The sequence below is a fragment of the Nelumbo nucifera genome, chromosome 1 (genome assembly GCF_055504915.1).
Source record: "Nelumbo nucifera cultivar China Antique chromosome 1, China Antique-T2T, whole genome shotgun sequence".
NCBI lineage: Eukaryota > Viridiplantae > Streptophyta > Magnoliopsida > Proteales > Nelumbonaceae > Nelumbo > Nelumbo nucifera.
Window position 1 is genome coordinate 166,204,170 of NC_142649.1, and position 71,331 is coordinate 166,275,500.

Genomic DNA, 71,331 nt, shown 5'->3' on the forward strand with positions numbered 1-71,331 from the left:
GGGAGGAAAAAATGCCTTTATTTTGTGGGCTGTTTGGAGGAATAGAAACCTCAAGATGTTCAATAATGTAACATCCCCCCACCGATGCTTTTGGAAAGGCCGCTTAACATGTTCTTAGAACATTTTGATGGGTTAAAGAACCCAGTGGTGGATCTTAATGAGAAGACTTAGAAACCTATCATGTTTGCTTACTCGTGATCATCTGGGTTGAGTTCTTCACACTAAAGCTTATAAGCTTGGCTTATGCACTATTAATCAAGCATAAGCTTGGGCTATTTGAAGCCCATATCATGGTTTTGGATTTCAGCAATTAACCAATCATCATTGAGGGGATTCGAAGCTGATCATGTCATCAAGTACAAGATGAGGACTCCTTGGAAGCTAAGGAACATGATTTCAAGCTGCATGCAGATTCGAGATTTGTTCAAGTGGGGGCTGGCGTACCATCATGTATTCAGAGAGGCAAACCAGACAGCTGATTGGCTTGCTCATGAGGCTCAATTTTCTTCTTTCACTATCTTAGCTTTAAATTCTTTTGTCTCTTCCTCCTTCCCTCCGTATCTGCTTTGCTGAATTTTGGGGACGCACTACTCCCCATTTAATGTAGTGCTATTCTGCTTTATATAAAAGAAAAAAGCTTTGCATTTGCTTTTTTTTAGAGATCATTGTAACTGTGAGGGTGTAGTATGACTCGTTACGTTAACTATTGCGGAATTGGGATTTGGGGTGCAACGAATATAATTCTAGTTCTGCTCATTCGATCCGAACATATTTGCGGTGAGGGGTTAGAGATTTGGGGTGCAACAAATTCACTTCAACCAATTCCGTCACTATTTGTGGTGAGGGGTCAGAGATTTGGACGAGTGACAATTCCAGTTCCTCTCAATTCAAATTCCATCAGCAAGCCCAGTCACAACCTAAAGATGATTTCATTTTCGTAGGGGAATTAATGGAAACCTCAAGCTCAAATGTTCTGTCGCTCGGCCTCAGACTGAGACCACACTGTACACAGTGCGCCTCTCCGGCTTTAAAACTGGGAAAGGCCGGATTTTGCCACTTGTGATCTCTCCTGAAATCCAATCTGGACGCCAGCTGTCAAAGAGTTAAGTTGTCTACGTGGATAGAAAAACAGGTAAAATCCGTTAGAACTGGAATTCTGAAACCTTCGCCCGCGATCTACCTTTCTTTCCATGAGCATCGCAACCTTTCTTCCATTCCAAGATATTATCATCTCTTCTCTTTTGCTTTATGCTTTCTCCAAAGGATTACGCAACAGCCCTTAGAAGTTTCATTTCAAATCCCTTTACCACTATCATCAGGCCATCACCAACCAATTACTACATACTTCATCCTTCACCTTGTTCCTCTCAATCTTCTGGCCTCTGCAGAGGGAAAAATCCACCCCCTCACAGCATGGCGGTAGCTCATTTTAGTGCTACCCCACAAGCTAACTTGCGCACTTCTCTCCTTCCTTCCTCACTTCACAAGAAAAACCTCCTCTTTTTTCTCACAATAGCACCACCAGAACGACAAGCGAGAGGCACTCAAAGAAGAAGTCGAAGACAAGGCTCGGAAATTAGGGTTTCTAATGGAGGAGATTCGAACCTCGGTATGTGGAAGGGGTCCGTGGATCTTGAAAGGGATGCACTTGAGTTTCAGAAGATGGTCGAGAATTCTTCTCCTGTTTTCAGAAAGGACGCTGAAGATGATGACAGCCCAGAAGCACTGGAGCGGAAGAGTAAACAGTTCAAGAAGATCCTGGAGGTTCCCAAGGAAGAGAGAGACCGTGCTCAAAGAATGCAGGTGATTGATCGTGCTGCCGCGGCACTTGCGGCTGCTCAAGTTCTTCTTAAGGAAGGCCCTCCTCTGAAAAAGGAAAGCTTTTCGGCTTATTCGAGCTTGTCTGGATCTGATGGGAGTAATGGAGAAGTGAAGAAGAGTCCACATGGAGGTAACCTATTCATGATTGTGTGAATTGCGATTTTTTTTTTTTTTTCAAAAGCTCTGAAATTTGCTAGTGCTGGAGGCAATATTAAAAAAGAATATTGTGAGGGTTCTAAACTTTGAGTATTCATATAATCTGTGGATGTTGAAGGAGAAATTTGTTATTTAAGTTAAGCTGTTTAAAATGAGATTTTGTGGATTATCCTGAGAAATTATGGTTTTGTACGATCTGAGAGATTTTAAAAATGAAAAAGAAATCTATCAATTAACAATGAAATATTTGAGTGTCAAGCGTTAGAACTCGAGTTCAAGTTTGAGAGTTGCCTAGGTCATAGGAAATTAGCCACCCTGTCTAGGGGAACAACTTGGATTGTGAGTGACCAGACATAACCTAAAAATAATGATTGAGTTGAACTTAGATTAACTTGGCTCAATTAGGAATATCATAGGGATTCTTTTGCTTCATTTTCGTGTAATAAAGCCCGTGCATTGCACGGGTCCCGACTTATGTGTTAAAAGGAATTCTTGGTACCTTTATTAATTAAGGAAAAAAAACTAGAGTCATTTCTGCTCATATAACCTTCTACAATGTTCCAAAGTAGAGTTAAATGCTTGGAAATAGTATATAGAAGAGATGAGTGTTTGGTATTACAGTTTTGTGTATCTTTAAATGTCGAAGTTCTTTTGTGTAGTATTAATTCTTTGTCTATGTAAATTCAGAGTGGATTTTTTTGTTTTGGTTTTTTTGCCTCCTGCCTCTGCATCTTCTCATGTGCACCCCCTTTTTGCTTTGAATGAAATGAATAGTTACCTCTTCTCAAAAGAGAAAAAAAAAAAAGAAAGTTCTTTTGAAGACATTTTGGGTAAATTTCAAAAACGAAAATAGAACTTGAGCATAAGTGTGAGAGTTGAAGGTCATGCAAAGTTGCAAACCTTAAATTGCTTAGTTGGAAAAGGATCTCATCCCACTATGCTATTACCCCCTAAATTTGGAGTTTGGGGTTATGGTTAGTATGTTCGGTTTTCTATATCTAGATATCTAAAAGTTCCTATAGTCAGGAAACTCTATGTTTACTATAATCAAAATCTACATTCTTACTGGGTTATGTTAATGTGTTTGCTTTTCTATATCTATCAGTTCCTATAGTTCGAAATTCTACTTTAATCAACACCAACATTCTCATTCCATGATTTCCACAATATCATTTCAATTTGTTGCCCAGCATCCTCTAGTCGCAACTATTACAGCTTTTCATTTTTGGAATGACTCAGCTACTTTTTTGATCATATGTCTCATCTAGAGAGCATTTTGAGAAAAGGATTAACTTTCAGATGAAAAATTTAAAAAGAGAAATCAATTTTGAATAAAATTAAAAGAAAATGGTTTTAGAAACAGGGAATCTACACACCTCAAGAGACAACACCCGACAACAAATGAATTGTTAGGCAGAGCTGTTCAACAATTTTGCCACCTCTCAGCACGATATGCACTGAAGCATTGATTTTGGCAGAACAACCAGCAAAATTGTTTGGGTGAAAGTTACATGTTTAATGATCATATCTACTAGCTCTCAGAGGTGCAAGTCCAACTTTGTGTGTGGTAGGATTTCTCTGGCAACAATTATGTAGTATACACATCTTTCTTTAAGGACTCTAGTAGGACAAATGAATTGAATTGATACAACTCATGAGGTTTGAAAAGGCAGACAACACATGGTTTTAGGAGTTTCAATTAACTAATTTGATTAAAATTGATTTTGATGTGAGGTCGAAGAAATATTTAATGTTGATGTATGAAAAGGTGATTAGATGTGTATTTTGATTGGCATTAAGTGAACCCTTTTTTTTTGTATGGGGCTGCACAACAGGGGGTAGGCAGTCCATCTCCCATACCCATAACCCCCCAACCCTGGTGGCAGAAGGATTTGATCCCAAGTCTCCACTATAATGAACCAGAGATCCTACCAACTGAGCATCGTTTGGTGGCATAAAGTGGACCTATGAACGGAAGGTTGGTGGATGCAACGTGGTTGGTAAAAGCACCATCTTGTTTCTCAATTCTCTCCAATACAATCAATTTGAGGGTCAGTGTTGAGTATAACAAATGGAGATTGAAAATAATACTGACTAATGAAAATGGAGCTTCTTTCATTATAAATTTCTCATTTTCACTTGTTAGTTTTTCTCTCTGTTATACAAGAAACCATTTATTCTGTTTATGCTCAAAACAAGTTTTAATGGTCTGAAACATAACTGATATTTCCTCCCACATTTGGATTGATTTGTTTCTTGACTTGATGGATTTTATTATCTGAATTTATGTGTCTAGAAGCTGTTAGTTCTGTTAAGTTGATTGTATCTGTTGTTGAAACTGGAATTGAGGTTTGGCTGTTGATATTTGAGTTGGTCAAAGTGATCTTTCCATAGCATTAGTTGTTCTAATATGGCATTTCTTATTTCAAATACAATTTCCAGTCAGTCAGTAATTTAAACCAGAACAATGCTGTGTGCATGTGGCTTATAATTTGCATGATCCTTTCCTAAATATATTTCTAAACTATGATGTCAAAGTAGGTTGAAATTTCAACTTTATGTAACAATTATCTCTTTGTCTGTAATTATACATCCAGATTTTTTTTTTCTGCTGATTATACTTGTTTTGGATATTTGACTTTAGTAGTTGCCCAGGATGGAAATTTATTTGTACCTCAGTCAGGAACCTCATTTGGAACACCTGGTCCAGATTTTTGGTCTTGGACACCTCCTCAGGATGGTAATAAAAGTTCAGAAGATGTAGGTAACTCACAAAGGGAAAGAAAGCCGGTTTCAGATTCACATTCAATCAACTTAGTGGTGGAGAAAGAACAACCTGTAGACTTTCTTTCAATTCCATTTGAGAGTACCTTTTCTGAAAAAATCCATAATCCACCTCTCCCACCCTTTCAGTCACTCGTTGAGGTTGAAAAAGTGGATGTTTCTGATTCCATTTCAGACCTGCCTTCCTTAGAAAAAGAAAAGGAATTACAATTTTCAACATATGCAACAGAAGCAGCAGATGCTCTTGACAAGGTCAGTGAAACATCATCCAATGGAGTCAATCTGGATGGTTCAAGGTGGTGGAAGGAGACAGGTACAGAACAACGACCTGATGGGGTAGTTTGCAAGTGGACACTGACAAGGGGAGTTAATGCTGATGGAGATGTTGAGTGGGAGGAGAAGTTTTGGGAAGCTGCCGACCAGTTTGACTATAAAGAGCTTGGTTCAGAGAAATCAGGACGTGATAGAGCAGGAAATGTATGGCGTGAATACTGGAGAGAATCCATGTGGCAGGTTGGTGGAAGTTACATAGATAACTTGTTTTAGTGCTCATTCTTCTTTATACAGTTACATAAATAAGAACATTCCGGTTAAATGGGCACTTCGGTTTGAGGGGTCATTGTGGTGTGTTGAGCTGACTTGACTGGATAAAACATATGTTCATCTTTCAATTTTTGTGAATTTTGTAAATCCAGATAAGTTATATAACCTGACTGTGTTGCAATTCCTCCTGTTGTTTTAGATGCTAACTATTTTGGATAAAGAGATCAATATCTAAAGGTTTTGCATCATGCTTCATATTTGAGTATTTGCATATGGCTCAGTACATAATAACAAGTTGAACTGTGTTTTTTTCTTTTTCCTGCAGGATCTTACAAGTGGGCTTGTAAACATAGAGAAGGCTGCGGATAAGTGGGGGAAGAATGGAAAGGGGGAGGAGTGGCAAGAAAAATGGTGGGAACATTTTGATGCCTCTGGTCAAGCTGAAAAGTGGTCCCACAAGTGGTGCTGCATTGATCCCAACACACCCTTAGAGGCCGGCCATGCTCATATATGGCACGAGAGGTACTCAAATTATCACCAAGCCCCGTGAGAAATAGGAAACTTTCATTCAAAATGAGGGGGAGGAATTAATCAATTTTACAAAAAGGGCAGAATATAAATTACAATTTACAAATATTTCCTAGTTATTTTTTGGGATGAGGCCGAGTATTAAAATTTTGTCACAGTTTCCAAAAGTCTGATTTTTCTTTCCAATCCTGGAGAACACAATGAAAATATATAGAGCATATAATCTCCCTCTAATTTTGGTTATTGGTCCTTAATGAAGATTAATAGAATATGTTCTAGGAAATTAGATTAGGTAGACTTGAGGAAGGGATAATATTAACATGAAACAGAAATGATAGGGAAGAAACGAAAATATAGGAATATATAAGAATTTCCATTTCAGATATTGATTTTTTCTTTTAAATTCAAACCAACTTTGAAATTATACTAAAATTTTGAAGAATGTTTTGTTTTCAATCCAGATCAAAACCCAGTTCAAAACAAAGATTTAAAACCTTGGATGAAGCATAGTGCTACAAAACAAACTTGAATGCCTGGATCACTTCATAACAGATATGTTTCCTTCTCCTGATGTCAAAAAATAAGGAGAGGAATCCTCTCCATCTTTTTTACACTCTCCGAAAAGCGTTTGCAGTTTAGCAAGTATCTGCACTTGTTTTTGCTTAACCATGGATAAATGCAAATGCTCAATTTATATAACCATTTTTTTGGGGAGGTCCTTTGACGCAGACAAATAAAAACTCAGTCCATATAGGAGCTTTACCTCCTAATCCTGATTTCCCTTTTCAAACAATGGCTGGAAAAGTTAGCCAACTTCACTTCTGATCTTAAGAATATTGCTTGCTAAGATCTTAACTGTTTAATTAGCTAAACGCATGGCACACTTGCAGGGTTCCAGGGACTGTTATGGGTTCCTGATTCCATCTGTAGGAGGTAAACTTGGAAACAATTGATCTTTACTGTTAAATTTAGACTTTTCTTCTGTAAGGAAAGTAGCAGTAAACAATCTAGATCGGAAGCCTTCTGTTGACATATCACAATATGTAGGAAACAGTAAATGGAGACTCTGATCATATCCATGTGCATGATGTTTATGGAAATTTGAATATGGCTTCATCCAGTCCCCTATCCTGGGACAGTGATACAGTTCCATTGGATCAGCATTATACAACCACAAGTCTAAAAGAATGAACTGAACATAGTGTTTCCTTTGGTTCGAAATGCATTTCATAGGTTTTTCTTTGTTGGATGAGATCTATGACCTCAGTTTTGAATATGTTGTTTTTCATACTTTTTTTTTTCTCTCTGCATCGTATACCTTGACAGGTGGGGTGAGAAATTTGATGGACAGGGTGCCAGTATGAAGTACACTGACAAATGGGCTGAGCGCTCCGAGGGGGATGGGTGGACAAAATGGGGTGATAAATGGGATGAGAACTTTGATAAGAATGGACATGGTATCAAGCAGGGAGAAACATGGTGGGAAGGCAAGCATGGAGAGCGGTGGAACCGCACATGGGGTGAGCATCACAATGGCTCCGGATGGATACACAAGTATGGAAAGAGCAGCAGTGGAGAGCAATGGGACACACATGTAGAAGAAGAAACCTGGTATGAGAGGCACCCTCACTATGGTTTTGAGCACTGTTTTGAAAACTCTGTGCAACTCCGGGAAGTTGAGAAGCCGCCTGAGACGTATTAACCAACCATGACAAGCTTTAGCCTTTATGCTTGAGTTCCCTTCTTTTGTCTTTCCTTCTGTATTTTTTTTCCTCCTTTTTTTTTTAACTTATTTTTCTTTGTCCTGAGTGAGATAGATGAAGTTATGTGTATTACACATACGATGAATCCTAACTCATCAATCAGCATCACCGTCTTAACGAGTAATTAGCATGCATAGTCAATTATCGAACATTAGCTTCTTGGTCAGTTTGTTGGGGCTTTGGGGGGGATGTATCGGACTATGTGCTCGGTTGCACATTTTAATGAAGTGTTCTCTCTATGAAAGATTGCAGGAAAATATGTCCATCTCTCCGAACAACTGCGCCAGTGACAATTTAAGAAGTTTTCTTGGTTCAAGGATTATGGAAAAGATACCAACTTTTTGCTGTAGCCATGAATATAGCTTGGCGAAGAATATCGCACTAGACTTCTGTAATAACCCACAAAATTTGATGAAATAACCTCTCTATAACATCCGAAGATTGCATGGCGTACACTCCAACTCTATTAGATATGTCAGAGTTATCAATCATAAAATGCAGTTCGATTTAAGCCAATTTTGACATAGAAACAACCTTGGTTCAGTGTTCACCATCCTCAAAAATTGTGGGCCATCTTAGAGCAAAATGAGATGAGCCAAAAGAAGGCATAAAAAGAAGGGTAAAATACAAAAACCTCACCTGAAGTTTTTGACAATCATAAAAATCTCCCCTTTAGTTTTACTTTAACAAAATCTTCCCCTGAATTTTTAAAGAATTCAACAAAAACCTCCCCTAAATTTTCCAAATACCCATTTTACCCTAGTCAAATCGGCAGCAACACATCCAAAACCACTATCGTCCATCTCTCACCGTTAAATCTAACAACACTATTGTCGTCAGCCATGGTTTGATCAGACAGTTCACCACTCCGAGACATGGACTCTGGTATCGGTGGTAGCACATGCTTCGGTGCCTTGGGAGACTTAGCAACCATAGGCGCCAGTGTTGGAGACAGCGTTGGCACTGGCATTGGCAAAGCCTTGAATAACTCCTTGAGTAACAACACTTTGTCAATCGTGAACATCCTCGTTATCTTGGCTGTCACGATCTTCTCCAATTTTACCAACTCGTGCGTTGTTCTGAATTGTGGAATCATACTTATTGGCACCATCTATTGCTAACGTGTTCACAACTCCGTTGTTCGACCTCAACATTTCCATGGAATGGTAAACAGGAATTCCGTGATACAATAACAACAAATTCTTTCCATCTATTGTTAGGTTCTTGTATTTGGGCATGAAGTCCTTAAACACCTGGTTAGTGGGGCAGAACACTGTTAACCCTCCTTCAATGTTGTTGTCAAATGTTTGCTCAGCTTCGGAAGCCACTAGCATATCTGTGAAAACCTTACAACCTTGCTTTGACATTAGAGATGTGAGGTTTAGTTGGCTGGGGCCCGGAGTGGGGGCTTTGTCTTCAGTGGATGCCATGACCTTGCCATGGTTGGATTCGGCTCCAAAGCCGACCTTACTGCCTTTGAGATTGGTGATGTTGACGAAGCTAGAAGTGTCGGGGGCGGAGCTAGTGGCCAATGGAGAGGTGTTTGGATAGGAGGTCTGACATGTCGCCATTGTAGACTATGCAGACCGCCGATGGTTGATCTCTACGTCGAGTTGAGTGACAGCTAAGTATTGAATGAAGATGGAGAATTTAGGGTACTTTGCTAGGATGCACGTGATATTGTGTGCATCGGTGACCCCGACTAAGAGTAGGAGGAGAGAGGGTTATTGTTCCAGTGGCCATCAGGAAGAGCTGCATTGTTTGAGTAGAACGAAAATACGATAGTGGTTTCGGGTGTGTTGTTGTCGATTTTGTTAGGGTAAAATGGATATTTGGAAAAAATTGATGCACTGATTTAATGTTTTTCATCTGGATTAGTAAGAGAAGGAAGGTTTTTGTTGAATTTTTTAAATATTCAGAAAAAGATTTTGTTAAAGTGAAAGTAAAGGGGAGATAATTGTCAAAAACTTCAGGGGAGATTTTTGTATTTTACCCCAAAAAGAATACTAAATAAAGTCAAAGAGTGCTTACACAATTAAATTGGTAATGACTAATGAACTTATCCGGCTCTCATCGAATCGGGTTTTTGATCATGGTTTGATCCATAAATTTCCAGAGGTGCGCTCCATCCACGTACGTAGAATTGCAGTTTACAAGTTGCTTTGCTTCTTCTGCAGATGTACCAATCAACCTACGACTCAACACGTATGCTCCAAACAACAAGACTGGGACCCAAGTTGGAAGTAATTTCTGTACTAAGCAGAGAAGAGTAGTAGGACCCACTAGAAGAGTCAAGTGGAAATCTATCCCGAGTCCTGAGCATTCTAGTAGGACCCATTGGTATTCATTAGACAATTTCATGGTATGATGTGCGGTGTTAGATGATTTGGAAGCCAGCACCAGGAGACTCTCATTTCTAAGGTTCTGGGCTTTTTTAGTAGGCCCATCTAAAACTAAACTCTGGATACTAAAAGCTATGAATTCGGTGGCCACAAAAAGATCGTAGAGTATACTGGTGTCACACAAAACACACAGCGTATTGCATCTCCACCGATATAAACTAGTGGTTCGTGTTGAACTGAAAACGAGAAGCTCCCATCTTTACCTATTTCTCAATTCTCATACTCTCTCCTCTCCTGGCATTGTTTTCATATACTTCTTAATCACTCATTTCTCTTTCTCTCTCCATCTCTCATGCTAAATTGCTTCCCTGGTAAGCCATTTCACCTTTCCAGCAGTCTATGCTTTCCATTTCTTTCTTTCTGCTGTCTATAAAGTTTTATCAATGCTGATAATTGAATGATTATAGTAACCCCATATAGGTACACTTGCAGATAAGCTGTGTTATAGAAAGAACTCTGAATCGACAGTCTTCAATTGCCAGGGGGAAGCAAAAATTGCTGGATTTTGCATGTGGGTTTTCCTTGCTTACTAGAAATCACAACTCTTATTTGGGGGTTTTCTTCCTGTGATCACATGGGTTCTGCAATGCTCAATGGTGCTGAAAATCTCACACTCTTTAGAGGAATAGCTCCGAATGGGTTGGGATTTCTGGGTTCTGATTTCCATGGGAAGCATCTCCCCAAGATGGGTTTGGTCTGTTATGGAAGAATTAATCCCAAAGCTAGAAACCTAGCACCAAGATGCAGTCTCTCTGCAAGGCCCGCTTCTCAGCCTAGGTTTATACAGCACAAAAAGGAGGCATTCTGGTTCTATAGGTTCCTTTCCATAGTCTATGACCATGTTATAAACCCTGGCCACTGGACTGAGGACATGAGGGACGAGGCCCTCGAGCCTGCGGATCTCTATGATCGAAATATGATAGTCGTAGATGTTGGGGGTGGAACTGGATTTACTACTTTGGGTATAGTCAAGCATGTGGATGCCAAAAATGTTACCATTCTCGACCAATCCCCTCATCAGCTAGCTAAGGCCAAGCAGAAGGAAGCATTGAAGGACTGCAAAATTATTGAAGGTGATGCTGAGGATCTTCCCTTCCGCACTGATTATGCCGACAGATATATATCTGCTGGAAGGTAATTTTCTATCTTCTTTTCTTATTTCCTTTTGTTAAATTTACAGGTCAAATTCTACAGAAACTTTTAGTTTAGGTACCAGTAAATACCTTTTCCTTAGCCAAATTCCACCTATATGGATTGGAATTGGATATTGTCTTGAATCTTGAGCTTGAGTTTTCTTAGATGGATCTCGCATCAGTATATGTGGGTATTTCATTTCAGCATATTCTATTGTAGTTCCTTTTATACCCTTTTGAGGATGAGTTCGGACATGCATACCTCTGAACTTACAAAATGTATTCTTTATCTTATGAGATATTTTTACTTAAATTTTAGTTATTTATTTGGTTCCGTAATATAGTTCCATGGTATGTTGCATCATATATTGATTACTCTTATTTTCAGTAAACGTGGATTTATTTTATCTGGAATATCAGTAGAAGAGAGAGCGGGGGAGGGGGGGGGATCCACAATGGATTATTTTCCTGATAGTTATTCTATGATTTCTTTCTTCAGTATCGAGTACTGGCCTGACCCACAGCGCGGCATCAAGGAAGCATACAGGGTCTTGAAGTTAGGAGGAAAAGCATGTCTTATTGGCCCTGTGTACCCAACATTTTGGTTGTCTAGGTTCTTTGCAGATGTCTGGATGCTCTTTCCAAAGGAGGAAGAATACATTGAATGGTTCACAAAGGCTGGATTTAAAGATGTTCAACTGAAAAGGATTGGCCCAAAATGGTACCGTGGGGTCCGTCGGCATGGCTTGATTATGGGATGCTCTGTGACAGGTGTGAAGCCTCGGTCAGGGGACTCTCCCCTGCAGGTAATCAATCTTTTCATCCTGCCTTGCTAATACTTAGCTATGAAGAAGCATTCATGGTGTAAGTGTAACCTATAATTTCTTTGTTTTAAGCCATTTTCTCATGATCATTTTCACTTTCAACTTTTCATAGAAAAGGCATCACAACTACTAGCTCACAACTTTCTATTGTCATGTGAAAGTTGATTATAATGCTTAGCAATATGAGATGTAGAAATTTAGGATCATCTAGTTGGATCAATTTTACTGATAAAATCATTGATTGAAACAGAATAAGTAGGATGCTGATCATGACTTTTTGACTGCTTCATTACATTGGACTGAAAGGTTTTCATTATTGGGATAAACAGTGAGTGAACCTTCATATTTATAAACGTTGCAAAATAATGTCTATGAGAAAGAGATGAAGCACAACATGAAATAGAAAGAACATTGTGTTACTAAACATCTATAAGGCAAAATATATCAAATGCCAAATGATCATAGAAGGAAAGGTGATGAGCACTGCTAGATAAATGAAAAGAACAATGCAGGCACCTTACATAATGCTAAAACAAATAAAATTATCAACTATGATAGATTTCTGATGGACATGGAGGATTTTGTGTGTGAGTGTGTAAGCATACTCTGAAATTTTCCTCCTCTGGTTTTGGGTGGTAACTATGTTTTGGAAAATTTTGTTCCAAGGGCTCATTTTGAGAGAGGTTGGCAGTAAAGATTTGGTTGGTAGGTTTTTTACCATCTTTTTTATTTGCTGGTTGGTAGATTAGTTACCATCTTTTTCATTTGCTGTGAACCAGGTCATTTAATCAGTATCAAGTTTATACAAACTAAGTGGGTGTGCTTCTAGTCTCTTCACATACTTTGTAATGAGTCTGTTGATCTAGTTTTCTTTTAATTAGCAGATAGAAGTATAAAGACTTGGTTTGGTGTTAAGGCTTAGTATTGTTTTTTTTTTTTTTTTTTATCATTTACTTGCATGAGACATCTGAGATACTTTCTGTTGATACAGCTTGGTCCAAAAGTGGAGGATGTAAAGGAGCCTGTGAATCCATTCATGTTCCTTATGCGGTTTATTCTAGGTGCCATGGCGGCAACATACTATGTCCTCGTTCCTATTTACATGTGGATCAAAGATCAAATTGTTCCCAAAGGTCAGCCTATATGAGAGAGAGAGAGAGATCTTTTCCCATTTGTTCACTGTAAGGCTATAACTCGTTGCTTTTGATAAGCTTTTCTTTCTTTATGTTAAATAATTCCATTGACTTTTGGGCTTGGATCTGCTGCCCACGAGCTGTTCCCACATCCCTGGGCTTTATAGCTTCGCTTTGGGAATATCTCCTTGTCATTCATGGGGAGATGTTCCCTATATATGTGGTGGTGTGGTGTTTCGTGGGTAGACATGTGGATAGGAGACCGGGACAATGATTAGTATATCCCTGTATCTATCTCTCCATCTAAAGAGTGATTACGATGCAGAAATGAATTGGTTCATTTTGTGATACATTAAATCTCAATATCAATCAGTCAAAGACGTTATATGGTTTATTTATCTCTTTATTGGTTTATATTTCTCATGGTCTATTTATCAATTATATTAAATACATTATATGTGACGTTCATGATTTTGTTTCATGTAAGGATCAAACCGGTGATCGAACTGGTCAGGGGTCCGGTTACCGGTTTGAATGGTCCGACCGTTCGACCCGAATGGCTGGCCCGTTCTGACAAAAAATAAAAAAATTTAAAAATTTGAAAAACAGTCAAAACCGTTCTAACGGTTAATCGGCCGGTTCATGGTTTTGGAGGAAAAAGCAGTTTTGGTGAAAAACGGAATCGGTCAGGTGACTGGTTCCCAGTTTTTCCGGTTCGACCGTCCAGTCCGGTCCAATTTTGAAAACAGTGCTCACTGATATAAAAACTTAGGTATTGTTTGTTGCATATAGATAGACTAATACTTTCATGCCCTTGGATATGGATTTGGAATTATTACCTCCATGGCCAACTGCCATTTAGACGTAATCGAAGCTAAACAGTACAAGACAGGATATACCCATCCACTGTAAAAATGACAAGCATAACTGGAGACGGATGTTTTTCCGGCCAATTAGCTGTAAATCCAGTTTCTTTATTCCCCCATCATCCATCTCTAACAAGGATGATTGAACCTGGGATTGCTCTTTTATGGATCCACTAAATTGAAGATTAAAGATTCTTTTATTTTTTTTCTGCTCTTTCCCATGGATAATTTTCGAAAGATATGTTTTGGTGCTTGGGCGGCAGAGAAACTATTTAATTAAATTAACAGTTATAAGTTATAACTAGTTTATAAATAATTTTCAGTATCTATTAATTAGCATCACGTTGTGATAATAGTATATGTTTGGTTCTGTGTGTATTTCTTGAGGGGTGCTTTTTAGATAAATGTTTATCTGAAAAACATTACTTTAAACACTTTTTTGTTTTTTCTATTTGGTTGGGCATTTTAAGTAATATTCCAGAAAGTTGCTTTCCACCTCATCCTAAAGTGTGTCATATCAGCATTTAATTTCAAGAAATGTTTAGGCATTAGAGAAAATGTAATGATCACGTTTTCCTAAATGTCTCGTGCACATAAATCAAAGTGTTTCAGTTTTTTAGTGTTTACTTGATAAAAGGTGAAATCAAACAGTAGTTTTATATGCAATAAAGTACAATAAACACCAACGCTTATGTGGTGTTGATGTTGTGGCGTTTTTTTAATAACCACCCACAGAACTAAACATCACCATAGTATCAGTGGATTTTCAACCGCAGTTTAATCAAAATTAAATATCATTTACTAAAAATATTGTTTATATTTATTTAAAAAATGACAACATTGAACTAACTGTTAATGTTGATGTTGCTTTTCTTTTGTTTAGGCTGTTTTTGTTTGCAGTGTAAAACGTCACTACTGGTTTGGTTTTATTGGCGTTTGGATGGAGTGTAGAATGTCACTATTGGTTCAGTTTTGCTGGCATTTCAATGGAGTGAGGTTTTATATCAATAATCACCTTTTCTGATACCCACTTTTTCAATGGTTTGGAAAATTTTAAATGGTTTGATCGATGAAATTTACATGGCAAAATGGAAACGCTAAAACCAATTTAGCCCTATTTTTATATACCTTAAACCGTACATCCTAAACCTTAAGTCCTAGATCCTAACCCCAAAGCCCTAAAATTAAGCAATTGGTCGGACACATTTCTCAAACAAACAGGAGCCAAATCTTTTTCCTTGGATTCACCATTTTAAGATGAAAATTCACCATATTTGGTTACCACTTTTATGATGTAACCGATTGGTTATGGAGAATTTTTTCATTTTTTACTTGCCCAAGGAGATTAAAGAGACACATAAAGCTTGTTGTTCGGGTGTTGATGCTGAACGCACAAAAGAGTTGAAGCCAATCAGCCATATAGCCGACTTCCCTTCTGGCCTAAGCTTTTACTTCGCACAACGAGAAAAAAAAATGAGTAAAATAAAAAGTTTTCACACCAGAAAGTAAGGATGTTTAATTGAGCAGAGCAGGGTGTCTGTAGATTGTAGCCTCGGCAACCATGGCTATTAAGTTTGAAGTTTGAAGTACCAATAATAAGTCCCAGCCTCTGAACTGGCATGTCCATATATAGGATACCAAACCCCTCTCTACCTGGGAAACAGAGAGATGATTTGGAGGGTGTTTGGTTTTGTTTATATTTACTAGTAATTAAGTACATGCGTTGCATGTGAGAAATTTTTCTTCATATTAATTACTTGAATTTTAGATATGTCATAGTTAAGATAGAAATTGAAAATTAAAATAATAATAATAATATGATTAAAAATAAACTTAAATATTTATTATTCAATTATGACATCATGCGTTTTTTTGAAAAGTTGGATCATTGACCCACCATCTAGATAAGAAATAGCATTGCTTTTGGATTTGCTTTAAATTAAGGGAAATTATAGTCAGAGCCGGCTATACATTTAAAATTTGGTTACAAGTTGGTCCATAAATCGACAAAACTCTAACAAACGGCTCTACATTTCAAGTTGAAAAAGTCCTCGCCATGTTATCGGAGGGCTATGTGGCTATTTTCAACATGAGACTCTTAATCCATATTGGACATAATAAAAAGCTTATACTGAAATTGCCCTTTAATGTTGGGTGATTGGAAAATAAAAAAAGGGTTTTTAGTCTCTCTCTCTCTCTCTCTCTCAATCTCCCTCACACTCTTTTACTCATAGTCATCTTTATCTGCTCAACAACTATGTGATTTGAAAATAAATAAAAATGGTTTTTGGTTTCTGTATTTACGTCTATTCCCTTTCGGTAGCTCGGGGGATCTTGAGCTCGTGTTGTAGTGAGCTCCCTCTGTAGTGAGCTATGACATAGCGAGCTGTTCTACAGGCTCGCACTTAGTCGCAGTCAAGCTGCGGTGCTGAGCTGTTGCTCATGTTGAGTCAGGTCCACGTGTCATCGCCTCAATGGGTCGGGTCAAATCATCCTCCATCAATTGCCCTCCACTCCTCGGGTTAAGAGTGCCATCTTAGCGTGAGGAGTTCATGAAGTGTGACGGGTTGATTTGACCATAGTTCAAACTTGATTGACTGCTCATGTTAAATGTGTGTGCAGAAGTTAGGAGATTTCTAACGTTTCGAATGCCGAGAAGCGTGCCGAAGTGGCTCTTAACTCTGGGTGTCGTGCAGCCATCATTACCTCAATCATGGGAGACGTGCAACCAGTCACATTTTGGTTTCAGAAGACGTGCTTTCAGCTTGACTGCGAACCATTAGACCTGTCTCAATCTGGGCCGTTGATTTGGAGGCACGATGACTATAAATAGGAGGTTCCCCTTGGCCTCATTTTCTTTCATGCTATCTTGCTGTCTTCGGGTTCTGAGGTCATGCATCCATCTAGTCTACCCGAGCTCTTCCGTTCACAACGTTTCGTCTTTTCCGGTGAGTCTCAATCATCCTGTCAATCATGTTTGGGTATCCGTACCATGTTTATTCTCGGGACGGTAACCAGGACGATGATGCCCCCTCGAGCTCAGGGGGAGCTTGGGAGCAAGTTCCGGAGGCTCGCGAGGCCTCTGGTGACGTGGCTTCTACTTCTCAAGGGAGGGAGCCCGACACCTTTGGTCCCTCCTCTATGACGGCGGAGAGACTCAGGTCTCTAATCTGCTACTTTTACCTCCCTGGGGACCTCTTCTACAGTCTCCCCACCGGTAACTTTCCTTGGGAGCATGATCCCAACGACATAGTAATTTTCCAGGAACAGCTCGAGGCTGGCCTGCGTCTTCCCTTGCACCCCCTAATAGTGGAAGTGCTAAACCATTTCAATGTTACCATCGACCAGCTCCATCCCAACGCTATCCGGAACATGGTTGGGACCATTTCTTTGTTCTACGAGAACTGTCTTCCCCTTAACCTTGATATTTTCGCTTTTATTCTCTACATCAAGAATGCCATTCCCGGAGCTCCTCCGAAAAAGCGTTTTTACTACCTCTCTCCCCGTCGTGGCTATAAGCTCCTGTACGAGCTGCCAAACAAGATTCCCGCCTAGAAGCGGGACTATTTTGTGGTCCGTAAACCCGAGGGGTGGTCCTTCCCAACTTCTTGGAGGGGCGCCATCCAGGACCCCGGGGCCGAGTTGGACTTTGAAACTCAGAAAACGATGCTGTCTTGGGCATCGATAGGCTTCCTCTGTTCGGACTACTTGATCGAGGGAAAGCTCACACAGGCTGGCCTGAGTTTGGGTAGGTTGCCTTTTTAGGTCGCGTAGTGCCTTGTAAAAATATATCATGTGTATACATATATCATCTTTTTTACTGGACTAATACCTTGTGGTTTTTTGGCAGCCATCATGTCTAGTGTTGACGCGCGCCGCCATCTTTCGAGCAACCAGAAGCGCGAGGCGAAGAGGTTGCGCCTTGACCGGACTCCCACCTCTGGGGGCATTGAGTTCGAGTCTGCTGAGCCAAACTTTGTTTCTCCACCGCCTAAAGTTCTATCGACCCCATTTGAAGGAGGCACCAGAGAAGGTGGCCTCGAGGAGGGCGAGCTCCCGAGGCAAGGGGTGATTCCTACTGGTCCCTCCCGCCCATTCCCCTACCTACAGTTCCCGGTAGGGAACTGGGAGGGTGTCAATGACTACATTGTGGCTGGCCAAAAGAGCCGAAGGGCAATCTGCCACGAGGAGGTCGCTAGGTGGGGGAAATGGAGCGCAAGGCGCTCACCGCGTTTGCCGCCTCCCACTGTATGGTGATAAGTGGTCCTTCTTTTCTTCTCATTATTTCCTTTCTTTTGCTGTTTTCTGACCTTAGTCCCTTGTTTGGCAAGTGAACACTGCCATCCATGCCATGACCCTCCGGACTAACATCCACTTCGGCGACGCTCGTAATCAGAGGGATCTCGTTCAAAAGCTCTAGGGCGAGTTCGACCAGGCCCGGGGTGAGCTCCTTTACACTCGCAAGGGGAGTGAGGCCCAGGAGCTGCTCGTCCGTGACCAAGAGGCGCAGATCGCCAGGCTTTCCGAGGAGAGCGTGCGCTACAGGAGGAGTCATTGTGGGTGGCAGCGGAGATGGAGCTCCTTCGCCAACAGGTTCGGGACTTGGAGTCTACACTTCTGAACCGAACTCGGAACTTTGACACCATGGTGGAGGCCGAGTGGGAGAAGGCAGTCTGGGACTTCAAGGACTTCCAGGAGTATCACGACTTCCAAGTGGAGTATGGCTCGAGCTCGTACCGCTCCGGATTCAAGCTCTGCCGTTGGTTGGTCCGAAAGAAATTCTCTGGGCTCAACCTCGATGGCATCACCATGAAGGGCCTGGCTCCCGAGACGGCGGACCAGGCGGAGGAGGAAGAGCCTGACTCTTCGGAGGATGAGGACGAGGTGGACCCCTGAGGCTGGTGGCTCTGTTTTTTTGCTTTTCTGACTGACTTCTGATGGTTCCCGAGTGCCAAAACCCGGTTTTCAAAGATCTTCTTGGGTGGCTACGCCCTTTTTTATCTCTTGTTGAACTTTCTCGAGCTGTTTAGCTCGGTTTTTTTTTTAAGAAGTAGTAATGGAATTTTTCTTTTTCTTCTAAGTATGGTGTGCTCTTTTTATTTTTTGCTAAAGCGATCTCGTCACTCGAGCTTTTAGAGTTGCATACTCCAAGTAGGATTTTGAAAGAATGGTAGGATCCATCTAATGGACGCCATAAAGGTTGCGGAATGGGTGGGGCGAATTTCAAAAATTTCCTACCTTCTCCCAACTGGGAATCATATTCCCTGAATTTAGAATACAATATTCAAGGATCTACTTGAACCCTAATCAAACCAGATCTGTACCAAAAGATAAATGGAAGGATTATACCTGATCCGGAGAAGCAGTATCTCCCAAAGTTGGTGTTCACGCCCAAAGAATGCTCCAAGATCTGTCCCTGCTGAAGATGACACAGCTGTGGATGGAACAGAACCAGCAGGATGCGTCCTACACACTGGATCCTTCACAAGAATCCCCTGGATGTACTAAACACTGAATTCTTTCAGTCTTTCTTGCAAGACTGATGTCAAGAACTGGTTTCTTGACTTTCTTTTCTGCAAAGATCAAATCTTGCAACAATACAGATGGCGGCGGCAGGAGGAGATTTTCAGAAACGAAAAGGCTGAACTGTTTTCTTTTCTGGAGAGAATGAGATCTAATCTCAATTCGCAGGAACCTTTCTTGCTTACCAGAACCTCTTGGATCGAAATCTGATTTCCCTCTCTTGGTTCATTCGAAAATCTCCTCTCTTTTCTTCTTGATTAAGAAACCTCCTAATTAGGAGTTATCCCAATCCAAATCAGTATTTGGATAGAGGATAATCTTAATCCCTTTCCCAGATAGAGTTAGCTTACTCCTGATCTTATCAGGAGGTTACCAGATTCAAATCTGATTTGAATTTGGTCTCTAAGAGTGGATAAGGCTAAGAGCCCAATCCCTTTTGCTAACTTCAATCTCAAATTCGCCCCATTGATGGGTGATCATATCAGCCCACTTCGAAATGGGCTTTTGGCCCATTAAGTATTCAGTGTTTAATTAGTTTCCAATCTGCTGCCCAGTTGGGCTTCTTTGTATGGCGTGGGACCCAAGCATTGATCTACACACCAGCCACATGGGTTCGGCCCAGCCTTTAATACAAGGCCCAGCCAAATTCACTGAAAATCTCAATGAACCCCTTGAGTCCATCGTATGAACCCTATGGGCCCAACACTTACATTAAGTGGTCCCTGGGCCAAGCCATCTTATAAAAACCCAGGGACTGTGGGCAGGTGCAAGATTAGCCCATCAGGTATTATCCTAAATGGTCTTACACTTAACCTCTCAGCCCTTAATGATCAAGCACTGCCCGACAAGAGAGGACCTCTCCCTCGGCTGCAAGGAACAGTGCCGCACTCTCCTCTCACATGGATCCCGGGAATTAAAACCATTTGCAAACATTTTGAAACCGTACATATATATGTAAATATATTAATTTTGCAAAAACAAAATTCCAACGATTGAAATCAACTGCCGGCAGTTTGGTTTCCATCAGAGAGAGTGCATTCCCGATCATTACCCTTTGTCCGACAAAGTGGCTGATTCTGTCACTATGACCACCCACTCAGATGAATTCTCAAACTGCCCCAACATACCCAGGTTTTGATCCCCACTAAGGATCTCACTGATTGGCATATCAAAGGCAGCCTGATCCAGCACCTAGTGAAGTGTCATAATCGAGTCTAGGGGTCAGGTGTAACTTTCCAGTTTTGCCCATCTATCTCCAAGGTCCAGGGCAAGACTGGAAATCTGGTCCGGTTCAAGGATTCAAGTAATCCCATGCTGTATGTGCCTCGGGTCTTACCCTGATGGCTGAGACAGGCCATCCCAACACTTGGTGGCACACCAGTATCAGCCTTGGCAGGATAAATCTCCCCAGACTTATCCAACGGCTGTGAACATTTAAAACTAACATGAGTCTCTACAAATGTCCAGTTTTAGGGTTTTACACAGAATTAAACCAAACAACATGAATCAAACATGCACTTTATTTATTTCCACTAAATAACAAAAGTACATCAAAATGATTGAAGCTAAGGGCATACAAAACTGTCTAACAGATTTTTCGGTAATCGTTATCCCGAGCTATCCCTTAGCATTTAAGGCGTCTCTATGGTATACCGCGAAGTGATTACCATGTATGCTTGAACTATATGTTTGTAGGTTATTCCTTAGTTCAACCAATGTACTGAGATGAGCTATGCTTCGTAGGGTTCAAACCCGAGCTGCTTACGCCTATGATACTTCATACTTTTCCTTTACCACTGAAGTGGCCAAGTCTTTCTCGATGTTGAGGTCTTAGTTAGCTCGGTGTCTTAGCCCTTAGGCTGAGGGAGTGACTTATAGTCTTCCCTTGGAGTTTGCCCATGCCATGGAGGCGACTAGGTCTTATTGCGCCAAGGTCGTGTTAGCTCGACATTTTGGCCCTTAGGCTCTGGGAGTGACTCATGGTCTACTCAGTAGTTCACCTATACCATAAAGGCGACTGAGTCTTATTGTGCCTAGATCGTGTTAGCTCGAAATTTTGGTCCTTAGGCTCTGGGAGTGACTCATGGTCTACTCAGTAGTTTGCCCATGCCATAGAGGCGATTGGGTCTTATTGCGTCGAGATCGTGTTAGCTCGACATTTTGGCCCTTAGCTTCTGGGAGCGACTCGTGGTCTACTCAGTGGTTACAGGTAATACTTCCTTAAGTTGACAAAATTCCATACCCGAGGTACTCGTTTCCCTTCAAGGGTTTTGAGCTCGTATGTTCCTTCCCCGAGAACTCGTTTCACTCGGTAAGGTCCTTCCCAATTCAGTCCGAGCTTGCCAACGCCGGGCTCAGGTACCATAACTTTACGAAGGACCAGGTCGTCGACGCGGAGGTTCCGCTTCTTGACCCTGGCGTTATAATACCGAGCTACTCTTTGTTGGTAAGCTGCGGTCCTGATATATGCGAGGTCCCTTACTTCGTCGAGTAGGTCGAGGTTGGTACATAGCTCATCTTCATTTGCCTTGTCGTCATATGCTTCCAGTCGTAGCGAGGGAACTTCGATCTCAACTGGGATGACTGCTTCGGTGCCGTAGGTGAGGTTGAAGGGAGTCTCTCCTGTGGCGGTCTTCTTTGTGGTTCGGTAAGCCCATAGAACGCTAGGTAGCTCATCTGCCCACAGTCCTTTAGCTCGGTCTAGGCGTGCCTTTAGTCTGCAGAGAATAGCTCTATTCGTGACCTCTGCCTGACCGTTTGTTTAAGGGTGCACGACTGAAGTGAAGTTCTGTCGGATCCCCATGTTTTGGCACCAGTTCTGGAATTTGATGTCCTCGAACTGTTTACTGTTGTCAGAAATCAATACCTGAGGTAACCTGAAGCGGCACACTATATTCTTCCAAAAGAAGTTCTGGACGTTTCGGGCTGTGATCATTACAAGAGGTTCGACTTCTACCCACTTGGTGAAATAATCCACTGCTACCACTAGAAACTTCCTCTAGCATGTCGCTGGTGGAAATGGTCCAAGTATATCGATGCCCCATTGCGCGAAAGGCCATGGGCTGGTGAGATACTTGAGATCGGCAGCGGGCTGATGGTGGATATTGGCATGTTTCCGGCACTTGTCACACTTTCCGACGAGCTCAATAGCGTCTACTTTCATCGTTGGCCAGTAGTATCCCTATCGTAGTGCTTTTTGGGCAAGGGCCCTGCCCCCCAAGTGTCCGCCGCACAGGCCCTCATGAGTGTCGCGGAGTACGAGCTCGGCTTCGGAAGGTTGCAAGCAGCGTAGGTAGGGGAGCGTGTAGGATCTTCGGTACAGCCGTTCGTCTATCATGACGTATTTGGCTGCCTGACACTCTACCCTTCTGGGGGCATTGCGATCTGCAGGGAGGGTCCCGTGTAGCAGGAAGCTCGCGAGCGGATCAATCCAGCTCGACTCTACTTGAACGACAGGAGCGACCTCCTCTATCCCCCCGAGAATGCTAGGCCGAGGCAGGTTCTCTATGTACACGGTTCTCATGGTGTTTTCACTGGTGCTGGCTAACCAGGACAGGGCGTCGGCCTCAGCGTTCTCCGACCTCGGGACTTGCCTGATGAAGTGTGACTGAAAGTTGAGCAGAGTCTCTCTTACTTTGGCTAGGTAGGCAATCATAGTCGGCTTCATATTTGCCTGTGACCTCATTAACCACGACCTGGGAATCGCTGTAGATGACGATATGCTTGGCTTTCACTTCTTTGGCTAGAGCTAACCCGACTATTAATGCTTCGTACTCTGCTTCATTGTTGGATGCCGCGAACTCGAAGCATAGTGCGTATTCCAGTTTTGTGCCACTTGGGCCGTGCAGAACTATTCCGGCTCCACTGCCCTGCTGGTTCGAGGAGCCATCTACGTGAAGGATCCAGGGCTCCTCATCCCAATTCGCGCTTGGCCTAACTAGGAGAGATGTCACATTTCCTGCTACCTCATGGTGCTCGGACTCAACCGGTCTGGGAGCTCCGGGCTCGCCCGAACTGGGGGCCTCGTGCTCGACTGGCTTGGGGACTTTGGAGCTGAAAGTGCACTCCACGATGAAGTCTGCTAAGGCTTGGGCCTTAATAGCAGTTCGTGGCTTGTATTGGAGGTCGTACTCGCTAAGCTCAATGACCCACTTCGTCAGTCGACCAGAGACCTCAGGTTTGAATAAGACCTGCCTCAGAGGTTTGTTGGTGAGGACGATAACAGTGTGAGCTTGAAAGTACGGACGAAGCTTTCGGGCTACAACAACCAGTGCATAGGCCAGTTTTTCTATCTCCGGATATCTTGTCTCTGCTCCCTGCAACACTTTACAAACATAGTAGATAGGTCATTGGACCCGATCTACTTCTTTTATTAGTATCGAGCTGACCAATTCGTCACTTGCTGAGAGGTACAGCTTTAAAACATCGCCCTCTTTGGGCTGGGTTAAGACCGGTATGCTAGCGAGGTACTTTTTGAGCTCGTCAAACGTGAGCTGACAGTCATGGGTCCATTCAAACCCTTTGCTTTTAATTGCTTTGAAGAAAGGTAGGCAACGATCTGCTGACCTGGACATGAAGCGGTTCAGAGCGACTATTCGACCATTTAGCCTCTGAATCTCCTTCATTTTTCGGGGTGGTCTCATATCTAGGATGACCTTTATTTTGTTTGGGTTGGCTTCAATGTCGCGTCAGTTAACAATGTATCCCAGAAATTTACCCGAGGTGACACCAAAGACACACTTATTCAAGTTTAGCTTCATATTGAATCTACGTAGGATTTCGAAAACTAAATTCAAGTCTTGTATTAAGTCACACGAAAACTGGGTTTTGACAACCATGTCATCTACATAACATTCTACCTTTTGGCCAATCAATGGCTCAAACAGTTTATTTACAAGTCTTTGAAAGGTCGCCCCGGCATTTTTTAGCCCAAAGGGCATGACCTTGTAGCAGTATAGGCCAAGCTCGGTTAGGAAGTCAGTCTTTTCTTCATCTGTCGGGTCCATCCTGATCTGATTGTAGCCCGAGTAGGCGTCTAGAAAGCTCAGAAACTCATGCCCCGAGGTCGCATCCACTAGACGGTCGATCCTGGAAAGGGGGAAGCAGTCCTTTGGGCAAGCTCGGTTCAGGTCGGTGTAGTCGACGCACATGTGTCATTTACCGTTATCCTTTTTCACCAGAACGGGGCTGGCCACCCAGCTCGGGTAATGGACTTCCCTGATAAAATCGGCTGCAAGGAGCTTCCTAACCTCCTCGTCGACTGCCCTCCATCGCTATGGGGCTAGGTTGCGTTTCTTCTGTCTAACGGGCCTAACTATAGGATCCGTATTAAGCTTATGAGTTATGATGCAAGGGTCTATGCCGAGCATTTCTGCCGCGGACCATGCAAAAACATCTAAATTCTCAAGTAAAAAGCATACCAGTTTAGATTGCAGAGGCTCCTCAATGGAAGCACCGATCTGAAGAGTTCGAGCTGGGTCCTCCGTCGAGGTTGGGATAGAGACGGTCTCTTCTGTGGGCGCAGCTCGCTCCTTGCTTTGCTCCGTAGGTCGCTCCAACTCGAGGTTATCGACCACCTTGGCTTTTCCCTTGAGGGCAGCGATGTAGCATTTGCGAGACTCAAGCTGGTCACCTCGCACTACCCCGATACCGAAGTCCATGGGGAACTTCATGGCCAAGTAGTAGGTGGACACCACAGCCCGTAAGACATGGGTAATCGGCCGACCTACTATGGCATTGTATGGGGAGGGGGTTGCGACTACGAAGAAATCGTGGTTGAGCCTCACTATGCTAGGCTAGGTGCTGACTTCCACAGGTATTGTTATCCTTCCCAGGGGCCGAACTTCCTCTCCGCTGAAGCCTACCACGGGAGTGTTCGCGGGCTTTAGGTTGCTCTCCTGAAGTTGGAGTTGGTCAAAGGCTACTTTGAAGAGGATGTCCACTGAGCTGCCTGAGTCGACGAGGACACGCCTGACTTCAAAGTTGTTGATATTCACCTTTATGACGAGCGCGTCGTCATGGGGGTAGTGGACCCCGCGTGCGTTATCCTCTGTGAAGAAGATGGGGTCTTCTGTCCTTGGCCGCTTCGGAGGGTTCTGCTCTTCCTTGCCAGCCTCGTGGGCTGATGCGTGAGCTGCTACTGAGGTGCAGCCCACCACAATTGAACCTCCAACTATGACATGGATGGTCCCTCGAACTGGTCTCTCTTCGGAGGGCTGCTTCTGTGGCTGTTCCGCTTGCTTGCTGCACTCGGGAGCGTCTCTACTTTGCTCCCCTTGTCGACCTACTTTATTACTATTAATATTGCCTTGTACAAAATTTCTCAAATATCCGCGATGGATGAGTTCTTCTATCTCATCGCGGAGGTTTTTACAACTTTCGGTGCTATGACCGTGATCTTTATGAAAGCTACAGTACAAATTTTTATTTCTAACATTAGGGTCTGCCTTCAGTTGAGGCGGCCACTTCATGTACGGAGCATCCTTAATCGCCATGAGGATCTCGACCCGCTTTGCATTGAGGGGCATGTAGTCCCTTTCTGCTGTCGGAGCTCGGAAGGGCTGGATTAGCCTTGCCCCCCGAGCTGTGTCTTTCTTCTTCCTGCTATCGCCTTGAGACGGGGGCTCTGGCTCCCTCTTCCTTTTTTCTGGGGCCTGCTCACCCTTCTAGTTGATTTCCTCTTCCGTCCCTATGAACCGGTCTGCGAGGTTGAGGAACTCGGTCACGATCTTGGGTTGATTGACAACCACGTACCACTTGAACTCTTTGTGGGTGATACCTCGCTTGGCTGCGGTGAGGCGAACTGTGGGATCCAGGTCGGGTATCTGTAAACAAGTATCGTTGAACTGCTTGATGTAACTCCGAATGGACTCCCCTTCCTTTTGGACTACGCCGATGAGGCTTTCCTGAGTTCTCGGGCACCTTTTGCTAGTGACGAAGTGGGAGGTGAAAATTTGCACGAATTGTGCCCAACTTCTTATCGAACCAGGTGCGAGGTTATGGTACCATGTGCGGGCTACCCCTTTGAAGGTGGTGGAAAAGGCCACTTACATGCAGGATTCACTGGCTCTTGCCAGGTGCATCTGGGACTAGAAGGCGTCCACATGATCCTTTGGATCGAAGGATTCGTCATACTTGTCCAGTGGAGGGAGTTTGAAGTCCCTGGGCATGGGGACAACAAGGAGTTCTAGAGATAATGGGGAAGAAACTAAGAGGAGAGGGGTGGCTTTCACTTCACCTGAGCATACCTCCTCTTTTCCTTTGAGCTCGGGAGAGACCCGGGTAGCAGTTCGGCGAGCTCGCCGGCGTCTTTGCTGCTGCTTTGCTGGCTCGGTGTTGGTGCTTGATGCTTCGGTGTCACCAAGCTCAAAGGGCTCAGACTGCTGGTGGTGACTCTGGACCGAAGGGCCTTGCCTATAGTCCGCGGTCAAAACCTCAAACGGATTCTCCGTGAGCGGGAGCTTGAACTGCAAAGGTTGGGGCGATACGGGCTTGGTTGGCTGGGAGGCCCTCGACCTGCCCATAGGCTGTGAGGCGGGGGTGGCTGGCCTCTCCTTCTTGCTATGGGAAGAGGCTTGGCTCTTGGCAGGATCTTGGGCCTAGGAGGCCTCTCCCCGGCGAGGTCGTTCACTCCGGCGGGAGGGCTTGGTCTGCTTCGTGGCCGGATGCCGAGGGGGAAGCGACGACTGGGCCTGAGGCAAAGAAGGAAACTGCTGCTGATACTGGTATTGGGAAACTTGGTGCAACACTTGTTGTTGGTAGAGTTGGAATTGTGGAAATTGTTGCATTTGATCTTGCATGGCTCGCATGCACTGCATTAAGTCCTCCAACTGGTTCGGGTTGGCCGCTGGGGGCACAACCGAGGGTTCAGCAAAGGTTGTTCCAACTATGGAAGGGAGTGGAGTGACTGCGGGTGCCACTGTGAGAGGCACGTTCAAACTGGGAACTTCGGCCACGGAGAGGGGGACGGTGAACTGCCCAATACAGACAGTAGGAAGTTGGGGTTTCTCCCCAGAAGCGTTCTGGCTGACACCACATCCGGCGTTGCTCGAGGAAGCTTTGAATGCTGAGTTTTCCGAAAAGAAAACTGTAAAAGCTTAGAGGAAGGCTTCTTGAAGCGTTTCCTATAGACGGCGCCAAATGATGCGGCACGATCCAGGCACTCCTAGTTGGCTGCTAACTGGCTCCTTACTGGCAACAGACGGTACCTGAGAAGACGAAAGTGAAGGATTCCCGGGGGGTTTTCCCGACGGGAATACTCCGAAGCTTAAGTTAGAACGCTGGGAAGAAAGAAAAGAGCGTAAGAGGCTAAGAGTGTAGGTCGCGCTGGATCACTGAGTTCTCAAGATTAGCTCGAGAGCAAGTAAGATAATTCAAGTTCAGATGGTAATCCGAAAGCCCTCTCCCCTCCGACTAAAGGGCTTTTATAGGGGCATTCTTGTCAAATCGGGCGTAACCGCCACTGGGTTTTTGTTGCAGCCGTTACATGCCAGGGCTGTGCAGGTGATCGTTGTAGGGTACCATCCTCTTGGGTGAGTGACACGTCCTGAAGGGACAGGCACGCCACCATCTGTCGAGAGACGTGGGTGCAGACTGTCGAAAAGGCAGGGACTGCACCATCAGTTGAGAGACATGGCGTAGTCTAACGGGTATGGTCTTGTTAGATAGAAGCTTCCTGAGAAAATTGCGTTGCTTAGTCGTGAACTACTTTGTAGTGAGCTACCCTGTCGTGTAGCGAGCTATCCTTGCCGCGAGCTACTTTGTAGCGAGCTCTTAGGGATACTTCGAGGTGGCCCTTATCAAGATTTTCTTTAGGGCAGTTCTTCCGCCTAAGTGTTGGAGTGAGCTGGTTACTCTAGCTCGCGAGCTGGGATAGTCTTGGAGTATTCCCTTTCGGTAGCTTGGGGGATCTTGAGCTCGCGTTGTAGCGAGCTCCTCCTACAGTGAGATATGACATAGCGAGCTGTTCTGCAGGCTCGCTACTTAGTCGCAGTCAAGCTGCGGTGCTGAGCTGTTGCTCGTGCCGAGTCAGGTCCACGTGTCATCGCCTCAATGGGTCGGGTCAAATCATCCTCCATCAGAGGCTTATTTACCTATTGCCAATAAAGTATTTTTAATCCATATTGGATACAATATAGGGGTGTCAGTTGGACTGGATTTGGTCCAATCCGATCCAATCTAATGTGTGTCCATTACAAATGGACCAGGTCCAATCCAATCCAATGAATATTTTGGACCATTTTGAACCGATCAAATTCAATGTTTGGACCATCCAATCTGTTCAAATTCGTTTTAACTTAGATTTGTTTCAACCCAAACCCAATCCATTGATACTTATATTCTTATCTTATATCAATGGACCAGATATTGGCTTAATCCAATACAATTCAATATAAATGTATTTCGGATGAAGCGGGTCCAATCCAATCTAATAAATATTTTGGACTGGATTGATCCAATCCAATATATCTTGTTGGTCTATCCAATCCATCCAAATTGGTTTTGGACTGGACTACCGGTCCATTAACACCCTTAATACAACAAAATGCTTATACTCAAATTGCCCTTAATGCTGGTTGAATTGAAAACAAAAAAAAAAGGTTTCAGTTTCTCTCCCGCTCCCTTTATCCCTTGATCTGCCTCTCACTCTCTCATTCTTATAGTTGCCTCCCTCTACTCAAAGAACTCCCTCTCACAATCATCTCTCTATCAACAAAATCCATTTTTTGTTTCTCTTCCGCTCCACTGCTCGTTCTCTTTTTTCTTAACTGTTTTTGTGTTATTTTCTCTCAATCTCTATCAACGAAATCCATTTTCTTAATGAGTGTGCTTATGACTTCTTCCCCCTTACTAATATTGTAGGGAATGAAGTCTTTTATTATATCTCCTTTACTATCTATGAATATATTATATGAATTATAAAGAAAAACTTTGTCGTTTGAAGTAACTGAAAACTTCATTGCTTGAACGAAAGAGATGTGAATTAATGAGAGGATATAGATCATTTACAAAATAAGTTGATGAGGTAGATAATAATGGTATGGAATAATTGACTGAATAATAAAATTTTAAGAAGTTGATGCATCGAACAAAAACTGAATGCCAATTTGATGCCCCTTCCCCAATTTGTCCTATTCCCCTCTCTCTAACGTGTAATCAACACAAGCCCAGACAAGCCTAATTAAGATGGAGCACAATCAATCATCAAGTGCAGTGCTGAAACTACAGCTAATTTGTACCATGCATCCATTTGATTTCACTCAAATCATATTCAATCTGCAACAATTAATCTATAATACCAAAATTAAGCCTATATACAATTCCATTGCACCAATGTCTACGTGCCGAGTTTAACACAGCTTCATCACTGGATAAAACTTTTGGCTGTTTGGAACCCCATCATGAACCCCATCATGATGTTTTTCAATGTTTTTATCCGATTAACCCCATCATGAACCCAACCTGAGCCCAACTAAGGCTGCATTTGGCATTCCTTATTTTAAGAATTTATTTTTTTTAACAGTTAAAAATTCAATGTTCAAACGTATTTTAAATGTAAAAAGGAAATAATTCTTTAAAATAAGGAATGCAGCCTAAGACTAATCTGAACGTTAGGTCATTGCTGGTTTATCACTTAACCCAATCTACTGACATTCTTAAACCCATCAATTTTTATTGAGTAGCACATGCATTTATAGGTGTAAGCTTTCTGATACGTATCGGAAGCTTTCTGATATGCTCCTATAGACGATGTATTAGGGTTTCAACTGGTTCAGGGGTGAATAAATCTTAAATCGATTCCTTTGAATCAAATTTAAAAAAATATATATAAAAAAAAATCATAGATACTGTTTGATACACCTCTACCGGTATATCGAGCATACTAATATTTTGGAGATAGGATATGATGGAAATTGGAGAGAGAGAGAAGGAAAATTAATAGATTAATTATGGCGGTTTGTACCCAAGAACATGGTAAGTATTGGCACTCTACGTTAATAGATCAACAGAACAATCCTATAACCAATCAAGATCTCCCATATAATTTAGAGATAGGCTATGCATACCGGGGTCCATGAGAGAAAAATAGCCATTCCCAATGATGGTCCTAGTTATATAGGGTCTTATGAAATAAACTGGATTTTCTACCGAGTCATCAGACTTCAGACGGTTTATAACCATGTTATTTGATCAAAAGCCACAAAAGCCAAGTTTTAGATGAACCAAATCGAAATTGTGACAGCTGATAGTTTGAATGGTTCGTTCAATCATGCATTTGATTTAGAAAATAATATTGGTTGATAATGGCTGTATTTGATATTGTGGGTATTTATTGAAAAAATGCTGTTACATCAGTGTTATATAAGTGTTAGCATTTATTGGAGATGAAGCAAAATGAAACAATTATTTTGTTTTACCATTTATTAAATAAATTGTAGAAAATTGAAATGCTTTGATTTTTGTGTATAGGATATTTGGAGAAACATTAAATTTTTGTTTTCCTCAACGCCCAAAGTTTATATTGATGTGACACACTTTAATGGGTATTAATTTGAGATACATAATAAAAAGTATTTAAAGTAAAATTCAATCAAACAATAAATACAAAAAATGTTTAAAGTAAAAAATATAAAATAAAAAATTATAAATAAACAGCCTATTTATAAATAAGTATTCACCGAACCAAACACATACAATGCCCTCATAGTAACTGATTCCTGATTAATCTGCTACACATAAAGATGCTACCCGCACAGCTTCCAAAATGATTTATATCCTGTGTTCACTATAGCTATTTTGTCATCGATAGGGTTGTATTTGAAATGTATAGCCATAGATGAATAGATGATATTGCAAGCTCAAATGACTCTGCATTTGCTACAAACAAAGATATACAAAATCCAATAAGGAATAAGCACGTCATCAACATAATCAACAATATAAATTATCAATATCAACAACCATTTGACGCATGCTTTCTTTTCTTCTATACACGTAATTATTTGCAACACTAACATATATAGTAGCTAGTTATGGTAGAACGCTGCCATTGAATTTTTCGATCCCATGGTTTTTGATCAAATATCAGCATGGAGCAAATTCTTGTGTTCGAGGCACAGTTGCCTATGTCTGTTTCTGTTAGTCTTATCTTCGTCGGTGCTTGGTGGTGGTCTTCGGTTTGCTTGGTCGGTGATAGCTAGCTACCTACAGTCATGTGGTAAGGAGGGTGATATTGTTATCAGTTAGACGACCAGTTTGTCGAGAGAGAGAGGGCTTTGGGACTGACAGATATATCATACCTTCACGCGCAATATGCATGGTTGTCACTTATTTATTGGTTGTACAATCTGTACAAACAATGTTATGTTGGTCTTTTGGTTAGAGACAATAAATAAAGGGATTAATTTCCATGTAAGGTTGTGTTGTGAATCAACACAGGAAAAAGAGGCTGAGCATAAATTGAGATGAATGAGATTAGAAAATAATATTTTTGCATTAGAAAAAAGTGTGTAAAAGAGTACGTTTATTCAGCAAACGCTGTTACAGAGGCATCACTTACCATTTCTTTTATTATGCGGACTTATATGTATAAAAATTTATAAAAGCAAGTATTGATTTATGTGTATTTATTGTTTGGGGAAGTTTTATTTTAGTGCTTCTTCTAATAGATAAATGTTTATTCACTGTTTTGCAATTGTGATGCTTAATGGTGTTTAAATATTAATAATTAGATTTATTATTATTTTTCTTGATTTTATAAATATTAAATAAATAAATACTCACGATTCTAAATACATACACAATAAAAAAGATAAGCATTAAACGAAACAGATATCGGAATCTCAAAATGAATTAATGTTGATTTTGGATTCTTTCTCTTTAATTGTTCTAAACATAATGGAATGGTGAAATCTGAAACGGGATTCATGGCCAATCTCATATAATTGTGATAAAACTTAGATGATGATAATAGTCTATAATCAGTTATGTAGTTTGTCATGTGCTTGTGCTCACATGTACGCAAGGTGCTACACGATGTGTTTTTTTGGTAAGCCAGCTTCTAACATATTTTCTTCTCCAATTAATGATATTTTTACCATTGCACTAAGTAAGAGTGCATCTCCCATTTCGAAGATTTTTCATGGTATGCAATGCATAACCCGAGCCTGCCCATGTTAATCTTTGGTTTGGGCCCATTAAACATTTAACAAGTTCTCAATCCAACCCATCCTAGGTTGCAATCCTAGTGAAATTTTATACTTTTTGTTCAGTTTGAAAAGAGTATAAATGCAAATATAAACAGTATAAATACATACCAAATATAAAATTTTATACTCTACATATTTATATTTGTACTTATATTTATATATATGAATTGTACACGTGGTGAATGGATGCATATCAGAAGGGCTGTTCTATATTTAGAAAGAAGTGGGCGATTGAAGTGGCCCCCCTGGGCCTGGGCGCCTGGCTGTGCAACATGCCACATGCCACGTATAGGGTGGGTCCTATATTCGTTAAACTCGTAAAAGTTCAAAGTCTTGGGTCGAGCTTGATTACTTATGTGGAAAAAGTAGTCAATCGATGTTTAAGGAGAAATTGAAATATGAATGAGTCTAAACCATCTCAATAGGGCCACGTGTGAAAATACATTTGTGGGGATGAAGAAATTAAAGTAAAATTTCTAAACGTCAAACTTACGTGCCTTTTACCGGATCCTCCAATCAAAAGTACTTTTAAGGTCTCAACAACTTTTACTTTTTATGGTCTACTACTGGACATCCCTAATAAATTGACTACGACATAATCTCGATCGATCGAGAGAGAGCGCGCAGCATGCACCTGGTTTATGCGTTCCAACTTTCAACTTTCTTTCGGGTTCGGGATGGCTTGAACTTGAACAAGTCCGTCCGCGGTCCGACTCTGAACACACTTGGACTTGGTGACGATGGATCTGTGTTGCACGTTCAGTATCGCTGGAGCGTGTTATTCTACGGACGGGTGATGGATTAATTACCTTGATCTTGATGTGTTGCTCTCCCTACTGTGCTCTGTGCTATTCACTACTTTAGTGTACAGTCAACAGCCGCGTGACACAGACAAGAAGCCAGATCAAAAACCGCGTTTACACGTGTACGCATTAAAATAATGTCTGATCAGATCCCTTACCAGTCAGTCAGTTCACGATATGCAAGTGGGCCCCATCTTCTTAAATGAAATAAAATATTCTCTAATTTTCTCATATAAAATATTCTCTATTTTTTCTCATATATATCCGAACCATGACCACATATACTAATATTATTTTGAGTAATCTAATCCATTCATCCATCATCTGATTTAATAAAAAGGGTAAAATACAAAAAACCTCCTCGAAAGTTTCTGATAATCATAAAACCTTCCCATTGTTTCATTGTAATGAATACCTCTATTTTTGAGAAACTCAACAAAAATCTCTATTTTTGAAAAACTCATCGAAAACCTCTCAAGCTGATACATCAATTTTTCTATATACCAATTTTTTTACGTACAATATTACTTAAATAACCCCATTTTAAATTCAACAAAATGCCCAATCGACCTCATGATATATGACTCAGAGAGGAGCCATGTTTGAAATCCCAAAAGAAGAGAGAAACCCCAAAAGAGCATCGACTCTCTTAAATCTTTCAACCCTTTAAACCCTGATTCATAGCAAGAGATAAACTTTGTTGTTGTGGACTCTGTGGAGGATGCAAAGCTTTCCATCCGAAGGTATTGATTAATCTCTACCATTATTCATCATAAGGAAGCAAATATCAGTGCCATTCTTTTCTCTATTTGCTTCTTCCAAAGTTAAAACTCGATACCAAAATCAAAGAAAAGGGTTTTACGGGCTTAAATCTAGACTTTTGTTTTGTTCTTTTTCTTTATACAGGTATGTCAATTTTAGAGATGAATCCAGATGTACAATTTCTTCAAGCGAACTATGAGAAGGAAAAAGAGCTCCTTACTATGGCTGCTCACGTTAATAATTTAATATACAGATCAACATGGATACTGAAAGTCTGAAAGTCTAGAATAAAGACCAGAGAGGATTCAAATGTTCTGTATCTTTCTGCACGTACTTGAAGTATTGAACAGTTGGTGCTGAACTGTTTTCCAATTAAGTTCCCAGTTTCCCACTATTTAACTAAATTTACACAACATTAATAATAATGACTGCTTCTTTCATTTCTTCCCAAGAGTGAAAAGCAAAAGTGTATATGTTTGGAGTGTAATATATCTTAAATTTTGAAACAGAACAAAGGAACCCATTTGATATTCAAGGTTAATATCATCAGAGTATGGTTACATCTACAAAATAACCATCGAAGTTGATAGAAAAGATTCTATCCATACACTTTAAGCCAAATATCTTGAAGAGGTTTAGATTTCCAGATTCAATTGAACCCTTGACTCTAGGGAAGAAAAGAAATATTCCGATGAAGAACAATGGAAGCTTTAAAAAACGGATATATTCACTGGTAAAGAATAGTCGAAGTTGTATGTTTATTTTAAATCGCCGGTCAAGAATAGTCACTGGTGAAGAACAATTGCTGTAAAACAAATGGAATATTATGAGAAGCCGAATATTCTAAGCAATGGCGCCCTGCAAGTGTTAGGGTTTACGTTCTTTTGCTCTGACAAAAAAGAATAGTAATTGTGAGTAAGATGTTGGGCAAACATAGTATTTTATGAAATCTTTGAATGACACTTTTGGGGTAATTTTGTAAATGTTGATATTTTGCATTTAAATCAAATGAACAAAGGGAGGTTTTTGTTAAATTTCTGAATTTTGGGAAGTTATTTGTTACAATAAAACTATAGAAAAGGTTTTTATAATTATTAGAAATTTTAGAAGAATTTTTTGTATTTTACATTGATGGGGCCGTGTCATGTCACGCATCACCGTCTTTTACTATTTGACTCGGTCATCATCATACACCGTGGGGAGGATTCCCACGAACCAATGTGACTCTTTCTCCCTTCCTTACGTTAATTGACGACGATGACTTTAGATTTTAGTGCATGGTTTTGTAATTGTACCCTGTCCTGTATTGGGTGTTGCAGAAAACTAAAAATAGAATAGGACATTTGTAATTATACGTTGTATTTGGGGCTGTCGATGGCAAATCTTTTCTAACGAGGCAGTCAATTGTAATTTTTCTGTCATTACAAATTACAAAATGGTTAAACTTTAATTGCTTTGAAGCTTAATTAAGATTGCATTCTGTAACAAAACATAGTGGTGAGATCATGCTTAATAATTTTAATAGCCAAGAACTTGTCAAACAGAACAAAGTGGGTAAGTGCCAGAGAGAGAGAGAAAGATTAACATACTGGGCTTTAGTTGACTAAATTTTAAAATGGTAAGAGTGCCCAAATTATATTGGAGCTAGAGCAGGCCAACAGAGAAGATACACTCTGTTGGTTGGATTTATGAAGAGTGGTGCCCAGTTGAGAGTGAGGTCGGGCCCATCAAACCCTAGAACCTAATACATTGCCCCACAGCCCACAGCCCACAGCCTATAACATCCACCACGGATTGTTTATCCAGCTGGGTCAACGTTTTATGCATAATGAATCCTCAACGTGGGACCAACAACAAACTATGGACAACACCCTTCATAGGTAGTGTCTGGTGTCCCTATGCTATTCATAGGACCCTAGTCCCTACTTAGGGTCTATAACTTTTTTTTATAACGCTTCCCAACATAAGCAATTATATATCCAGTTTTAACCCTCGGTTTTGACACCAATTTCATTTTTACCCACTGTAACTAATTCATTTTTTACCGAATTAATCAACAAAAGCAAGCAAAAAGCACAAAGCAATCCGGGGGTTGAGGTAGCCGGTAGGCCAAGACCAAAGAGTCAGAAACCAAAGTACACGAGTCCCCATGTCTCCCCGGTCTTCACTTTGAATGCTCTTGTCTGAGATTATCCAACCCTACAGCTGTCCAAAATAATAAAAAAGAAAATAAATTTATATATATATATATATATATATATATATATGAAGGTGAATAAATAATAATAAGAATTTTTATTTCAAAAAGAAAATTAAAAAGAATTTTCAGTCATGGTCTAGACTAGTCGACTCGACTAGGTTCGGTGGACGACCGGACCGATCGAATCATAAAAGTTGTTTTCAGATCCTTCCCAATTTCCCATTCATGATTCAACCCACCTCGACAAAATTCGGAAAAAATAGGGAAATTTTCTTAAAGCATATTTGACCGTGAAAAAAAAACATAAAAGTTGGTCGATTACACGCTTCTGTATTTGTGTTCTTATGTTATCCTATTCCAGTCCATCTAGTATATATACTAATCTACCTAACGAGGTTTGAGCATTGCCTTTTAACTTCAACAAAGTCCTTTCTTGTTTTCTCAACTCTCTCTCTAACAGAAAGCTATCGGTTTCTTTCTGTCTTCAAGATCAATACGTTAATGGCGGATGTTTTGACTGATGAGCAGATTGCAGAGTTCCGGGAAGCATTTTGCCTCTTCGATAAAGATGGAGACGGTATGTTCTACGATACCCTGTTTTGAGTCTTGACTCCATATGTTTCATGTTTTCTGTGTATTTTTTTTATAAGTATACATAGTTTTTTAAAATATACATAGTCTTCTTGTGAGTTTTGAATTGATTGGTGTCGAAGGTTTTATGTGAAGATTCTCTGTATATAACATGTATTTTACTGTTATTTTTTTTACTTGAGTTCCTTTTGATGAATCTCTGGATAATTGGGTTTATGCATTTTGATTACTTTACTGTCATTTGGAGTTCATGATGAGCTCTTCTTCTTTCTTTATTTTTAAAGATATAAGTCTTATAGCTGAATTTAGAAATTTATTGATTAATTGGTCTACTGTGTGCAGGTTGCATTACCATAGAAGAATTGGCCACAGTAATCCGGTCACTTGATCAGAATCCGACTGAAGAAGAACTCCAAGACATGATAAGTGAAGTGGATGCAGATGGAAATGGGACCATAGAATTTGGGGAGTTTTTAACTCTCATGGCAAGAAAAATGAAGGTAGCATTAACATTACTAGCAGAGAAATTTCTATGTCACAGCAAAGCTGAAGAACCTTTAGTTAGAAGTTTGATTTGTATGTATTTTTACAGGAAACTGACGCAGAGGAAGAGCTAAAAGAAGCTTTCAAAGTATTTGACAAGGATCAAAACGGATACATATCAGCTAATGAGGTAGATTTGTCATTCACCATATATATATAAATGAAAAAAAAGATGCATTTCTCATACAATGAACATCAGCCAAAGCAAATCTTAGTTTTGTTTAAGCAGCATTTTAGTTATATTTTAAATGGACAAAAAAGATTGAAGCTGAGATATCCTCTTGTTTATATGTAGCTGAGGAATGTAATGATCAATCTGGGAGAGAAATTGACTGATGAAGAGGTAGAACAGATGATTAGGGAAGCTGATTTAGATGGTGATGGCCAAGTCAATTACGAGGAATTCGTGAGGATGATGATGGCCGTTTGATCGCTGGGTTGACATGTTACTGTGTTATCTAATCAAAATGCTGATTTTTTTTTTCTTTAGATTTCTGTAACTCCCCAAAGTGCTGAAACAGAAGAGTGTTCAAGTAGATGATCACCTTATTCTTTCTTCTGTATGAAACAAACGACTCCAATAAACAAGAAAATAGGAACATCTGTCTTACCTCAAGTATTTTTATTCATTTGTAGTTCAGAGTTTCAAGGTTATTAATTTTCTAAATTTTGACTTTTTATTCATCAATGTATACGGTGTTGGTTTGGTGCAGCGTATGACATTTTATTAATTTTCGAAAGTATTAAAAAACTAATTAATATATAACTTATCCCACCGCAAACTCCCTTACCGACCCTTGAACAGCTTTGGCATCACATGGACTTGAGTGAATGGACCCCAGTTGGACTACTATTACTATTGGAGATGATTTGACTTGTTCATCTTCTTTTGGTTGGTGGGGATAGGGAGTTTTAAATGTTTATAAGGTATATTCAAGGTGTAGGCAGCTTAAATCCCTTTAATCTTTAGTACAATCATCAAAGGGTGACTAGAAATTTAGGGCCCACAAACTTTGGGACTTGCTTTTACTTTTCAATAGAAAATAGGTGGAGTTTGATTCCTCTCAGCACCTATATATATGGTTCTATCATGGATGTTAATGGGCTATTTGCACATACATTTTCTTCTTGTTCAAAGCTAGCCCACTCTTTGGGGAATTTTCTTCTGAATCTTCTTATTTCTTTCATTTTTACATTTTCCCTCCCTAATTTGACTAAATATCATGGAAGGAAGAAGTTTTGTCGGGCCTGGACCAGATGGGCCATGCCAAACAATTGTACGGTCCGGCCGTGCAATTCTTCAAATCAAAAGGAATAAAAATAGAAATTAAGGAAAAGTACTGAAAATCATTCTAAATTTATTTTTACAGCAAGATGTAATTGAAATTGATGTTGTTCGATCTGAGGTGTTCTAAATTAAAGACACAATCAGATAGTCCTGCCAATCGGACAAGGTCGAGGTAGAAGGATGAAATCGCGCATCGAGATCTACAACCAAAAGAAAGGTCAGAGGTTCGAAGAGTTGTTCCCCGAGTAGGTACTCTGATGCTCAAGTCAGTAGGATCAAGAATGATATGGTTGGGATGAACAAGTTGAAATAGCGTCAGTCCAAGCCGAAGAGATAGTGCAAAGAGGTATTCAAAGAGTGCAGTCCCAAAAAGTCCCTTACCTCGAGCGGGGAATACCTATTTATAGTTGGGTGTCTGTGTCCTAGATGGATAGGGCTTTCGGGGTTGTCGGGATGAGGGCGTCCAATGAGGTATTCGAGAGGTTTCCTCTTCCCCGGCGGAGTACGCTTCCTTGTCCATGTAGGACACTCCTTCTTAGTCGTACTCTTCCATTACACATGGTATCAACGTGGCTTGAGAAGGGGGGCGGCTGTGGAGATTGCCATGTGGCATCCTTGGCCAGCTCAGCAATCACCTAAACACCACTCTCCCAGTTCTGAAGTTGAGGAATGTAGTGCTCGGCCGCAGTTGGGTGTGGAAGTGTTCTTTGGTTACGCACATGTGAAGTGTAGCGGTCTTTGTGTCATTTCTGTTATGGGTTGGCAGACGTGTCATTTCGTCTTCCTGAGGTTACGCACGTGCGAAGCGTGGCGTCAAATTTACATCGTTGATTTGATTTGATTTGGACCATTGGCTGCCCTTATAAAAAGGGGGTGGGCGAGCCATTTCACTTTGTCATTTGGGAAGAGTCTACGCCTTGGAGTTCGGCTGGCGTCCCTTGCTTGATATCTTAGGTGTCCCGAACTTCTTTTTTCTTCGGTAAGATGTCTTCTACTACGTCTTCCCTGTCTTCCCTTTTCACTTAATATACTTTGAGGGATGAGATTGAGGGTAGTCCTTGACGTGAGGCGACTAAGGTTAGGGTACCTGTTGTGTGATTTATGCACACTTAATTCAGGAAAGTGTACCTTAGTCAAATGTGCGTATAATGATGAGAAAAGTGTCGATCCTACAGAGACTAGATCACAGTACCAAATCAATTTTAAACTAACCTAAGTTGAACTCGTGAATCAATTGAATGAATAAAAACTAAAAGAATTCATGCAAATCCAAGAACTTAATAAAAACTAAATTGATGGATGAATGCAGCTAGGGTTTAGATTTCATTAAATCAAGGTTATATAATTATCTATTTAATCCAACTCAAGACCGAAATTACCCTAAGGTATATTAAAGTTACTTGCATGTGATGGTAGATGTCCCTAAATTAATTAATAAGCTTTCTCAAGTCATATTAATCCTTTATTAATCAAATTCTATTATCAAATCTCTAAGTGGTTGTCAAAAGGAAAAATAAGCATTAATTTATTTGGAAACCTCTAATCGTAGAAGGGGATTTGACTCACTAAGCTTCCTTAATTCCCACACATGAGCTAATCATATTTCGATATCATAGTCTATCATGCGATTTTTATTGCTTAGGGATCTAATTCATAACAATCCTTTGGTCAGTCATGCATGAATCATCAAATCATTAAAAGATTGGCTAATTCTTTTAAAGTATTAAGCATAGCAATAAAAATTCCTCATGCAAATAATAAAGGTCTTGAATTGAATTAAACAAATAACTATATAATCTTAAGATCAAAATCCATCTAAACCCTAACCAAGAAAATTTAGCTAGACATCATTAAATTCAACATACTCAAGAAAATTAAAGGGAGAACACAGCAAAAACACATCAATGAATGAATAGAATAACAAGAAAACTTTAGCCTTTGAAGGTAGAAGACAGGTGCAGCAACTAAGCCTTTCTCTCTCTTGAATTCAGATTCTTCCTCTTCTTCTCTGGCATGCTGAAATTGCTTCCTCTTCTCTTCTGATGTGCTGAGACTGCTTCCTCTTCTCTTCTCTGCTGAATTCTTTCTAAGGATGTGCCCCTTTGCCTTGAGTCTATGGTTCTTTTTATAGTGCATTTTCCCCTCAATTGCTTCTCAATGTAGACTCCTAATTCAACACAAATTAGGTCTCTTAGTCTTTATCTCAGTTGAATTTCTATCTCTTCTGCACTACCAACTACCAGACCCGAAACTTGTAGCTCGAATTGCACTTGGTTGGCGGAGGAATTAGGTTTAGTTATAAACACAAGAGTTGTAGCCCTATCTCTTAGATTTAATTATCCGTTTGAATCACCTCAATCCGAGTTGTAGGAAGAAAGTTATTCCCAAAATACGATAACTATATCAAAACAGGAAATTTCCCGATTTTTGTGCATACATATCAAATCCTATTTCAATGGATTCTCTCCTTCATGGCTACATCATTTAACATCATTGCTGCATGGTCCTTCCTCTATGATTATCTTGATCAATTAAATCGAACTCCTCCTTAAAATTGCACAATTAAGCTCCAAATCATCTTGCAAGACAATTTCATCATAATTAATGCAATATCATGCTAATTCCAAAAACATTATTACCCAAAATCATCAAGTTAGAGGTTTGAAAATATGTACAAATATAGGGTTATCAGTACCGGTGACCGATGCCAATGTGGCTAAGGTTGGTGACAAAGGCGATGCTGAGGTCCAAGAGATTGGTGCCTGGGAGACTAGTGCCAACAAGGCGGTTGAAGCCGATGTAGGGTCAAAAGAGCAAGCCCTCAAGAGGAGATTTAGGGAGCGGTTTGCCTCGGCTCCGTATAGACTTTTTCCAACTGACCTAGCTCAAATCCGGGAAGTGTATCACATTCTTGAGTACAAACTGAGGTGTCCTGGGATTGGGGAGAGGGCCACTTTGGCCTGTCCCAGTGATATTTGTGTGTACTTCCATAGTTTGATTGCCGGCCTTAGGTTCCCTTTAGATCTCAAGGAGATTTATGTGTACGTCCATAGCTTGACTTCCAACCTTAGGTTCCCTTTAGATTCCAGGGTAGTGGTCATCCTAAGGTGGTACAGGGTCCTACCTGTTTAGTTGATGCTGATGAACTCGTTTTGGTACCTGGTCGGGCTGCTCTGCTACTGCACTCTCAAGGATATTGAGATCACCCTGCCAATGTTTAGATACTTTCTCCACTTGAAGAAGCATAAACAAGGGTACTACTACCTGTCGGCCAGGCTGAACACCAAGGTACTCGTCGGGGCTCCCTCTTCCATTAAGCATTAGAAAGAGGGTTTCTTCTTTGTGAAGTGCCGAGGAGGTTGGTTTTTCTCCCTCACCCTGTCTACTTCAGGAACCAAGGATAAGGGTCCTTCCTAGGTTGAGCTGTCGAAGGAGAAGATAGCTGCTATGAGGAGGATAGTGTGGTGCACATCAGGGAGTACACATCATCCTGATTGCTGACCTTGGCTGGGCTGATGTGCCCTTCGACCGAACAATCCTAGCTTGGTCTGTGGGCTATGTGGTCTGCCTTTTTTTGTGAGCCTATCTTTACTGGGTTCTAACATTGTGGTGAATTGTGCAGATTCAGACATGGTTGGTGCTAAGGAGAAAGCTTAGCGTATGCAAGCTGTGGTAGCGAAGAAGGCATAGGCGGCTAGGACCTCGGGCGTGCAGCCTGGGGTTGCAGAGCTTCAACGGTGTTTGGCAAAGTGCACGCCTCGATAGGGTAAGAGGCCAAGGTCAATGGAAGAAGTCATGGTAATTGAATCCGAGGAGGCCACGACTTAGCTCGGGTGGTCTTCATCGCAGAGGGGGATGCTCCAGAATATGCTTCGGCTAAGGGCTCGGTCGGTGTGTATGTGCCTTAATGGTTAGTTCAGCCAGAGGACACCCTTGAGGCGAAGGGGGTGGCTAAACAGCTTGCCTGGGGTGTGATGCTCCCTGGTAGTAGGAAGGAAATCGGTAGCCACACTAACAACTTCTTGGAAAGCGTGACTCTCAATAAGGTTATGGCGGTAAGTTCAACTTTACTTGTTCTTCCTTGTTTCTCTTATTTTGTACTAACTATTCGGTGCCCTACAACTGATTTGTTTGGTTGTCGGCTTTGTCGACCGCTTCCGTGGGTTGCGGCGATTTTATGAGTCACATGAGATTGAGAACGCCCATCTAAAGGTGAAGTTGGCCAAGCTAAAACGTTGCGTCGATGAGAGGGACGACACCGTTCGCAAGCAAAAGGGCCATGTCCATGATCTCAAAGAGGCGTGGGAGGTGCTGAGGAAGGGGCTTGAGGAGGCTGAGGCAAAGATAGCTCAAGTGAAAGAGGGGGGCATCGCCGAGTATAGAGCTTCGAAGGCTCATCAAAACGAGTTGGACGACTACGCTATCGACTCTTGGCAAAAGGGATTTGCTCATTGTCAACAGAGGGTGATGCGTTAGTTCTTAGAGGGTGGCCAGTGTCGTCTAGGGGTTTGGCCCATTCAATACCAAAGAGCCTGATCGTGAAGATGTTGTTGTTGCCGATGCCTAGGAACATGCCAAGGACTCCCAATGGAAAATTGATGTGTTGTCTCTTCCCATCCTTTTTTTCGTTCTACACATCTCGGTATGACAAGCTTATAATGATTATATCAACATTTTCATTAATGGAAGTTTAGTATTTTTGTCAAGCATGTTCTATGTTGTTTTTCCCTTCTTTTTCTAAGTTGTTGTGCTTCGGAATTAGGTTGGTCTGTAGGGACCATAGGCCATGTTCCTATACTTGCTCTTAGGCTAGTTGGGGTTTTAGACTTGACGATGTGGCAGGGGTTTTCGGCTCGATGGCCTCGGTCTCATGTTGATTGAGGTCTTGGACTTGATGCTAGATGGTTGGGATCTTCGACTTTGCGGCCTTGGTCTCATATTGGTCGAGGTCTTCGGCTTTGTGGCCTCAGTCTCATATTGGTCGAGGTCTTCGGCCTTCGCTAGCCGAGGTCTTTGGCTTTGATTTTCGCCGGCCGAGGTCTTTGACTTAGTGGCCTCGGTCTTATGCTGGCCGAAGTCTTCGGTTTTGTGGCCTCGATTTTACGCTAGCTGAGGTGCTTCCAATCTGTCAACGTTGTCGGGGAGCTCGACAACACCTAGTCTTGGAGAGCTTCACGCTCTTTGACTGTGCTAGCCATGGTCCTCTGTTAGCTCTGCTCCGATTGTGAGTTGGGAGGGTGCATGGAGTTTGGTGGCCGTTCTCTTGCCATTATGTGGCTGGGACGTCGTATGATGGTTGTCGGGCCTTGGCTGTTACAGGTTTGTCGGGTCTTTGATGAGGTTGCCATCATACTGTGACCATTGGTCAGTGTGAGCATTGAGAAACGACCTACTTAGGCTAGACTTTGGAGTCGTCACCCATCAGATTAGGAAATGGAGGTGATGGGACCTCCGACAATGGTATAAAAATCGTTTTGGTTCAATAGTAACTCTAGTAGCCTAAGGCACTGACTAAATTAGTTTGGGTAAGACTCAGAAGGGAGAACAATCCAATAACAAAGAGTTTACCATGTTCTAAGAAATGACTCATGTTATTAACAACAATGTAGACTATAAAGCACAAAAGAACAATTAAGAAATCGAAATAAAATACTAGTTTCTCTTAGCCTTGAAGGTTATCCCTGATGGGCTGATTTTGGCAGGTTCTCAGAAATTGGTTTAACCACAACTTCATTACCAATTCTGATGGCCATCCATTTCCATTCAGTATTAGGGTTGGGAGAAACTAAAATAGCAAGTAAAACTAACAATCTTTGGTAAGATTAGGTAGGAGGAAACACTAATTAGAGAAAATGGGGTTACCTAGTTGAATGTTGGCCTGAAACTAGGTGTTGCAAGTGGGGAAGGATTTCTGCGCCTAGATGGGTTTCCCAAACACCAAGTGTGATACCAGTTTGTGCATATAGGTTAAGGACGAAATCTTAGATGGGAGCTATTTAGTTGACACAGAATGGGGAATGCTAAGAGCATCGCTGTGCTGATGCCGATTCTTGTTCGAGGAAATGTTGAAGATGAATAATGGGCAACAGTGGATTTCGGGAGATTTCAAAAATCAAAAAAAAAAAAGAAAAGGAAGAAGAAGAGGAGGAGGAGAAGAGGAAGAAGAATGAGGGAGAGAATCATAAGGAGAAAGAGAGTGAGAGAAGTGGGGTTTTCGGACAAAAAAATGGAGGGCTAAGATGGGTTTGACCGCAAAGAGGGATCGTGCATGTGAATCTTTTTAGATGGAAGGGTAAATGAGGTTATTCTTGGCTGAAATTTCAAAGGGTGGGGTTTTCGGACATTCTAAGTTGATTGGTAGGGTTGGATCCGCCCAATTGAGCCCAGATTGGGCAGATCTAGAAAGGGTTTGATTCGGTTAATTAGGGCTGTTCATAAGAAGACCTAACCCGACCAAACCGACCAACCCGGACCGACCCAACCCGAGTCGGCCGGGTTTTCTTCAGCACCGGTCGGTTTCGGTGCTACATAACTAAGTTGTCTTCATGTGTGAAAACCGAAACTGACCCGAACCGAACTAACTTAGTAATTAGTTCCTAGTTAGTAGTTACAACCTACTTAATTCATACTTAACTAAGTTGTCTCTCAAACCTTTCTCCCTCCACAACTAGATCCATGGATGGGCCACAAAACATTAAGGAAATGCCGGTTTCCTTTGGGAATGTAGAGCCATAAATGAACACTTGAACAACAACTAAGTCACCACTAAGTAGAGCCGAAACCGACCCAAACCGACTAAAATCGATCAGGTCGGTTTTGCTTAACATAGGGTCGGTTTTGGTTTCAATTTCAAGTAACCCGACCAGGTTGGGTCGGTTGGAAAAACATCAGTAAACCGACCCAACTCGATCCGTGAACAGCCCTACGGTTAATTTAAGGGCTCAAAATGGAATCTTTGTGTGATCGAGGAGTAAACAAGGTTTATTTTAGATGAAATTTCCCAAGGTTGGGTTTTTGGGTAGTCTGAGATGATTGGTAAGATTAGATTGGGTTTACGGGGCCCAGATTGGACGGATTTAGAATCCTATCAATTTGAAGCCTTGAAATGGAATCTAGGTGCGATGGAGGGGTAAACAAAGGTGTTTTGGGCCGAAATTTTAAATTTTTTGGGTGGGCATTTGGAGGTGTCCATGATCTGATGGTGATGTTTGATTAGTCTTGGAGGGCCAGGATCATAGGGATTTGGGTCAATGTGATATTTTAAAACAAAATCTTGATTTGATGAAAAGGCAAATAAGGAAATCTAGGGTTGAAACTTTATGGTAAGGTGTTTTGATATATCCAAAGTTTAATGGTGTGGTTTGATCGGTTTGAATGTGTCATGATCAAGGGAATCTGGGTTCTGAGCGTTTAGGCAAACGAGAGAGATCGAAATGGAATATTCGTTTGATGAGGGGGTAAACGGAGGAATCTTGAGCTCAAATTTCATGGGTAGGTGTTTTGGGAGGTCCTGTATTTGATGGTTGTGCATGATCTAATGATTGATGTGTAAGTGGGGGTCGATCGGGGCCATCGTGTAGGTATCGAGCAAGTTTAATAGTAGATCTAAGGGCTCTCGAGTGAAAGTTGGCCTTTTTGGGTATTTGGGGTATTTCGGAGAGGTTGGATGGGTTTGATTGGGTGTTTGGGATAAATTGGGGGTTCAGGTGGTAGATTGAACAAAAGTCGGGTGCTGATAGTCAGCGCGGAGTTTGGTCGGGTTGTATGTGGGCATTTGGTCGTTTGTTCTTAAAGGTAATTCTTTATTTATTAAGTTTGTACAGCCCAGTCGTCGTTAATGCTCGACACCGACGTCATCAGCACATTCTAGCCTTGGCACTCCAACTCCTTGGAGTAGGCCTTTCATGCTTAGTTTCCCCCCTTCAAGGGTCGTTTCACCCGAGATGATGGCGATGACCCTGACTAGGGGATCTTGGGTTAGGGCTCATCGGTGTGGTGCAGCTCTTCTCTGGGTTTATGCTCTTTGAAATCGATGAAGCCACAAAGGTATCCATGTTGGATGAGGTCTTCCAGGTGGTGGCAAAGGTCGTGACAACTGTTGGTGTCGTATCCGCGGTCTCGATGGAAATCGCAATACTTGTCTCGATTTCTCTTGTTGCGCTGGGTTTTCATCTTCTCGGGTCACTTGGCGAAGCTACGGTCGTGTGTTTACATCAATTTGTTGGCTTGCAGAACATTGAGTGGTGTGAAGTTGTGATATGTCGGCGGCGGGGTGCTCGGTCTACAGTTGGGTCGGTGGTCTTGCCTCTTGGCGTCTTGGTCCAATCTTCAACTATCGTGGTCTCTGTGCTCTCAATTGTGTTGGTCTTTATCCTCCCTACGCAATGCTTGGGCCTCTTCGACGTTCATATACTTCTGCACATGCTTCATGAGCGCGGTCAGGTTGGGTGGAGGGTTCTTTTGCAAAGAGAAGTTTAACATTGAGGAGCACAACCTTCTCATAATGGCGGTTACGACCATCGATTGGTCTAGAGTCCAGACTTGAAGGGACTCGGTGTTGAACCATGCCAAGTATTCCCTTAGGGTCTTTCCCTTCCTCTGTCGTACTTGCATGAGGCTGGCTGTCGTCTTCTAGTGCCTATGGTTGGCAATAAACTATGCCAAGAATTGTGTCTCCAATTGCTCATAGGAGGATATGGATCGCGGAGGAAGGGAGACGTACTAGGTTATGGTGACTCCGTGGATGGTGGCAACGAATGCCTTACACATGAAGCCCTTGAAAGAGCCGTGCATCATCATTATTGCCTTAAACCCTTCAATTTGGTCGTTTGGGTTTGAGGCCCCATTGTACTTCTCGAACTAAGGAGGTCACCATCCAGATGAGGAAAGCTCATTGACAATTTCTTGGACAAAGATGGGCTCTTTCGTGAGCTACTGACCATGACATTGCTTTGTTGGTCGGGCTGTTGGAGGGGTTGTGCTTCTATCCGCTTGGCTGTGTTCCAGTTTGGCTAGTCGTTCTCTCAATTCTCTAATCTCGGTATCTCTGTCGGTTGGGACCATGTTTATAGACTTTCCCCTTTTGGGATCGCATGTTGGTCTAAGAATGAGATGGATTTTGGTTTCAAGATCAACGGCTATTGCAGACATTGGCTGAGCCGTTCTTTTACTAGCATTCGAGCGGAGTAATGGGATCTATTACGACCTTCGTGCATGTGAGGCCAGGTTGGGGAGTTAGATCTTCTAGACAACTGCAGTCGTTCGTGGTCGGATTGGGCCCTATGCTTGTCTGCATGGCTCTTTTTGGGTCCTTGGTGTGAGGACCGACTATAGTAGGTGCCTGAGCAATAGGGCGAGTAACTTGGGGGTCGTGCGCCGATTGCCCTGGCATTTCCATCATGGCTAGGAGATGGTCGACCTTCTGCTGCATGGCTTGGAACTGTGCGGGGCCAACAGCTGCTTGATGCTAGGGCTCTCGAGGTGAGGAGTTGCAGAGTGAGCGGGATCCCTGAGATGGGGAATGGGCTGCAGAGTGATCGGATGTGTTCTTAGGCATGGTTGCTTTTGGTGTACAGAGAGGGATTTGGGAAATGACTTTTTGTTCATTTCCCACAGACGGTGCCAATATGATGTTGTCCGTTCCGAAGTGTTTTGAATTGAGGACACAATTATATAGTCCTGCCAACAGGACGAGGCCATAGTGGAAGGATGAAATCGCGTACCGGGATCTACAACCAAGAGAAAGGTTAGAGGGCTGAGGAGTTGTTCCTTGGGTAGGTACTCCGACACTCAAGTAAGTAGGATCAAGAAGGATGGGGTCGGGCTGAGCAGGTTGAAATAGCGGTGGTCTCGGCCGAAGAGATAGTGCAAAGAGGTATTCAAAGAGTGTAGTCCAAAAAAGTCCCTTACCTTGGGCGAGGAATACCTATTTATAGTTGGGTGTCTGTGTCCTAGATGGATAGGGCTTATGGGGTTGTCGAAATGAGGGCATCTACAGAGGTCTTAAGGAGGTTTCCTCTTCCCCGATGGAGTTCGCTTCCTTATCCGTGTAGGACACTCCTTAGTCATGCTCTTCCGTTCCGTGTGGCATTGATGTGGCCTGAGAAAGGGGACGACCATGGAGATTGCCACATGTCATCCTTGACCAGCTCAACCATCACCCGAACAGAAACAATGTATAACGTTATTGACACATATTTGGGGCAACTTTGACTAATTCAACATTTACAAAAAGCAGCATTACGTGAGAGATCTAGATTGCAATGCAAACTTTACCCACAAGACATTATAGTTGTACATTGGGAACATCTCCCATACTTGTATGTTTTTATTCACAACAGAATTGGGTAGGGTGTGAGTAGTGTCTATTGAGTAGTGTTCATGTTCATGGTTTGCAAAATGTACCAGAAATGTAAATTATTAAGGCTATGTTTGGTTTGAAGGGAAAGGTTTCCCTTCTTTTCCCTACTTTTTCCTTCAAACCAAATACAACCTAAAGGTGGTAAGCAACTAGTTTATGCAACTCTTGGATGCCTTGCTCATACCTCGTCCAACAGTGTGGGTGTACATGTATCCCTTCCTTAATTTGTGTTCTAGTTTATATGTTTTTTCCACGGGTCTTACACTCTTACCCTGTTTATAGTAGGATATAATAATTAATCTCTATTAGCTGACCATGATGGCTGTGTTAAAGGTTGTGTAAGTGTAATCAATTAATCTCTTTACTTCGTATGCATGATTAATGTGGGGCACTATTATTGGTCATACATCCATTGCATTCGGCCAACATGGGATAACTTTGGCCGTTGGGGGCCAACAATTTATATGTTGTTGAGAGCATTTTTGGCTGGACGTGTTTAATTATTCATGCCCATGTCTTTTTTTTTTTAATTTGATTAAAATAAAATAGAGGGCAATTACTAATTTATCCATTCATGGTAAGTGACATTCCCAAAAAACGCTGTCAATAATATAGGCTAATATAGGCTGTTGGCCCCAACAGTCAAAGTTTTTTTTGACCAACCCAGGCTGTTACCCACTCAATAAGGTACAAGTATATCTTTGAAGCTGGTCAAAATAAAATAGACGGCAATTACTAATTTACCCACTCACATGGTAATGTGGCATTTCGCTTTGAAAATGAGATGATTTCAACCAACCAAATTCTTTCCTCATCTAAGATTCTAAAATCCAACATCATGCCACCTTTTTGTAGCCAAATGACAAAATTCAGTCTTCCTTTTCCACTGTCATAGGCTTATAAGAGGCCGAAAGGTGGTGACTTTCCAAATTCACGAGTGGGATTGGCTTTACCTTATAACCTTTGTCATTTTGTTTGCATTTTAGTATTTGTCACTGAAATATTAATCTGAAGTGAATTTGTACATCAATTCAGCTTGATAGGCATTTGGTGAAAATACAAATTTTGTACTGAAAATGAAAATAATTGTTTTCTTCCTTAAATTTTTACATTCAAGATGGAAGCAAATTTTTTTCATTCAATATTGATCAATGTAAATAAGATAGATTCTAGTCTTATAATTCATGTTTCCATCCATCATAATCAAATATTTTTGATAAATATACAAAATTTATAAGCCATATTTATATTTTCATGAATCGAACTGATTTGCATTTGCACACTAGTACAATGCTCACCCAGGATCTGGTAGTTGAGATGGTCACTTCATCATTATTCTCAAAGTGGAAACGCAGGACTGATCCAATAGTTCATTACTATACATCCTGACTAAATGATAACTCTAGGATTTTGAATTTAATATATAGGGGGTATTCTTTTTTCAGATTTTGAGAGGGGAAATGTTGGTTAGTGAGATTTTGGTTTCTATTAATCAAGAATCTCATGTTCTTTTTTTAGATTTATGTAGGGAACAGGGAAAGTTTATTTTCCTGGGTACCACTTATCCGAGTAAGTGATACCCATATTCTAGGTGGGAAGGGAAAGTTGCCAATAATTGAATGGGACAAAAAGATCACTTTTAATAATGGATTTTTATAGTTAAAATCGTCATTGCCTTATTTAGATGAGAAATAAAAGAATATGGGTAGGGATAAGTGTTTTCGAAAAAAACTTACTCAAATAACTGAATTTACCTAAATAAATAACTTACCAAAAAACAAACAGAGCCAAAATATTATCTGAATCTACATTTTATCGGCAATGTCTACAACTCTCAATTGTGGTTTTGCGATCCCAGAACTGGATTTTTCATGGTATGGCCAGTGGGTCTCACATGTACCCCCATGGTGGCAGAGTCCCTACTTAAGATCTACGGACCGACCAAAACCTGACTATGAGGATACTGGACAGAAAGAAAATAAACAGTACAATACTCAACTTTCTACATATGTGCTTTTATGTTTTATCTTGTTATGAATAATGGCTATATATCTATCTATCTTCTAAGACACACAAAGCTTCAAAATTCTCAAATTGACAATGGGGATCATCAAATTATGTCTTTTTACTCTCCATCATGTAGACCTTTCATGGTTAGATAAGTAGGTATGGGTCTGACATGGACAAAGAAACCAGGCTGTAGCTGCAAGTTAAGTAATTTGGGAAAAAAAGACTTTTGTGTTTTGATCCCTTTGATAGGTAAAATCGGTGGATAATAAGTCCACGTGTCCTTGTATTAGTCAAAATTTAATTTTGAATGTTAAATGAAATAGTTTTAACATCCACTGTGAAAAAGTAATTGTACCTGGAGTCAAAGTTCGTTCAACGATCCTTTATTTATTCATGATGATTTAGATTTGCCATGTCAGCAGTTGATGTGTCTTCTAATAAGGCCAATAACAAAAGTAATAATAATTTTTGCTTCTTTCATCACCGACACATTGTATCATTTTCCACTCTTCCTTACTCCTTGCCCAAGACCAAGAAGCATAAAAAAGAAAGAAATATAAAATTACGAAAATAATGAAAAACTAGACCCCATATGTTTGGTTTGGCACAAGGATTAAATGATGATCTAGTGCACCTAATTAATATTCCGTTGTATCATTTGATTGAAAGTTGGTAAAATGTCACATTACCGAAATTTTCCTGAAGGATACACGAATTTAGCTCTCTAGTTATTAGAGGTGATCATTTCTATCCAGCCAGCAAATTTCTGAGCTTAGGACCAGGTCCAGTATAACTGCAATTCATATATTATATATATTATAACATTAAACATATAATATATATCATGTTATATTATTTGATATACACATATTATATGTTTTATAATATAAGATATTAAAAGCATAGGCCCAAAGCCCGGCCCATCCCAACCCATGCTCACTTGTAACAGAATACAAATTTTGTATCTGGTTTAGTCTTGAATCTGTTTTTTTTTTTTTTTTATCTGGATCTATATTCTCATCCGATAGAAAATTTGTAATTTTTTTTCTTTTTCATTACTATTCATTAATAATGTAAATTTTGCATCTCAAAAATTGAAATAAAATATGCACCTCCCTCCATTTACCTTAATTCTCTCTCATATAAGGTAGTGACAATAGAGTCTTCTCCTGCACAACACGTCCTGCATAAGTTCCTGCACTCCCAATTACAGGGTGCCACGTTAATATCGGAGCATGTGAGTATTTCACATGTGTAAGAAGATTAATGATGTCAGATGCCCTTCTCTCTACCTTATTCCTTCGTTGGCTCAAGGTTTTTCACCTCCGCTCGAACTTCACCTAAGCACTAGCAGACCACAACTTAAGTGATTGTGTAGGACGTTAACTGTCGGCACCACCATCTCCTTCTCCACCGTGACCTCCACTTACATCGTCCACATCCAATTGTCCACCATCGCCATCACAATTGAATTTGCAGCACTTATTCGATCCTCTCCCACCGCTTTGTCACATTAATCTTGTGAATCCACAATCTCAATATGTTCCATCACCACACCTGCCATCAGTTTAAATCAACCATCGGAAAAAGACAAGATCTATCGATCAAGGTCAACATTGGGGAAGGAAGAATAGGAAGGACCGCCTCAAGATACAATAGGAAGTTTTTCCTTCCTAATTGACTTGAATTGAATTGAAATCCAATAAATTTATAACTCTAACCTGTATTTTATCACATGAAGAATCCAATGGCTGTGTGGACTTCTTTATTGTACACTTGTTTTTACTTATGCCTTATTAATCAAAGTTTTCTCTCTAAAAGATATTTATCTTTTTCATTAAGATGTTGTTCCTCATTGAAAAATTCAATGGATTATCCAAAGTATTCATTGAGTGGGCAGCTATTCCAGACTATCTATTGATACATTGTTCCTCTTATAGCACTGCCACCCAGCGGAGTTGGAATCACATATGTATTTGGGCTGTGTGGGAAGTGGGGGAGAGGGATAATAAGCTCCAGAACTCAGGATTAATGGCAGTGGTGGGTACTTGGACATGGGCAACTGTGGAGAAGGAGATGCTAGTACCGTTACTTGGCGTCCTACATGGTTGCTCAGGCGGTGGCTAATCAGTGTTTTGGTGGAGTATAAACCCTTGAGAGTTGAGCCAATTAAGGAAGAAGATAACACACCCTTCTCACATCTCAACAATCAATCTTTTCATTTTTATTTTATTTTAGAATTTTAATATATTTTATAATTCATTAAAATAAGGGAAAATGACATTTGACGCTATTAATCTTCTTACACATGTAAAATATACACAAGACGTGTTGTGCAAGATATCTGAACTCGTAACGAGCAATATCATCTTTCTTCCTATTTTACTTTTTACAAATAACACAAAGTCAAATCTGAAACAAAATTAAACCAGAATTTTACTTCTTACATATATTATAATATTTTTATTTTGAATTATAATTTACTTAACCTCCTTTTCAATGGGAAGACAAGTTACTTGTTTAAAGGAGAAACTCTCTGTTACAGGGCAGAATCAGGATTTTTTCTTGGAGGGTCAAAAGCTAATAAATATGGATGAGAGGAGGAATAAACATGAATGGGGCTAAAATAGAAGTGGGATTTATGGGAATTGAGGGAATTTTAAGGCTTGGGGTGGGGCGGACTATATCTCCCCTCCGGCCTCCGCCACCCCTCGCTACACTCTTGCTCCACTAAGGTTCAAAATATCAATACATCCAATATGTTAACCCTGCATTTTTTTTTTTACATTTTAGTTTTCTTTTTCAAAGTTTCAGGCTGGGTCTATTTTAGTTATTAAAAATAGGTGTATCGACATGTAAAAAATATGATATGGGGTGTATTCTATCGAAAATTTGAACCTTAATTTCCACTACTACCACTGTTATCAATGTTGTACGATTTCTGCAAGTATACAGATCATAGGCAAGTAATAGTGTGTGAATAGAGTGTTGATCCCATATGGAAGGTGTTGTCAAGTACCAAATTTTAACATTTCTCTATTATTTAGAAATTAGAAATTCAATTATTAAGCCAAATTAAAGAAATGATAATGCAAGTAAATAGGTTTAATTCATAATATTATAAAAAACCTAGGATTTGGGTTTCATCAAATGATTACCTATGACATACTTATGTTTTCTTAGATTGGTTTATTGATGTAGGAATTTATGATCAGATTTCCCCAAATTATGTGAAGTTCTCTCTCAAGCTACAACACATGTGTTTATGCTAGCCGCGTGTCTACTCTCGTGATCACGGGCAATGAACACAAACCCATTGAGATCAATGGAAATCAGTTTAACAATCACAAATGAGTGTTCTTATCTCTAAGCAACACATACCCTAGGTCAATTATCTCAATGAACTAGTATTATGCTTCCACTCTCGCTATTTCACACAATACCTTAATTCAAGTAATTAATGGCCAATTAATTACTAGCATCAAGTCCTAAGGTAAAAGATAAATCCCAACAATCAATGACCCAATCAAGTAAACAAAATCTATCATAGGCAAATCAAAAGACTATATCCAAATCCTAGATCAAGAAATTTAGCTACTCATATTATTAATGAAAAGAATCATTCCAATGATAAAATTTAGATTAAACATAAGTGAAATTGAATAATAACAGAGAGTAAAGTTTGAAGAAAAAAAACTATTGAATAGAAGTTGATTGAGGGGAACTCCTCGCCCTTTGAATCTTCAATTCTCCTCTTCGCCGCCTTTCTTCTCCTCCTGGGTTGTTGACTGCTTCCTTGGAGGTTGAAGCTCTCTTGATTGATTGATTGATTGATGCCTGGTGCTAGTCCCCCTCCCCCCCCCCCCTTTATATAGCTTTAGGAGAGGGGCTGTTTCCAACTCCTTTTTGGAGTTCATTCTCAAAAATAGAAAGTCCTAATTCCTAATGATTAGTTTAGATCTAATCATATCCTCTCTTATTTGGTAATCTCAATCTCTTTTATCTTTCTAAAATTACATCAAAAAATTAAATCTGATAGGAGTCTTTGTAGTTTCCTTATTCTTGTATTCGTATTGGGTTTCTGCTACGAATTGGGCTGCTGCAAGGCTTGGGCTTCTGTTGCAAACTGGGCTTCTCTATGAATTTTCTCAGACTTCAGACCCGATTTTGACTTTTATGTAGTCCAAATATATCAAATTTCAAAACATGAAAGTTGTAGAGGTTTTCCTTTTCTTTCCAATGCATCTTGAATCATCTCAATCGGAGTCCGGATTGGAGAGTTATGCCCAGATTACTATGTGGCGCCGAAACTGTGCAAAATTACCCGATTAACCTTGTTTTTCTCCTGACGCCTTCTTTCATGCCCTAAATCGAAATACAAGAATAATGAGTTCAATTAAATACTAATTAAGTATAAAAGACTGAATATTTAGGGATAAAAATATGATAATTTTTATTCTCATCAAATCCCCCCATACTTAAACCTTGCCTGTCCTCGGGCAAGACAAAATTCAAGCAAAAATAAAACAAGAACAAACTAACTATCCTACCGATTTTTAAACTCAACTCTCCCTCATCTTTCTCCACAAATATTCTAGGTTAACTATTGCAAACCGTTAAATTAACACAACCAAGTCATACACGACTCATTCATCAGTCAATCCAATTTTTGCTACTGCAAACCAGGTAGTAAATCAGGGAAAACCTCTCTTTTTATTTTTTTATCGGGAGTGAGTGCATTTTATGCTCTGTCTCACTTTTGGATCACTCAGCCAGTAGGTTCAGTTTATGCTCCATCCTACTATTGAATTTGCTGGCTAGTAGGTGCATTTTATGCTCCATCCTACTATTGAATTACTTGGTCGGTAGGTGCATTTTATGCTCCATCCTACCAGTTGTAACAATGGTAAAACAACTACCCCATTTACTTAAACCTGAATTTATGACTAGATTAACTAGAAATGGTTTCAGATAAGTCATGTACTCCTTAATCGTACCTCATTACTAGGTTTACAAGAATTTTTCTAGAACATTGTTTCAATTGATTTCAAAAGAGTTGAGGTTTTGATTTTTTTTTTTTGAACTGAAATAAAATCCTATACTCTCCCCCGCACTTAGTCTACGTATTATCTTCAATGTAAGGTAAAAAGAAAAGGTGGAAATAACTTAACTATAAAAACAAGAAGAGAAAAAAAAAAGAAAAACAAACATCCCTGTTTTTAGTCATAAACCGGATCCTCCAGGTCTTGTAGTTGCAAACTTCCGATGTTTTCCCCTCTCATCCATCATGGGTGGGTTTAAATATGGAATAGGGTTCTACACAATAGATGGGAGGAGTTTTGTGTGAGTTGGAAGTGTTTCAATGGAAGGTCGCAATTGCTTGGTAAAGGTCAGTCCATCCAATGGTAAAAATTTTCCTTGTCTTGGCTTGAACTCTTCTTGACCGGCCTCCAAATAGTTCAAAACCTCCTTAATTTCTTCATCCAAGACCTGCACATTTTTACAAGAATATCATCTGATTTAGATGCATCGACTTCAGCTGCCCAAATATCAATGCAATCAATTGCATATATTTCATGTTCAATTGTGTTAGGATATTTAATGGTTTTAAATACATTAAATACTACTTCTTCACCATTGATTCTAAGAGTAAGTAGACATTTTTGCACATCAATTAAAGCATTACCAGTAGCAAGAAAATGTCTCCCTAAAATCAAAGGCATTGTCCTATCTTCCTCCATATCCAACACAATAAAGTCAGCAGGAATAATAAAATTGTCCACTTTGACTAAAACATCTTCTACTATTCCCCTAGGATATTTAATGCTTCTATCAGCTAATTGCAGGGTAATAGTAGTAGGTGTTAGTTCATGCAATCCAAGTTTTTCAAAAATAGAATATGGCATTAGATTTATACTGGCACCTAAATCGCATAAAGCTTTCTCAAACTCAGTATCTCCTATGGTGCAAGGAATAGAAAAATTCCCTGGGTCCTTGAGCTTTGGTGGCAATTTATTTTGAAGAATTGCTGAGCACTCTTCGTTTAGTTTCACCATTTTGCATCCACCCATTTCCTTTTATTTGACATCACCTCTTTCAAGAATTTGGCATATTTTGGCATCTGCGACAATACATCAAGAAGAGGAATGTTAATATGTATTTTTCTAAACACCTCTAAAAATTTTTCAAATTGTTTATACAAGTTTGCTTTCAAAACTCTTTTAGGGTAGGGGAGAGGAGGTTTAATGGCATCTAAATTTAATCTAGGTGTACTCCCTTTGATATCCATTTGTGAATTGACTACCTCAACTTTTTGATCATCATCCTTGATCTCACCAATAGTCCTTCCACTTCTTAAGGCAATGGCATTCACTTCCTCAAGTTGTTTGCCACTTTTCAAAGTAATTGCCTTGCAATGCTCCTTAGGATTAACTTCAATTTTGCTAGGAAAAGTACCTTGAGCTCTTGTATTGAATGAACTAGCCATTTGACCTATTTGCATATCCAAGTTCCTATTTTGGCTAGCTATTTGATCAACCTTTGCCTCCAACTTGTCATATTGCTTTTCCATCTTCTCAAACCTTTCAGAAGTAGCCCCAATGAATTTCTCTAAAGCTGTTTCATAGGAGGCTCTGTTTTCTTGTGGTGCTTGGGGCTGATTTTGATTCCTCCCTTGAAAGTTATTTTGGAAAGGTTGCCTTTGATTGCCTCCTTGGTTTCCTGGATTTCCCCATGCTAAGTTGGGGTGATTCCTCCATCCTGCCAGGGTTGTAAGAATTCGAGAAAGGGTTGTTTGGTTGCCGATTGGGATTATTGACAAACTAGACTTGCTCCATCCCATGACAATCTGAATTATGGTGATTTCCCCCACAAGATTCACACACTTTTGGATGGTTGGAGAGAACATTGATGTTCACTCGTTCCAAGGTCTTGGCTATCGCATCAACTTTGGATGCAAGCAGAAAATACCCATCCACATCATAAACACCAACAACCTTTTTTGTAATGCTTCTTTCATTAGACAAATGGTAGTTATTAGCTGCCATTTCTTCAAGGAGAACATTTGCATTTGTAGCATTCTTTTTCATGAAAGCCCCACCAGCTGCTACATTAATAGTACTTCTCATTTGAGGGGAGAGACCATTATAGAACGTCTGTACTATCAACCAATCCGGGATACCGTGATGAGGACATTTTCTTTGCAAGTCTTTGAACCTTTCCAATGCTTCATAGAGAGTCTCTCCATCAAACTGAGTGAAACTGGTGATGTCATGCCTCAATTTAGCAATTTTTCCTAGTGGGAAGTATTTTGCTAGAAATGCCTTTCTGAGCTGATCCCATGTAGTAATTGATCCTGAAGCTTGAGAGATTAGCCATGTTTTGGCTTTGTCTCTAAGAGAAAAAGGGAAAAGCCTCAGTCTAATGGCATTATCAGAAATGCCATTCATTTTGAAGGTATCACAAATCTCCAAGAAATTTGCCAAATGAGCATTGGTGTCTTCCATAACTCCTCCCCCGAATTGAGACTGCTGAACCCTTTGAATGATTGCTGGTTTGATCTCAAAATTATTAGCTGCAACCATTGGCCTTTCAATGCTAGGTTGAATGGTCGAATTTGGTATGACAAATTCGTGCAAGGATCTGTTAGCGTCGTTTGCCATCTCTTCTTCTTTTCTTACTCCCTCAAAAGCCTCTTGATTAATTTGTGTTCCTCCTTCCTGACTATCCATCTCCCTAGCCTTGTCTTCTTTCTCCTTTCTGAGCCTCTCCTTTTTGGATTTAGTTAAAGCTTTGCACCTACGATCAATATCAAGATCTAGATCTTCTAATCGGGTGTTTGGATTGCTTTGCATAAACACCTAAAAGGCTGTACAATGAGCATAACAAAAAGACAGATTTAAAAAAGAAAAGAAAGAATAAGAGGTCTAAAGTAATAGAGTGTATCAAAAGTTTTTGATATTGACAGTATTGCCTTCCCCGGCAATAGTGCCAAAAACTTGTACGATTTCTGTAAGTATACAGATCGTGGGCAAGTAATAGTGTGTGAATAGAGTGTTGATCCCACATGGAAGGTGTTGTCAAGTACCAAATTTTAAGATTTCTCTATTATTTAGAAATTAGAAATTCAATTCTCAAGCCAAATTAAAGAAATGATAATGCAAGTAAATAGGCTTAATTCATAATATTATAAAAAGCCTAGGATTTGGGTTTCATCAAATGATTACCTATGACATACTTATGTTTTCTTAGATTGGTTTATTGTTGTAGGAATTTATGATCAGATTTCCCAAATTATGTGAAGTTCTCTCTCAATATACAACACATGTGTTTATGCTAGCCGCGTGTCTACTCTCGTGATCATGGGCAATGAACACAAACCCATTAAGATCAATGGAAATCAGTTTAACAATCACAAATGAGTGTTCTTATCTCTAAGAACACATACCCTAGGTCAATTATCTCAATGAACTAGTATTATGCTTCCACTCTCGCTATTTCACACAATACCTTAATTCAAGTAATTAATGGCCAATTAATTACTAGCATTAAGCCCTAAGATAAAAGATAAATCCCAACAATCAACGACCCAATCAATTAAACAAAACCTATCATAGGCAAATCAAAAGATTACATCCAAATCCTAGATCAAGAAATTTAGCTATTCATATTATTAATGAAAAGAATCATTCCAACGATAAAATTTAGATTAAACATAAGTGAAATTGAATAATAACAGAGAGTAAAGTTTGAAGAAAAAAAAACTCTTGAATAGAAGTTGATTGAGGGGAACTCCTCGCCCTTGAATCTTCAATTCTCCTCTTCGCCGCCTTTCTTCTCCTCCTGGGATGTTGACTGCTTCCTTGGAGGCTGAAGCTCTCTTGGAGGATTTCTCCTTGCTCCCTTAATTGATTGATTGATTGATGCCTGATGCTAGTCCCCCCCCCCCCCCCCTCTTTATATAGCTTTAGGAGGAGGGGCTGTTTCCAACTCCTTTTTGGAGTTCATTCTCAAAAATAGAAAGTCCTAATTCCTAATGATTAGTTTAGATCTAATCCTATCCTATCTCTTATCTGGTAATCTCAATCTCTTTTATCTTTCTAGAATTACATCAGAAAATTAAATCTGATAGGACTCTTTGCAGTTTCCTTATTCTTGTATTCGTATTGGGCTTCTGCTACGAATTGGGCTGCTGCAAGGCTTGGGCTTTTGCTGCGAATTGGGCTTCTCTACGAATTTGCTCAGACTTCAGGCCCGATATTAACTTTGATGCATTCCGACTATATCAAAACTCAAAACTTGAAAGTTTTAGAGTTTTTCCTTATCTTTCCAATGCATTTTGAATCATCTCAATCTGAGTCCTGAAGGGAGTGTTATGCCCAGATTACTATGTGGTGCCGAAACTGTACAAAATTACCCGATTAGCCTTGTTTTTCTCCTGACGCCTTCTTTCATGCCCTGAATCGAAATACAAGAAAATGAGTTCAATTAAGTATAAAAGACTAAATATTTAGGGATAAAAATATGATAATTTTTATTCTCATCAATCAACTTGTTATTTTTTTTAAGAAGAAAGTGAAGTAAATTTTATTAATAAGAAAATTAGTCATACAAAGAGGGAAGAAACCAGATCCCCCTCACAAAGAGATCAGAGATTCCATATACTGACTGACTTTAGCATCAACAATACGTCCAGGATGCTACCCTAGCCACAATACAATGGATTAACACCTCAGGGATTTTTTTCTCTCTTTTGAAGATTCTGATCACCTGATTGATCCTAATTTTTCCAGTCCAAATCCAGTTTTGGATCTAGGACAATCCAAGATGCATCTCCAAAGATGCTTCAATAATTGATTACTTCCTGTTAGCATGAGGTTGGTGATGCAGGCTGATTCGGCCCAACCAATTGAATAAAGGACACGTGGATGCGATCCAACAGCAACATGATGACTCAGCGCTCCCTGCCACCTCAGCAGGACGAGCCACCTTAGGTACCTTGGCCACCTCGGCTATGACCGAGGTAGGAGCAGCTCGAGACAGCCCAACCTGTCGAGGTGATGCATAACAGACTTCTAGAAGCCCGCCAACTATCTCTAACACCTATGGGATCATGCCTCGCAACTGCCGGCTTTACCCTCAACTTGCCCAATTCGGGCGGGCACGATGAGCATTATTTGAAGACACAATAACTACTATCCGGTGTAGAACAGACTCCTGATAACATAGGAGTGGATCCTGGAAACATTTTGTGAGACTCACGACACTCTACTATATAAGGGCACAGATTCCCAAGACCCAAGTACGCGCGCTTAAGTGTACTCTAACTCTCTTACTTTCAAGCTTTTAGCTCGCAATGACAACAAGAATACTAACTTAAGCATCGGAATGACCTCATCAAGTTAGCCACCCTAGGTTCTCTGATCTGTTTTCTTGCAGTCCACTCATTTCGTTCAACAATCGACGTCCGAGCTGCCATCCAGCTAGGTGCATCCAGATTGCGCACAATCAATTGGCGCTGTTTGTGGGATAGATACACAAAAGCTAAGTTGTTAATCATCTCTTGTTTTCTACTTTGTCTCAATGGCATCTTCAAGCAACACTAGTAAGGCCACCGGCATAAATGTTACTGGGGTCAGAACCGCATTCCAATGTATCTCGAAGGCTCTTCTGTGACCATCGGCCAAATAACTATCCCCCTAACCATCTCGGGGGCCCACCAACCCAGTCCTTTGCACGCCCTATTTCCTCGGGTAAGCACCACTTTCTTCGTGCCAAAGCCCTCTGTGGTTCTCCCTGGAGTTGAGAACCAACAGTTTGACGAGTTGGTCAGTAGCATTTGAGCTATGTAGTTGCAGATGCAACAGATACAACGGCTTCAACAGTTTCAACAGTACTATTTCTACTAGTAGTACCAGCAACAGTTTCCACTACAGCAGCCTTACAACCAAAATTAGAATTCGAACCAGCACTGCAGTCAGAATCAGAATGTGCAACGATCTCCCCACCAGGGTGTAGAGAACCCTCGGGTCCAAACTCCTTCCCGAGGTCGGACTCCACCAGAGGATAGGGTTGACGGTCAGCGCACGCCCCCGTCTTCAACAGATACAACGGGTCCAAAGATGCTTCAATAATTGATTACTTCCTGTTAGCATGAGGTTGGTGATGCAGGCTGATTCGGCCCAACCAATTGAATAAAGGACACGTGGATGCGATCCAACAGCAACATGATGACTCAGCGCTCCCTGCCACCTCAGCAGGACGAGCCACCTTAGGTACCTTGGCCACCTCGGCTATGACCGAGGTAGGAGCAGCTCGAGACAGCCCAACCTGTCGAGGTGATGCATAACAGACTTCTAGAAGCCCGCCAACTATCTCTAACACCTATGGGATCATGCCTCGCAACTGCCGGCTTTACCCTCAACTTGCCCAATTCGGGCGGGCACGATGAGCATTATTTGAAGACACAATAACTACTATCCGGTGTAGAACAGACTCCTGATAACATAGGAGTGGATCCTGGAAACATTTTGTGAGACTCACGACACTCTACTATATAAGGGCACAGATTCCCAAGACCCAAGTACGCGCGCTTAAGTGTACTCTAACTCTCTTACTTTCAAGCTTTTAGCTCGCAATGACAACAAGAATACTAACTTAAGCATCGGAATGACCTCATCAAGTTAGCCACCCTAGGTTCTCTGATCTGTTTTCTTGCAGTCCACTCATTTCGTTCAACAATCGACGTCCGAGCTGCCATCCAGCTAGGTGCATCCAGATTGCGCACAATCAATTGGCGCTGTTTGTGGGATAGATACACAAAAGCTAAGTTGTTAATCATCTCTTGTTTTCTACTTTGTCTCAATGGCATCTTCAAGCAACACTAGTAAGGCCACCGGCATAAATGTTACTGGGGTCAGAACCGCATTCCAATGTATCTCGAAGGCTCTTCTGTGACCATCGGCCAAATAACTATCCCCCTAACCATCTCGGGGGCCCACCAACCCAGTCCTTTGCACGCCCTATTTCCTCGGGTAAGCACCACTTTCTTCGTGCCAAAGCCCTCTGTGGTTCTCCCTGGAGTTGAGAACCAACAGTTTGACGAGTTGGTCAGTAGCATTTGAGCTATGTAGTTGCAGATGCAACAGATACAACGGCTTCAACAGTTTCAACAGTACTATTTCTACTAGTAGTACCAGCAACAGTTTCCACTACAGCAGCCTTACAACCAAAATTAGAATTCGAACCAGCACTGCAGTCAGAATCAGAATGTGCAACGATCTCCCCACCAGGGTGTAGAGAACCCTCGGGTCCAAACTCCTTCCCGAGGTCGGACTCCACCAGAGGATAGGGTTGACGGTCAGCGCACGCCCCCGTCTTCTCACAGGGGAAACCAGAAAGATTGGCCCGAGGAGAGTCGGCGTACAAGAACCATTTAGCAGCAACCCTCGCGGCTTGAGAACCGCAATCAGCAAGACAACAACCATCGGATCGGGGATAGAGGAGCAGACTCACGGAGAGACCCCTCAGCCCCCCATAACAGCCACCATCATGCTCGAGACTGCGAAGACACAGGAGGCCGAAGTCAGCTCCCACCTTGCAACAATGTTCGAGAGAGCGAACAGACAAGGATTGAAATACTAGATAATACTAAGGTAAACAGTACCAACGTGGAGGCGGCAAGTAGGCGACAACGTTGTAGGTCCCGCCGGGTATCAGCTAAGAGCAGCCCGCCAAGAAGCAACCCTCTGCTGCCAATACCGAGTAGGGTGCGGGAGGAAGTGAGCTCTACTACTACAAGCTGGCTTTAGTACTATTGAGCCGACCCTCCCCCCTATCCCAAGACATCCTCACGGCTTCAAGGCCGTAGGGGTTCAAGACACCATTGTTGCAGACCTATAGTGGGAAGGGAGATCAGAATGACCATGTTGATGCCTTCCAGTCCATAATGTTACTCGCCAGAGCGGATGAAGCTTGCATGTTCATAGCCTTTTCGACGATGCTCAGGGGTACAGCTATGACGTGGTACAAGAATCTAGCGCCAGGCTCGATTAAGAGTTGGGCGCAGTTCGCCGATAAATTCACTACCCACTTTGTCACATGTAAGAACTCTTCGAAGTTGGCAGCAAGCCTTCTGGATGTGGTGCAGAGGGATAATGAGACCATCAGAAGTTACATCAGCAGATTCAACGAAGTGCTTGCAGATCCTTAACCTCGACCCAGCCATTCGACTCACTGCGTCGATAAAGGGAGTTCGGCACGAGAAGTTTTCTTGGCACCTTGGAGTGAAACCCCCCAAAACTATAGAGAGGTTTCTCGGCAAAGTCGAGAAGTACATGTAGACAGAGGAAACCTTGGAGCTCAGAAAGGAGCCTCAGTAGGGAGAAAAAAGGAAAAGAGAAAGCAAGCAGACTAGTGGTAGTGATAAGAATAAAAATTATCATATTTTTATCCCTAAATATTCAGTCTTTTATACTTAATTAGTACTTAATTGGACTCATTATTCTTGTATTTCGATTCAAGGTATGAAAGAAGGCGTTAGGAGAAAAACAAGGCAAATCGGGTAATTTTTCATAGTTTCGGTGCCGCTTAGTAATCTGGGCATAACTCCCCTATCCGAACTCTGATTGAGATGATTAAAGATGCATTGGAAAGATAAGAAAAACTCTACAACTTTCATGTTTTGAGTTTTGATAGATTCAGACTTCATCACAGTCAAAATCGGGCCCGAAGTCTGAGAAAATTCGTAGGGAAGCCCAGTTCGCAGCAGAAGCCCAATACGAATTCAAGAATAAGGAAACTGCAAAGAGTCCTATCAGATTTAATTTTTTGATGTAATTCTAGAAAGATAAAGGAGATTGAGATTACCAGATAAGAGATAGGATAGTATTAGATCTAAAAGGAATTATGACTTTCTATTTTTGAGAAAGAACTCCAAAAAGGAGTTGGAAACAACCCCTCCTCCTAAAGCTATTTAAAGGGGGGGTGGACTAGCACCAAGGCTTCGATCAATCAATCAATCAATCTCTGGAGCAATCAAGGAGAAATCCTCCAAGAAAGCTTCAGCCTTCAAGGAGGTAATCAGCAACATAGGAGGAGAAAAGGAGGAAGGCAGCGGCAAGGAGAAGACAAGCTCATCGATCTCAACCTCAAGGGCGACATCATGAGTTCTTTCTTATACCTTGTTTGTTTAAATTCCTTTATCATGAATTAGTTTATTTATAGCTAGGGCTATGGAAAGCCTAACCACAACAATGGATTGATTTTTATTTAATTTAACCAAGTTGTTTTTATTTTCATATTTATGAGTTATTATGCGTAATGCGATTAGGAGTTTGGCCACCTCTTAGTTGATTTAGTTTATGTGAATGAATCGAAAGAGGAATTCATATAATAGACTAAATAACTCATAGTGTGAATTGAATGGTATATAGGAATATATATACATGATTCATCTGATGATACAGGTTTTTCATAGAACTTAATGCACTTTCTATCTCGAGAACTCTAGTCGAGGAATCGAAGGGTTACTTGATAGAAGTAGGTTTGATATATCCTGGAAGGGAATATTAAATAAATTAGGAAAAACTTCAACTTATGAAAATAATAAATTATCTTGGTTAATTTAATAAATTGATATTCATTGGAAAGGTTAGGTGGACCAATAGTCCTGGCACTTTCAGTTAAATCGTTGCAAGTTCAGTCATTGATTGCCTTTGTTTTTATCTCTTTTCTTTTTCTATCTTTAATTTTCAGTAGTTCCTATTGTTAGATCCAAAATTTGGTTGTCCAAATAATTGGGGGAAGCTATAGTTCTAGTACTTATTTTGTTAAATCCCCGTGGGAACGGTATCTTTATACTACTTGATAACTAGTGCACTTGCTAGGGTTATATAATTATAGCTATCAAGTAGCAAGCATCAGCGGTGGAAAAGCATGTCAACGAGGAGGATCAAGTCCCCGCACAAGAGGAGTAAGTTGCCACCTCGGGGTGTTGGGTCAAGTCGGTGATCTGGAACCCCGCCAGTTGAAAGGACCACTTACACTCCCTTCAAGGTGAAGCGGGTGAAATATTGATGGCAATCAAGGATTCCAACCTTAATGTCAAGTGGCCACCAAGGATGTGGGGAGATCCGGCGACAAGGAATCCGAATGTCTACTGTCACTTTCACCGGAACATCGAGCGTAGTACAGAAAATTGCAGAAACCTCAAGGAGGAAATCGATGACCTAATCCATCACGGATATCTAAAGAAATATATTCAGCACGGTAGCAGAGAGATGATAGACCGACAAACCAATCAGAGAAGAGAAGCCCTAGAATCGAGCAAGAGGAATGACCCATCACCTCAGCAACCACAGCCACCTGAAGATAGGCCAATCCGCGGGGTGATTAACGTGATCACCGGTAGATCCATTGTTGCGGGGTGTACCACAACAATAGGGAAGACCTCGATATGCGATTTGAAGCAAGAAGCGGAGAACCCACCAAAGCGACCTCGGCTTGAAGAGCCCATTTATTTCATCGAGGATGACACACGTGGGATTCAATATCTGCATGATGATGCCTTGGTGGTCAAACTCGTGATTAATGACTTCAAGATGAAGCAAATACTGGTGGACTCGGGAAGTTCAACCAATGTCTTATTTTTGGAAGCTTCCAACAAGTTGTAGCTGTAGCGAAGCGACATGAAGACGACAGATACACCTCTGGTGGGGTTTAGTGGCGAGGTGGTCAGGCCCCTTGACCGAATCATAATGGCAGTTGCAGTAGGAACGTGGCCCAATTTAGTGCGCTTCAAACACAACTTTCTCGTGGTCACAACTTCGTCCCCCTACAACAAAATTTTAGGTCATGGCCCATTTTGCATGACCTCCGAGTTGTCGTGTCGACCTATTACTTGTCATTAAAGTTTCTGATGAACTGCGGAGTGGGGGTAGTACGAGGTGACCAACTAGAATCATGCAAGTGCTACGTAGCAGTGTTAAAGGGTAAGGCAAAGTTGGTAGAAGATGTCAAACTAGAGCCCCCACCTGAACATACCGAAGAGCGAGTTGCCCTGGTGGAGGAAACAGTCCATGTACTGGTCTCCAAAGCCGAGCCAACGAAGACCATCTAGATCGGCACTCTACTAAACAAACCTCTCCTGTCCCAACTAGTAAGTTTTTTTCTCAGTAATTTAGATGTTTTTGCTTGGTCCACAATAGAAATGCTCGGTGTTGTCTCTAGCTTAATTACTCATAAACTTAATGTGGACCCCTTAGTCAGGCCAGTTAGACAAAGAGAAAGAAACCTCACCCCGAAGCAGTGGAGGGTAGTAGACGAGGAGGTTGGGAAACTCCTTGCAGCGGACTTTGTTGAAGAGGTCCATTACCCGAGATGGGTGGCAAATCCCGTGCTCGTGAAGAAGGCCAATGGAAAGTGACGCATGTGCGTTGACTACACCGACCTCAACAGAACCTGCCTGAAAGATTGCTTCCCACTTCCCCGAATAGATCGCTTGGTAGATGCGACCTAGGGGCATGAGCTGCTGAGCTTCAGATAGAAAAATGGATGTAGCTGTCCAGGACAAGACTGCCTTTGTAACCAAGCTAGGTCTGTACTTTTATAAAGTGATGCCCTTCAGATAGAAAAATGCTGGAGCAACCTTCTAGCAACTTGTAAACAAAATTTTTGAACCATTGATTGGGAATAAAATTGAATGTTATGTTGTTGAGATGGTCGTGAAGACCCAATTTTCAAATTGTTTAATTGATGATTTAAATTGTGTTTTTCAAATTTTAAGAAAATACAACATGAAGCTCAACCCGAACAAGTGTGTTTTCAGGGTCACATTGGGCAAATTCCTTGGCTACATAGTAAACCAATGTGGCGTTGAATCCAACCGGATAAAATTAAGGCCATACTAGATATGCGACCACCTTAGAAAGTTAAGGAAGTACAAAGACTAACTGGCTGAGTAGCTTCCTTAAACCAATTTATGTCTAAATCAGCGGGTCGGCGCTTACCCTTCTTTAAGGCAATAACGAAAAACGAAGACTTCATGTAGACCGAAGAGTGTCAAATCGTGTTTGACGAGCTGAAAAAATACCTAAGTACCACCTCGGTTTTGACCCGACCTGAGGAAGGCGACAAGCTGAAGTTATACCTCTCCGTGAGTAACGAGGCAGTCAGCTCGATACTAATTAGAGAAGTGGAACGGGTCCAGCGACCCATCTACTACGTAGGTAAAGTTTTGCAGGCCGTAGAAACCAGGTACCCTGACATAGAAAAGCTGACGTATGCACTGGTAATTGCAGCTCGGAAATTGCATTTGTACTTCCAAGCCCACATAACCGTCGTCCTCACCAATAGACCCTTGAAGCATGTCTTGTTAATGCCCGAGGTGTCTGGTAGATTGACAAAGTGGGTGATCGAGTTGAGCGAGTACGACATCTGGTTTGAGCCATGCCTAGCGATCAAAGCTCAAGTCTTGGTAGATTTTGTTGCAGAATGCATGTCCAACACGTCGACCCCTAAACTGATTGAGCAAGGTAATGCGTCAAATGCGTCGACCAGTGCAGCACCGGTCCCGATCAAAGTAGTGCCGACCTGGGATGAGGAGCCCTAGATCCTCCACGTAGATGGCTCATCTAATCAATGAGGAAAAGGTGCTAGGTTGATATTGTATGAAACGAGTGAAGTAAAGCTAGAGTACTCTCTCTCGTTCAGATTCGAGGCATTGAACAATGAGGTAGATTACAAGGCATTGATAGCTGGGCTAAGATTGGCGAAGGAAGTCGAGGCAAAATACCTCACAATCTACAATGACTCTCAATTGGTGGTAAACCAGGTCAATGGCGACTACAAGGCTTAAGATCCAATTATGGCCACCTACTTAGTTAAAGTGAGAGAACTCCTGCCAGCCTTCCGCTCTTGGTTTATTCAATAGATATCGAGATTAGAGAACACTAACGCTGATTCCCTATTGCAGTTGGCTAGTACCAGTGACAATACGATGAGAATGGTGTACATAGAAGACCTGCCTCGGCCCAGCATTCTTGGGGGGACAAAAGAGGTTGCTCCTGTGTTGTAGGCAGAATCAAATTAGATCGATCTGTTTGTCAATTATCTACTTCACGGGACCCTACCAGCAGAACCCAATGCAGCTCAGAGGGTAGAGCATCAGTTAGCTCAGTATGTTATTATTGACGAGTAGTTGTATAGAAGGTCCTTCACGCACCCCTACCTATGTTACTTGCAGCCTACGAAAGCAGATCGGGTACTTCGGGATATCCATGAAGGACTCTATGGAGGACATTTGGGGGGCAGAGCCCTTGCCTAGAAGGCACTAAGACAAGGGTACTACTGGCCCACCATGAAGGCAGACACATTCGAGCTCATCAAGAAATGCGACAACTGCTAGAGGCATGCTAATATCCTCCACCAACCTGCCACCGATCTGAAGTACTTAACTAGCCTGTGGCCTTTTGCACAGTGGGGGGATAGACATCCTCAGACCGTTTCTGCCGGCAACTAGGCAGAGAAGATTCCTGGTCGTAGTGGTGGATTACTTTACGAAGAGGGTGGAGGCCGATCTGCTGGTGATGATTACAGCCCGGAACGTGCATAACTTCTTTTGGAAGAACATATTGTGTCGTTTCGGACTACCCAAGGTACTGATTTTAGACAACAGGAAGTAGTTTGAAGACATCAAATTTCAGAATTGGTGCGCTGATCTGGGCATCCAGAGGAACTTCACTTCAGTTGCACACCCTAAAGCGAACAGACAGGCTGAAGTGACGAACAGGGCTGTCCTCTGTGTACTAAAAGCTTGCTTGGCACAAGCTAAGGGGTCATGGGTGGACGAGCTGCCCAGCGTCCTTTGGGCATATTGAACCACTATCAAAATTGTAATTGGGGAAACACCATTTAACATGACGTATGGAATAGAGGTTGTGATCCCAGTCGAGATCGAAGTACCAACCTTGCGGCTCAATGCATATGATGAAGAGGCAAATGACGACGAGCTCCAAACTAACCTGGATCTAATTGAGGAAGTGCACGACCTAGCTTATATTCGGACCACGGCCTATCAACAACGGGTAGCTTAGTATTACAATACCAGGGTCAAAAGACGCCAGTTATGAGTTAGCGATTTGGTGCTCCGAAAGGTAGTGGTACCGGAGCCCAGTGTAGGCAAGCTTGGACCAAATTGGGAAAGACTGTACAGGGTAAGACTAGTGTTTGGAGAAGGAACAAACAAGCGAGCTTGAAATGATGGAAGGAAAGCAAGTACCTCGAGCCTGGAACGTTGATAACCTCAAGTGATACTACCTATGAGCTCACACATTGGAAGTTCACGAAACTTATCAAGTACCAAGGGCCACCAAGCTGGCCAAGGATATGGAGAGTAGACTACAAGTCACTCCCAGGGCCTAAGAGCCAAGGTGCCGAGTTGAAAAAGACCTTGGCACCAAACAAATACCCAGTCGCCTCTTTGGCATGAGCCAAAAAAAAAAAAAAGCCCAGTCACCTGTTCGGCATGGGCAAGACAAGACCTAGTCACCTCTCTAGCATGGGCAAACTAAGAGTCAGTTTGCGTGTAGCCTCATCGGAGTTGAGAACAGGTTGGGCATATACCCTACATTGTTCAAACCTCGGCTTAGATTAATATTGGGTTATCCCTACTCACACCTAACTTTTCAGTTCGGCACTTCGAGATAACCCACACTTAGTAAATTTTTTGTCAAACATCCAGATTTCTGCACATAAAAAGAGAGATTTCATTGAAGATAAGTTCGGTTACATCCCGTTGCACAAAAAAAAGAAAGAAAGAGAGTTTAGATACTTAAACCGAGCTCGGAGGCTCGGGATATCGTATATGTACAAAAGGTCCAAAAAAAGAGGCAAGATGAATCAGTCATTCAGGGACTCCTCGCCCCCACCAACAACATCCTTGGGCTGGTCGGTCTCCATGGTGTCATTGACAGCGACGTCTTTGGCATCTTCGGCATCCCCTTCAGCGGTCTCCTCGTTGTCACTTCCCTCCTCCGAATCTGGGTCCTTCGCCGCCTCTTTGACCATCTCGCGAGTGACTCAAAGTGTGCTGA

The 71,331-nt window shown here is 41.3% G+C and overlaps 3 protein-coding genes, 1 non-coding gene and 1 pseudogene across 7 annotated transcripts; 4 read left to right on the top strand and 1 right to left on the bottom strand.

Annotated features, from left to right (window-relative positions):
• The first annotated feature begins 1,017 nt into the window (after positions 1-1,017).
• Positions 1,018-7,746, top strand: LOC104613255 (protein LIKE EARLY STARVATION, chloroplastic-like). 2 transcript variants are annotated; one of them, XM_010280989.3, is made up of 4 exons: positions 1,018-1,951; positions 4,625-5,274; positions 5,630-5,826; positions 7,159-7,746. In XM_010280989.3, exons 1-4 carry the CDS (start codon positions 1,249-1,251, stop codon positions 7,532-7,534), a joined length of 1,926 nt encoding a protein of 641 aa, XP_010279291.1. In that variant the 5' UTR covers positions 1,018-1,248; the 3' UTR covers positions 7,535-7,746. The 2 variants fall into 2 exon arrangements, with proteins under 2 accessions (XP_010279291.1, XP_010279290.1); XM_010280988.3 differs by having other exon boundaries at positions 1,115-1,951; positions 4,622-5,274.
• A 612-nt stretch (positions 7,747-8,358) lies between these two features.
• LOC104613274 (fasciclin-like arabinogalactan protein 2 pseudogene) lies at positions 8,359-9,273 on the bottom strand (annotated as a pseudogene).
• Positions 9,274-10,034: 761 nt separating this feature from the next.
• LOC104613253 (2-methyl-6-phytyl-1,4-hydroquinone methyltransferase, chloroplastic) lies at positions 10,035-13,485 on the top strand. 3 transcript variants are annotated; one of them, XM_010280986.3, is made up of 4 exons: positions 10,035-10,308; positions 10,418-11,131; positions 11,630-11,936; positions 12,946-13,485. In XM_010280986.3, exons 2-4 carry the CDS (start codon positions 10,572-10,574, stop codon positions 13,099-13,101), a joined length of 1,023 nt encoding a protein of 340 aa, XP_010279288.1. In that variant the 5' UTR covers positions 10,035-10,308; positions 10,418-10,571; the 3' UTR covers positions 13,102-13,485. The 3 variants fall into 3 exon arrangements, with proteins under 3 accessions (XP_010279288.1, XP_010279289.1, XP_010279287.1); XM_010280987.3 differs by having other exon boundaries at positions 10,091-10,308; positions 10,430-11,131; XM_010280985.3 differs by having other exon boundaries at positions 10,116-10,308; positions 10,405-11,131.
• Positions 13,486-36,839: 23,354 nt separating this feature from the next.
• On the top strand, positions 36,840-38,250 carry LOC104613252 (calmodulin-1-like). Its single transcript, XM_010280984.3, has 4 exons — positions 36,840-37,026; positions 37,383-37,540; positions 37,633-37,713; positions 37,879-38,250. Exons 1-4 carry the CDS (start codon positions 36,951-36,953, stop codon positions 38,011-38,013), a joined length of 450 nt encoding a protein of 149 aa, XP_010279286.1. The 5' UTR covers positions 36,840-36,950; the 3' UTR covers positions 38,014-38,250.
• A 20,167-nt stretch (positions 38,251-58,417) lies between these two features.
• Positions 58,418-58,524, top strand: LOC148804113 (small nucleolar RNA R71). The gene has a single exon (XR_016081548.1). It is a non-coding gene; the product is annotated as a small nucleolar RNA R71 (small nucleolar RNA).
• The last annotated feature ends 12,807 nt before the right edge of the window (positions 58,525-71,331 follow it).

Bases quoted from the DNA above. Each gene is read 5' to 3' on its own strand.
- LOC104613253 (XM_010280986.3), top strand. From the start codon at position 10,572: ATGGGTTCTGCAATGCTCAATGGTGCTGAAAATCTCACACTCTTTAGA. The intron at 11,132-11,629 runs GTAATTTTCTAT...TTCTTTCTTCAG, and splicing joins AGATATATATCTGCTGGAAG to TATCGAGTACTGGCCTGACC. The intron at 11,937-12,945 runs GTAATCAATCTT...CTGTTGATACAG, and splicing joins CAGGGGACTCTCCCCTGCAG to CTTGGTCCAAAAGTGGAGGA.
- LOC104613255 (XM_010280988.3), top strand. From the start codon at position 1,249: ATGCTTTCTCCAAAGGATTACGCAACAGCCCTTAGAAGTTTCATTTCA. The intron at 1,952-4,621 runs GTAACCTATTCA...ATTTGACTTTAG, and splicing joins GAAGAAGAGTCCACATGGAG to TAGTTGCCCAGGATGGAAAT. The intron at 5,275-5,629 runs GTTGGTGGAAGT...TTTTTCCTGCAG, and splicing joins GGAGAGAATCCATGTGGCAG to GATCTTACAAGTGGGCTTGT.
- LOC104613252 (XM_010280984.3), top strand. From the start codon at position 36,951: ATGGCGGATGTTTTGACTGATGAGCAGATTGCAGAGTTCCGGGAAGCA. The intron at 37,027-37,382 runs GTATGTTCTACG...TACTGTGTGCAG, and splicing joins CTTCGATAAAGATGGAGACG to GTTGCATTACCATAGAAGAA. The intron at 37,541-37,632 runs GTAGCATTAACA...GTATTTTTACAG, and splicing joins TCATGGCAAGAAAAATGAAG to GAAACTGACGCAGAGGAAGA.